Source organism: Saccoglossus kowalevskii, chromosome 19 (assembly GCF_978046115.1).
Source record: "Saccoglossus kowalevskii chromosome 19, keSacKowa6.1, whole genome shotgun sequence".
NCBI lineage: Eukaryota > Metazoa > Hemichordata > Enteropneusta > Harrimaniidae > Saccoglossus > Saccoglossus kowalevskii.
Window position 1 is genome coordinate 10,041,040 of NC_140659.1, and position 72,089 is coordinate 10,113,128.

At 35.4% G+C, this 72,089-nt stretch overlaps 1 protein-coding gene across 1 annotated transcript; it reads left to right on the forward strand.

The window, feature by feature from the left end:
• The first annotated feature begins 36,542 nt into the window (after positions 1–36,542).
• On the forward strand, positions 36,543–45,937 carry LOC100370462 (neuromedin-K receptor-like). The gene is made up of 4 exons (XM_085494073.1): positions 36,543–37,204; positions 38,640–38,790; positions 42,849–43,048; positions 45,146–45,937. The coding sequence occupies exons 1-4, from the start codon at positions 36,543–36,545 to the stop codon at positions 45,336–45,338; spliced, it is 1,206 nt and encodes a 401-aa protein (XP_085350199.1). The 3' UTR covers positions 45,339–45,937.
• The last annotated feature ends 26,152 nt before the right edge of the window (positions 45,938–72,089 follow it).

Consider the following 72,089-nt stretch of genomic DNA (forward strand, 5'->3'; position numbering starts at 1 on the left):
TTAAACTAAAACTGTAATTTTGGATTAGCGCCAAGATCATTGGCTCCGAAGAACTTTTCTGCCAGCCATCAATAGCACGCTTGTCTATTCTCCCCGAATAACTAACACAAACAACCGAAAAAAAGGACATATATATAACAATATTTGAATAGCTGCAATAGACATACAACAATCAAAATCTGTTCACTTCCTGCCTTTGTTATCTTTATAATTATTAAAACCTTGCTGAACAATATTTAGTCAAACTTGAATGTATCGAAAATAAATGCATGTATTTTGCATTTTGTTTCTGAGTATGTGATATATTCTTGTTGATGTATGTTGTGCTGGTTTACGAGAATGGCTATGCTTATATGCTGCTAAACAGTCAAACGAAAACACATCTCACTGCATTTCTAATGACTTTTCTAGTCAATAATAATAATGTGTATTTAGTTTAATAGATTGACGTTATTGCATCATATTAACAATTTAATATTTATTAAATCAGATTTGTGTGTAAATCTTTTCACAGAGACAGAGCCTGCTGTTTTATTTCGCGCATTGTATTCTGGGAATGGTCCACATAAAAGACATTTGCAAAAAAATTCGGCTCATGCATACTAAATGTCATACCAAATTAAAAAAAATATCCCGGACATTGGCTCAACCACTCACTGTATTTTACACTGTACAATCCCTTGCCGACACAAAAATGTGCAAGTCGCATTGTGGAAAACTAAATGTGTCGACGCAGGTAGTTCGAAAGTCACCTAATCACCACGTGAAGACTCCATTACCAAGAAATTATATACGTTGAGAATTTAGCGTCACACTACACTACCAGATTTTTTTGTTAGATGCTTACAGAGCCGAGAGTGTACCACTTCTCAAGATTGCAAACCAACCATGCGTTATATGTTTTATTACACCATACCATCAATATATTTTACGAGAATAAACTATTAATCCCGACCTCTCCGACATCATCGAACTCTATAACTGATATTAACTGAATATGTGATAATTAAAGTTCAAATTATATTGCCCATATATGGACTTGTCTAATATCTTTTTGAATGAGAATATCTACTCGCATATCACTAGTCCACTTTGGGTGGAAAATGATCACATACCAATCGACTCAGTGATACACGCATGCGCACTGCACTTATGATGTCAAAGTGCTACATTTGTGTCATTCTTTAAAATTAGGTAGGTATCTGGATGTAGTCCTAACTATTATCAACGTCAAAAATAGAACTTTTAAAATTACTCATATTTTCAATTTAAGGGAAAACACCTAATTATTTCAATAATGTTGTTATGTTTCAATCAAAACCCGTTCCGATTGACAGACAATATCGCTTTTGTAAGATTACGCCGTAATAACTGGAGAAACATCGTGTAATCTGAACGTAACGAGATTCGTATTTCAACATTCAACAAAATAATGAGGATAATAATTCATCGATGATTGCTTCGACGAACGCCACTTATTTACAGTGTTTGGGGTCAACTGTGCTTATTATCCTTGAATGTAACGGACACAGTGATGTATGTTTTAAGCATATTTATTTGCAGTCGAGGAAAGAGAAATCAATACACGTGGCGCGTAAACACGCAAAGCTATGGTGTTCAAACCGAGATATCAATTGCAAAGTATTCTATTGGGCAATTTTCATATTTGTTAAGGTGCTTCAGGTACTTCAGCGCTGGAAGTCACGTAGCCATGCAATGGATATATAATAATAGCTATAAAGGGCGTTGGTCGTCGCCCCACGTATGCGCGAGTTATGAGATAGGGCAACAGCCGAAGTCACCACCTTTCTTTGATGATTGGGAGTGGGTACCGGCGTAATTATTGCACGTTGCAAAACTCATTTTCATTAGAAGAGCTCATTTAATTATGGGAAAATCAATGTTTATCAACATAAATTTCGCACATGCGCGGCGCGACGACCACCGCCCTTTAATCAAGTCAGTCATTTCAAATTTGTGACTATATGATAATTGCATTCGTCTGAAATAGGTTCGTGGGATGAAGATGACATTACGTGATCTGAACTACCTGTGGCGTTATTTAAACGAAATTCGTTCGCTGGATCGATAATCGGCCTTTTCCCCAAACCAGTTGTCCCTTAATAACAAAGAACTTAAAGTGCCTGTGAAATGCACACTTGCACATTTATATTTTAGGATTCAGTTGAATAAATTGAATAATAATTCATCTTCGAATAAAATTACATGTACAATCGAATGATTCTGTGTTGTTGTCATGCCGCATTCGACACCGGCGTTTCGGCATATCTCGAACTGAGACTGCGCCATCAACCGTCAGACAAAGGGGGAATCCATGATAGTGGATAGTATCGAAAACATGTCTTCTGGCGGCATTGCACTGCACAAAAATAAAAACAAGTGACATTTCGAACAAAACGTCCTAAATGTTCGTCTATCATGAATGTGTGTTTTCATGCGTTAGTAAGCGTTTCATAGGTTTAAAGTTGGACAAAATCGGATATAGCATGTTATGTCAGCTCAATTTTGGATTGTATAGTAAACTTTAGAAAACATTATCGTTGTCTTTATCGTGCAATCAAACACTGTGAATGATTTATAAATATTATTTGTGTTATTGATGATATCTCAGATGTACTAGTGGTTTTCCCTGAGGCTGTCACATAACTCACTATATTCGTAATTAAAATGATTTAAACAAATGTAAATAAGTCAGATATATCATGCTCAATGAGCACTCGTTGGGCAAAACGACAGTGTCTAACGAGTTTGAATATCAAATCAAAAGATATTGTTCGAAATAATGGACCAAGTCGTTCATACAACAATCAAACAAGAACAAGTAATATCGTATCTGTATTGTGTGGTTCATTTCATAGTTGTCGTTCTCGACAGATGGATTTACTAGAGTTTAACAGCGACCGAGCCCGAGGCATTGTGGGATTGCCTTATAGTTAATACGGATATTGACACGGAGGACTCTAAAGAAATACTGTTTACACCGTGGCAGTTGTAGGTCACGGCAGGGTCAGGGGCAGTAATACCCAGGCAGTGATAAGCTAATAAAAATACTTTGGGCAAATTACGACGTGGTCGTTAAAACCACAGAGGCCACTTCTCATTGTTCGGTTGTGTTAACCTGACTACCAGTATGTGTACGTCGCTCTAGGATTACCGTTAACACGAAGCCTGCAAGAGAATGACGTATATTATTAATGAGTCTCACAATTGTGACCCCGTAATCTCGTGCGGAGCTGTGTTGAGCGTTCACAAGTGTGGTTAGAACCTGCGAATGGCACCGGCCTCAGATATACGTGAGTCGTGAATTATTTTTGTATTTATTAATTTTTGAGCTTTGACTTTTAACTACCGGGTATGTTGCCAGAAGGCGCGGCTCGTGTGCGCGTATGTGAGAGGATAGAGAGTGGTCGATACGAATACGCGATTGTATCGCTTATCACGGTATGCGCGGTGCGTATTACTATATATTCTGACAACGAATATATTCTTGTTACTACGTTTTCACATAGTATTTATACGTTGTCCGGTAATCTCACGGGAGAATCGTTTATCTAGTTTATTTTAAAAAAACGTAAATATATTTTACTTGCACGCGTCTATGTCTTATTATATTATAACTTAAATGTTACATCATTGATGTCACAGTACATTGAGTGTTTTTCGGTAAAACTATCAGTTACTCAGGCTCGATGGGAACTTTCGTATGTACGAAAGGACGTCACATCGTAAGAATGCTCAGCTGTTTTCCTGCTTATTTTACAGCTTTTAATATTTTGCAGTTGACATTTCGAACGACTATTTACTATATTAAAATGAAAACTGAATATCTTATGTATGTCTATGCATACTGGATTGTATAGTAAACTTCAGAAAACATTATCGTTGTACTTATCGTGTAATAAAACACTTTGAATGATTTATAAATATTATTTTTGTTCGTGGTGATACCTTAGGTATACGAGTGGCTTCCCCTACGGCTGTCACCATAATTCACAATATTCATAATTAAAATGGTTTAAACAAATGTAAGTCAGAAGTTGACGGTGTTTCTAACAAGTTCGAATATCAAATCAAATTAAATATGTTGTTCGAATCACTGGACCAAGTCGTTCATACAACAATCAAACATGAACAAGTAATGTCGTATCTGTATTGTGTAGTTTATTTCATAGTTGTCGTTCTCGACAGGTAGATTTACTAGAGTTTAACGGCGACATAGCCCCGAGGCATTGTGGGATTGACTTATAGTCAATATGGATATTGGCAGGGAGGACTCGAATTAAATACTTTGCACTTTGAACAAATTAAGACCGTGGTCGTTAAAACCACAGAGGCCACTTCTCATTGTTCAGTTGTGTTAACCTGACTACCAATATGCTTACGTCGCTCTAAGATTACTGTTAACACGAAGCATGCAGAAGACTGACATATATTATTAATGAGTCTCAGTATTGTGTTCCCGTGCTCTCGTGCCAAGCTGTGTTGAGCGTACACAAGTGTGGTAGGACCGTGTGCACGGCACCGGCCTCTGATATACGTTAGTCGTGAATTATTGTCTTCATCCATTCATTCTTGAGATTCGACTGACAACTATGTTGCGAGAAGGCCCGAGTGCGCGTATGCGAGAGGGTAAGGAGTGATCGATACGAATACGCGATTGTATCGTGTATCATGGTATGCGAGGTGCCTACTACTATATACTCCGACAACGAATACATTCTTGTTACTACGTTTTCACATAGTATTCATACTTTGTCCGGTAGTCTCATAGGAAAATCGTTTATCTAGTTTAATTTAAAACAAAGTAAATGTATATTGTACGTACACGCGCTCGTGTCTTATAATATTATAACTTAAATGGCTCACCATTGATGTCACAGTACATTAAGTGTATGTCCTATAAAACTATGGGTTACCCAGGCTCGATGAGAACCTTGGTGCATGCTACAACAGTCATAATCATGACATTGGATTTATGTATGAACGGGCTTCACATCGTAAGAATTCTCAGCTGTTTTCCTGGTTATTTTACAGCTTTTGCAGTTGTAATTTCGAACGACTATTTATTATATTAAATTTAGTGCAAGATAAATAGAGAAAATAATAATTTCGGTTATTAAGATGAATTCAATATACGATTTTTAAATAATGGTACGTGTTTGAAAATTTAAATTATGACAAGGTCAAAGTCACCAAACTGTGTATAATACGAGTAAGCTTATCATTTTCCACTATGCTAGCACGCACTATCGTCAACGGTAGAAAGCATAAATACAGCATGATTGACGCTCTTTACGCGAGGCGACGTTTTGTATAAATACAGAAAGCAAGTAATTTAACGTACCAATACCGCATGTAACTTTGCTCCTCATACAAAAACAAAACAAATAATAAAATAACACAGGCGCCGCGATTCTTTATTGTTGAGTGAAATACCCGTTGAACAGAGGGAACAATAGTTCGGCGTATTAATTTTATAGTCGGCTATGATTGTGTTCCATTATCCTTTTGTACGCTCGTATTGGAGTACGATATGTTCTTAATGATACTTATTTCGGGTTGAAGAACTACAGCGGTATGTGAACGACCTGTAACAAACAAGTTATTGAGCAAATTGTGTATCTAGAGGTGTCAATGGCAATGTTTTTATAAGATCATGCCAGTAACCAGATTTAAAGAAAAACACTTTGTCAATATGAAATAGAATTACGGCGGGTGACAGGGGATATCATGCCCGTAACACCCTAAATAAGGATTAACTAAAATGTCAATAATATTGTTACTAGCGACGATTGACGAAGTTGATGTATAATGAGTCATTGTAATATGTCAGTGGGCCTATAAGTATAGGAAAACAAATTAGCAACGCCAATTGTTAAAGTGTTATTTGAATCAATCCCCGATTGACGTCTGTATTCACTCACACTCTAACGTTACTTGCCTACACGAACTTTATCGAATACAGTCTGTTTCGACTAGTCTCGGTTTTCTCTTTGTTTTTTCGTTACGTGTTTGAACATGACCCAATAGTACATGTGAATGGTATTCACTTACTTGCTGCTACGAGCTCCGTCGTTCCGCAACGGAAATAAATGTAACCCAGTGTGTTCATATACGTTTAATATGTACATATACTTCGTCAGATTATTATGGTTCCTAATATTCACCGCAGGTTAATCTTACAGATAACATTTGTATTTTGTTCACGATACGCATTAATAACAATTGAAATAATGAATGAACAAAAAACAATCGTATTTAGTAAAATAAATGTAATAAATTATTTAAAAAAATACAGTTTGCATATAACCCAAAATATGTTTGGAGCGCCTCTTGCGATACAAATAAATACATAAAATTCTCTTGGGCAAAAATGTTCGTCAATTTTATTTTTAAGTATTGAAACTTCTACTATAACCGCAGATTAATTTAAAACCATTGTGGCTTGAACTTTGCTGTTAAGATTGAAAATTACAATTTTTCTTAAGTGATAGAATTCGAAGTAGATAAGCAGTTAGTTTTCACTTTACTGGCACTGCCGTGTCTTCAAAATAGATCGGCACGCGCTGTTTTACCTTTAAAAATATTCTTAGCAATATTGCTTTATTATTTCGAGTTTAAAAAAAAAAGTTAATTAAGCGGGGAATTTATTACTTTTTCTCCGTAGAGTCACATGTATTTAACTCCATATTTCGCACCAGCAATTTAAAAATACAAAAAAAAATATCCAAAGCCTTTCATGAGAATGTATTGAACAACTCCAATGCTGGATAGTGTATATCTATTACTACATGAGAGGAGGGCGGGGCTCTCATGTGTTCATTATAACACACACAATAAAATCAACATCCTATATCCCATAATAGTATTTACATCTGTTATGTACATTGGGGTATACAAATGCTATTCCAGACAATATTTTATTATTAAGGATACTGTAGTTTACTTTATTTTAGCCTCACATCACATTTTTCATAATTCCATTTATCTATTTCATCGTAAACGCATGCAATGTATTAAATAGCATACGGAATATTGCAATAAAACGATTAGCATATTTTATTGTAGAAAAATGAAGTTGACTGAGATATCTACTAGATTTCTTGAGAACGTCTGTTCAAATGACAGCAAGTGAACAAAACTGTTCCTTTATTTTTTTCATGACAAATGTATTATCGTCACTGGGAAGAAAATAAGTTATTAAATTTGCCGGCGCCACATTCTGTTATTACTTGGTGTTACAGAACCAGGTTTATGCATAATTGATTCACATTCAGACGTCTATGTTGTAAGTTGTAAGCTTGGGTGAATCAATCTCTACACGGAGTTCCATGCTTTGTACTTCATAGAGGTGACAGGGGGCGCAACGAGTACACATTTGAGTATTCAGATGCTTTTACTACATTTTGAAACTAAAAGTAATCGTCAGGTCATCGACGTCGTGCTGGCATTGTTTAAATTAGTGTGCCTAGTCAATAACAAAGAAAAATATTAAATCTCTTAGGTAATAACTGAATAAAAATGCAGTCATACACTAGGTCTGTCTATTTGGTACGGGGGTCAATTTAGAAGGGCAAAAGGCAGCGAATCCCGGAGTTACATATATGGGGCGTGTTAACCCACGACGAAGCGACTAGAGCACAAGCACGACGTTCGAAACAGGAGGGCGACGACGTCACGGCAAAATATTATCGAAATTTTGAACAATTATAAGCAGTTTGACTTTTGAACAAATCATACACAAAGCAAATCAATTTTATTGTGGAAATATTCAATTTTAGATTAAATGTTGCAATGATTTGTGAATATTTGAAGTGTTTATTGTATGCCAAGAGCCATTGCAAGCATTTTATTGGCGTTGATAAGCTGAAATGCTGAGCGTTTCGATCCAAACAACAATTGATATTTGAACGATTTGATCGTTGAAGAGAATAAATTTATTCAGTTTGTGTGAGTTTTTTCAAAGTATTTAAAAATACTCAAAACTCGGATAATTTCTGAGTCGTAAGATAATCAGGGATTAGTAGTGTTCTCATTCTCACACTTTTTCACTCGACGGGACTCATTCATTGTGGGTTGGCACACCCCTGTGTAAGTTATTGGATATAGTTCCCCTCAAGTTAAAATCAATTAAATATATACTTTGCTGAAATCTTTGCGCATCCCGGACTTCCTACGCGGGGGGCATGATAGGTCAATTTACGAGATGTGATGTTTCGAATTTATTGTACCTACTTGTTGCGAAATGCACCTCTATGTCCCACGACATGAACGAGTTTTAGGGTTTTGTGTTGCTGCGCTGCTCAGCGCACGACAGTGTTAACTACGTGATATGAGAAGACCATTGTATCAAAGCAGGTCGCTTATACATTCCATTTCTGTTTTTGTTAATGGAAAGTCCTTAAACATACACGAAATCTCAACTATCACGTTTATGGGTGATTAAGAAGGAGAGATCCCAACATTTTTTTCATAGTAGTGTTGCCTAGGACGATATTTGATAGTATTTTAATATGCATTTTTGTTTAGTTCAATAGTTAGTAAAAGATAATTAATAATATTGTCCGACTGGAGATTATTTTCGTCATAAAATATCAATCTATCCAGATGCATTTCGAATTAGACGATTTTGTTTTACAAAGTTCAAGCTCAATAGCACGGCGTCATGACATAAGTTAGCGATAATGGATTCTAATTTAAATTTTCCACACTTACAACAGTAATTAAAATATTGGAATAACTATTCGTACTGTAATATCACTTTTCAAAAGTAATGCGTTCGCACTAATTGAAATAGGAAATAAATCGAGGAGGTCGCTGATCGCGAATATTCAGGTGGGCATGAATGAGGTAAAATGTTTTGAGTTTTAATTTACAAGCCATGTGAGTCACAATTAAAATGTGGCGTTATATAAACCCAATTGTGTATTGACACGAAGCCAAAATGGTGAGATAAAAAGAATTTAAAAATCATTTATATTGTCTTGAATACATATTACTATTTATAAAGTATACAGAACCAGTTGTCATCGTCACTTGGATACGAATGACAGCGTGTCTTTACCGAGGTGCATGTCGGTATGTTTCTTCAATAATTGATTCACAGCATCATAATGGGTGCACAGCAACAGCTCATACAAGTTTTTTGGAAATATTATTGCACAGTGTGAAACTTACATGTAATTAATATTTAGACCATATTTAGATAATTATTCACAACTCGTTAGTTCATTAGAGCGTAGACAAAATGCTTCTTTCAAATTTGTGTGCGTTGCATTCTATAAAGAAACAATCATATCTTATAATATATATGATCGCTAATATGACTCACATTTCCTCGGTGTTCTGCGTTAAATCAACGAGAGTATTTTCAATATGAGGGTTCTGATCGAACTACCGTCGTCTATATCCATCGTTGTATACACACATTTCAAGTTGATACATGCATGATTTGAAGTGTGTTGTTATGTCGTTGCTGTAATTGAAATTGTTATGTGGGGACACGGACGTGTACATTACACATTTTTGTAAATTTCTATCAAAGACCATGTAATGGTGTAATGTTGTGACCGGCATGCTTTGCACCTGTAAACTTGCAGAAGCGATATATGGCGCGACTCATTCTGTCAGTAATGATGGCACGCATCTATCTCGCCGGCCTCACTTTTTATGACGTGTAGAATGCACGTGGAACTAAGTTCATGTTTTGACTTACACAATGAATGAAGCGTTGCTTCATGAATGTTGTGTTTATGTCTTTAAAAAATGTCAGAAAAGTCTGTACCCTGAGCTGAAATCACTGTGACAATTCTCAAGACCCTTTGGAACGTCTTGCTGGAGTGCGCCGTTACTGTCCGCTGGCGCCATGAAACAACGTAAACCTCGGATTTATTATAAGTAATTAATTACATCAAGCGTGGAAATAACTCATCGCATTTTATTGGTAGTGATCACCCCGTCACGGCCAATAAACTCCCTGGGGCAATTTCCTCTACGAATTATTAAAAATATAAATCTCAATTTTGTTATCATTCGTCAATTAATATATATTACCGCCAAACAACGGGAATGTCGTGAACAAAAGCATCTCACATCTGCTTCTCAATTGGCGCGCAACAATAACTGTCGTCTGCGCTTTCAGAGGACGTCTTTTATCTGATGAGAAAAGAATGAATAACTAAGAAGAGTGTTTCCTCTTTGAGAAAAATAGTTTAACAAAAAGAATGTGATTGTTACTTCATCATCTTTTTTAAAAAGGAGTAGGAATAATTTGTGGGAATTTATCAATTGGGATCACAATTTTATCTTTCGTGCAACCTAATTAGATCGTAAATAACCAGCCAGAGAAATGAGTCAGAACCGCATCATCTGTTGTGTGTCTCTGATTCTTGTTCAATTAAACTCATCAATTGTCAGACATGTCGAACGTAGACTTCGCCGCACCGTTCCAGGATCAACCTACGCTCAAGTTATGACTGGCAGCTGAAATCTGAATGTAAATATGAATTTTATTGCACGAACAGTTATCTCAATACGATGCAAGCCGTCTATTCTGCACGTACAGTACCTACGATAACTGTCTCAATTAAAGCATATTTGGCTAGGCGTTTGTTGGTGACTTGATGATCTCGACTGTGTCAATTATGTCGTAGGCACTCAGTGTAATGCTATCAAAAACCATCCAGTTTTGAATTGACGAACTGAGAATAACGCTGGACCAAACTTTCCGTACTGTCGGTACTAGTATGACCTATTTGGTGGTATTTCTAATTTTGATTTGAAAGTGTTTGCATAAGTAGTCGTCCACGGTGAGTTTAATTTGCAGTATGGGCCTTAATGCTTAGACGTTAATGCGCTGTATGTGTTTGCATGGGCTTACTTCCTCAATGTGATCTAACATTTCACGCAAACTCCACGTTTTGACAAACGCTTTATATTCGATACAGTGGGTCAATGATTTCGCATTTTCATCAACCTTTTCCGGAGCAAAGAGTGGTTCGTAGTATACGTTTTCAAAATATTTTCTTATTTGTCAGTGCGCCATCACAATGGAAAGTGAGAAATGTCTGAGTAGACACAAGTATCTGCATTGAAACTAGGATACTAATCTGAGATTGAAAATAGGTAAACAGTACGACGATATTTTTTTGTATTATTTTATGAGGAGAAAATTACAAACATTACAGCAATCTAACGCATTAAAGCGTAACTATATATAAATTAGGACACACTATATAGTTTATCAATTTCGTAAGGATTAATTTCCGAATAACGTTTTATTCTCGCGTATGCATCGAAAATAAATGATGAGATAATTAATTACAGCTAAATGAGATCGTAAATACACAAACATGTTGAAGATATCCTAAAGTTCACGAAATAATTCAACTGCAAACATTAGACCAGTTTACGGTGGAATACACATATACAAGTTATTACCGAGCAAGAATTGTGTCTGAATTCATCTGCTTTTATGTTATGCAATATTAGAATGGTAAGCACGGTTCAGAAAACTCAAACTACTCGGTCGAAATGGATTTGTCTTCCTGTTCTAACTAGTCATTTAATGGACAGATTACTCCGGACGCCAGTCATAATGTTATTGCGGTAGTAAGGCAGTTAAAGCCGACTAGAGGCGCGCGAGTAAAATTACCTGAAAATCTCATTCTATGCAATATTGTCGTCATTATTTACATCTCTTGGCACATATATTCAACACGTTCTACGCAGGAAGGGAAAGTTAATTTTAAGAATAACGCAATGACGCCTGCTAATTCTTTGTTGTCTGCGCAATTCGGTCAGACAGGTCATGTGACCGTAAAGGTTGAAATTCATCGTGTCAGCGTGGTGCTGTACAGTGTGCGTGGCGACAGATATGTTGTTAGAAAACTGATGTTATTATGTTATCTTTTGAAACCGTAGATGATGATAAAATGAATTTACGTATAAGCAGCAGCAAGTGGGCTTAGTATGCCTTCAAATTAGGGAATAAAACACTCGTGATAAATCCAAATTAAATATGACGTCATTTCTTTCTGTAAAATTGACGCAAGCCCACGGTAAATAAGCTACTAAGTAACTTTGCCCAGTGTCGCAACGTTTGACAGAATGCCCAAGAACTTCAACAGTCTGAATCCTGCGATAGAGCTTCTCGAAGAAAATGCAATTTTGAGTGTGAACTGTTTTGGCCAGCCTGCTGATCACTACACTGAAGCAGGAGGAGTTGCATAACATGATTGGCTGAAAAAAATCGTTTCATTTGCATAAATTAATAAGCAAAGAAAAACTCGTCTTTTTCAGTGAAACTATGCCAAAGTCCTTTCCTATAGCCAGTATGGTAGTTAGAAATTGAATTATTCTATCATTAAGTTTATGATCAGATTTCAGTAAACTGTATTTATCTATCTTTACCGTGACTGTAACAAGTTACAAAATTCATGGAAAATGCAAAAGAACGTTCATATTTCACTCTAGTTATGATGCTCAAAATGTTTTCAGTAACTTTTATCAGTGACAAGTTACCTATTGTTAGTATGCATTCCGAAAAAAAACACTGTGTGTGTGTGTGTGCATGCGCAGTTTGAAATGGCACAATCTTGAACGGAATAAAATCACGAGTAAACAAATCATGATTGTGGTGTTGAACTGGTTGTCGGTTGAATTTATTTGCAATAGGCAAAAGTTAAGAGCCTGTATTTTTCTGTGATGTTTTGTTGAGGATTATTCTGTAAAGAAATCGCTCAACCTATTTCATCTTCTTGTAAAAGAGACGTTGTTACTTCGACTATGGCCTACGGACGAGTGAATTCGAAACGTTCCTTCCAGATCCGACGGCGCCCTCTCGTCCCAATGCCAATTCATTTATCATTATTTAGTAAAGAAATCACTTAAATGATGTATCACCATTCACAAACTCCAGACACTCCTTGCGCGATATACGTCAGATCGGTGTTGAAATGACGACAAGCGACAGTGTCAATGGAATTGACGTGAACAGTTAATTTATTTCACTAGGTTGCTTAGTTTCAAGTCATATAAATAACTTGTTCGTCTACGTGTCTAAGTTGATTTTCGTAGGCGCTAACGAACACAACGTGTCCCTGGAATGAACATATATAAACAATATGCCTCCTAGAATTAATGTGTAATGACACCGGATAAAGACGGTTCTTTAACTAAACTATGTCCATAGTCCATATCTTCACGTTCAAATTGTCGTCTCTTATTCAACTGGGTTTCATTAGTCGCAAAAAATGTGTTTAGTCACTCTTTACAAATCAAGCCTAAAAGTCTCCATTGTTTTAATTCTGGACACTATCACACACATAAAATGTCTTATAAAACTAATTTAAATTCAACCAAACCTTTTTTGTAGACAAGATAGATGCATGTTTTTCTTCAACTGTGACACAGAAAATAATAAAACATAAATAAAATTGAATGAATGAGTAGAAATCATATATACTTACTTATAACTAAGATGCCTATAGTTAGACAACTTGCAGCCAAAAACATGAACAATTCTAAAAAAATCCTTCAAAACTAATTTCCCAGTATAATCAATGAAAAGTCCAACAATATAACCATAATTACACAAAACAAACTAAAGAGGTAAAAAGTTGGTTTTAACACGGGGCTCTATGTGAGAAGATGTAACCCCCAACGCCTTCTCGTGTTAAATTTCTTCATCCCATAAACGCATTTCTTTCTCTTCGGTTGAAAATACCTCTGAATAAATCTCAGACTACTATAGACCATGGAAGGTACTAATTAGAACCTTCTATGTATAGGCAGACTTGAAACTCGGGTTTTCGTTTGGTCAGATGCGTGTCACTTTTGTTTTGGGGCTCAAGTTCTTAAGCCAATAAACAACCAATCGAACTCACGCAACTACTATACTTTATGTTCGCCCGGATTTACATTTTTTTGCTATTTTCGCTGTAGGAATGACTCATAAAATAAAATCCATCGAATATACCTTCTTTTTTATATTTGACATTAAATTCGTCAAAAATCAGTAAAAATAAATTCCGTACAAAACACCCAAAAAGTCTTTGGTCAAAAAGTGAAAACTAATTCCGGCTAAAATAATGTATTTTACAGTATAACGTAATAATGCGATGTCCTTTATTGTTTCATCAAATAACGTGAGATAGTGCGAGATGTACACAGGGAGTAGTATTAGTTATGTCGTAGTTCACTTTCTTTGCGACAAATGCGACAAAACATCATATGCAAGGTATTTCTGTATTTATTCTCCATATTTCTGTGATTATAAACCAAACAATGCTTCATTAAAAAAAACATTTACACGGGATAGTTTTTATATTTTTCTTCATATTTACTATTTCTACTATTTACTTCATATTTACTTATATGAAGAAAAGTATTGTGTTCAAGCAGTAAGTTCTAGTAAAGTACTTTTCATTTAATAGCATTTATTGAATTCTGGGTAATGTAGAATGTGTTTCCCATTTCCGATCATAAACACTGAGACATCCCCAAACCTTTTTAGTTGTTTATTTTTTGTAGCAGTGTGTCTTATTTGTTAGGTGGAGAAGGTGATAGAAGAAATCAACTTTGATGGAATCGAATATAGATTTGATGACGGCTGAATCAGGATGTTCTGCAAAAGACTACTATAAATGCCGAATTACGCAAATAACACAAAAAAAAACGCCATGGTAAATACTACGCCAAATCAAAGTAAAGTCATACTGCATGCGTGACTCGGACCGGCGCTCGCGTACGGCATCTAATCGCCTAGCTTCACGTCACCCCCCCCCCCCCGGTCACCGGGCATCCCCAAAAAAGGATGCTTAATAACCGAGCTTATTACGTGCAGAGAACATGGAACCCGTCCACGCGATCCGCGCCACACAGCGTAGCCAGAATGCGGCAAAGGCATTCAGATCTGGCTGTACTAGGATGGTGAAAGAATTTTGGACTAAATTCTATACAAATCCCAAAATATTAGATAGAAGACCTGAATGACATATTTTCAACGGTATATATAACGCGAGCTTGTCACCGAGTATTCCATTCCTCTGCGTTCTGCCCTCGTTTTGTTTTGCTGTGTAGACGTCTATTATTTGAAAAGTAGTAAATCTGTAAAAAAAACATTACTTATTTTACCGACGGACGACTGCAGATCACAACAATATCGATGATGTCACAAAAACGCTTCAATGCTAGAGGGCGCGATTTACGAGACATGTGACAAGAGGGCGTTGACTTACTTAGGCTCTAATGGCACCGTTCTCTCATTGCGATAATCGAGAGTTACAATGTTTTCAGACCTTGACAGAGATCACAACCCGCTCGACGTAGTTACATGTGTCGTAATTACAAGTACATTCACATTTGTATCTGGTGGTGTTATTTAAAATAAGGTGGTCATCACGCGTGTGCGTGTTCGAATTTCGATAAACAAACAAACAATGTATCCAACACGCGTTATATGCGTCGCCTAAACCCACAATAAATACGCCGCACCTTGGCGACTTCTACCAACATTTATTTCACTATGATTGAGTATGCCGCTCAAACAAATGAATGTTGTCAACATTGCAAAACGTTTCAAAGCTTGTCGACGTGTGTTTGCATTGTATAATTCATTTCCTGTAACCATGGTTATCGCCACAGTTGCTCTCATTTGCGGTGATTAATTTTACACGCCTTATCGTTTGCAGTGTTCTCCGTTTCTATAACAAACATAACGCAGACACTTAGACTCATATCTCGGAATGCTTTTAATTGCGTCCCCTATTTACGCAGTGATTATAACTGCATTCCATGATCAATCTTTTGTAGAGTTCTGAGAAAATCTACAACAATGTTCACGGGGTCGACCGAGATTCCAGTGGTAATTAAACTAGGCCTCTTTACGTCATCTTGTTACTTTCTTAGTATTCACTCTTTCTGTGATAACTTGATTTCCATCCTGAAAACCATAGCAACCACCGGCGGGAAGTGCTATAAACTCACCATGTAATATATTCACATGTTTCAAGCAAACAAATTATAAAAGCATTGAATACATTTTCAGCCATATAAACTATACATAATATTGACAATCCGACACCACGTATACGGCGCTAAATCCGTGTGTTTTCTTATTGCCAATACAGAAAGTGGGCTGAAATTGTACATTCACTTTTAGACAATGACATGGTTGTTGTATTTTACCGTGTATTTGTCGTGACCCGCTCCGCTAGGATTGCCATTCAAATCACTTATGTGTGTGTGTGTGTGTGTGTGTGTGACTGTGTGTGTCTTCACGTAATTCGTTGGTGATTTTTTTGGCTGAGATGATTTTGCTCATACTTGACAGGCGGGTCATACCGTCACTCTAGTTGAGAGGTAAAATCGGAAAAAAATTCTGTCCCACCGTTGCCATGAAAACGGCAAAAAAACGATTTTAGAATACTGAATAGCATTTCGTGAACATATGGTAAAACGTGTTTTTTTCATAAACCTCGTCCCTACCCATGTTTCAAAATGGTTCAACCCTAATACTGTTAGACATTGATTGATGCTAGCGTATTTGGCGCTATCATAACTGACCTATTCAAAACGCAATGTCTCGGCAAACCTCCGATGGCCATTCATTGGTATCTTATATGTCTATTACGACTGAATCCTCGGACAGTGGCATTTTTTGCGCTTGTAATCCTTCATCAGGTAATATTATCATAACTGTGAAGCCTAGCTCCCAAGTGAGTTATTCCGTAAGACGGTTATTGGGGATTGTTTTTTGTTTTTTCGATTATCACCGTCACGGTATAGAAAATACATGTACAGTAGTTGGACACAAATGAGAGAAAAATCCATCATAGGTGTTATCAACAGATTTAACTTTACGATTTCAACTCTAAACTGTACGGTTATTGATTGTATCTTTCGCTTATCGTTCTGACGATTTACACGGGGTTAGCTCTTCGGAATAGAAGAAACGCATTAATGAACATTGATCTATTCTCAGTAATGAGCCATCTTGTATTGCAAATTAAATATCAAAGAAAGAAGCTGCATATGAAGATGGAAATAGTTATTGGTTGTGTACTATTACTATTTTATATATCCACAAATAATCAAGTTATGTTTTGATTACGTAAACCATGTCCACCATGCATAGACAGAAAAAAATGAAAAAGAACATAAAACGTCCGCATGGACGTTCTCGAGAAGAAAACAAAAAAACAAGTGTCAACTTTTAGTTGTTTGGACTCTTTGAGTTCGCAATTGAAAACACTACAATCTCGAGAAGCAGACTTCCTACTTCTGTTGCACCGTAAATCCTGACAATGTATCCCCTTGGGAACTCGAAAGCAGATCAGAACAATTCCTAAAAGTACCAGCACTAACGAAGATTGTGTTAATTTGTATTCACGCAGAAAGTCTCCCTTGCCCACTAAATCCTTGCCACATAAGATACATGTACTATCTATTCGGTGCCCTCACGTTAAGTTCAACCACCAACAAACTTTCTCGTAATTCAATCACCAATCTCACTGATCTCATTTTTCATTAGTAAAACTATCGATAATTTAAAGAAGGGCCCATTAACGATCACAGTTACTGGTAGTATAAATTGAACTAGCATTTACAGTCACTATAACTAGCTCAGGATGTTTTATCTAATGTTCTTGCTTTTGTGTGCCGGTGATGTGTGTAAACAGCCGTGACGTCACTGAGTATTGTTTAACTGAGTTGTTCTGAAATTCTGAATGCCAAAATAATGTTTTCCAGGATTCAATGTTTTTGATATTTCTCATGATTAAATTATCACTTACTGCGAGTTATCAATGCTTATAATGACGTAATTATCGCCGATATGTTGTATCTAAGTAAATAAAGTTAGTATGATATAAGCCCTGCAAATGCTTTACTATTCTATGACCATAAGTACGCGTGCCTCACACAAATTGATTAAATGGTTTAAAAATTACAAATTGTCAATAGCAGAAATGTGTATTCAGAAAAAAAATACCATTATCGTCCAGATTTTTGTTTTTCAATTTGTTCGAAACATCTTAAGCTGAAGACGATATCAAAACATGATTTTCAAACCATAAATAAATTATGCTCTTTCATTTTTTCATTCGTGAATGATACAACCCATTTGATTGGTTACCTCAAAACTTGCGATGCTTCCCGCTTGGCACAATTCTAAGATGTTATTGAATCTTGCGATAATCACCAAGCATGGAAAAGCAAACTAATCAGGTTAGATTGATCTATCATATCACGTTAAATCTATAAACTGCTTCAAAAAATACCGGAAACTTGTATTTCGTTTTGTATTGTAAATCGCAGTGCAGAGGTTTAACGAAAACAGATAATACACATCTCGGATAAGGACAAACACTTATATTCAAATAAAATGGCCGCCCGAGGGCCATATTGGGTGGAATTAAAAGAACAGTGTTCAGTTGCCGATGTGGGATCATAACGTGGTTGTCAAATCAGGCTCCAGTTATATAGATAGTTTGTGATGTGCACGCTGAAGATCATAGAATGCCACTTTATCATAGTGTTATTTCGTATTCAAGTTTTGTACATTTTTCATTCCGACAACTGCACTCTTTATCTGTCAGGTTCAATTTGTCCTCTTCACCAAGCTTGAATCACCCAATCGTTTTGTTCAGAGGTTTGGATTCCGACACTTAATGTCTGTTAAATTTATTAAATTATTTGTGAGAACATTTTGACTTTCGTGACTGAACAAATTAAAAAGTTATAAATTTTAAATATTTTAGCATGCATGTATTATATGGATTTTGCATTATCTTTCATGTATTATTTATTATTTTAACTGTAGACAATACATATGTATATTACATCAACTTGAAGGCTCTCTGAGGGAATACGTTGACGTTGATTGGGTAGATACAACTAAACAGTGGTCGCTTACACTGCGCATGCTCGTGATACATGTTGTCACAACTATGCTTAAACATCCCATGACAATTTTCAATATGAATTCCCCTATGTCTGCAATAGGACTTGTTTTGTGAACAATGCGACAAACCTGTTGTAGCAAATAGCATTCATTCGACCCTGCCTTTCAGTTGAAGCATCTGGTCTAGCATGCTATTCACTGGCAATTACTAAATGTTTGAATAAAGCACGACAATCATTATACGCGGTAAGAACATTACCCTGGGTCATTATTGTCGACTATTAACACACGCAACAAGGTTACATGTTTTATTATAAATATAATATCATTATTATGGTATTTAAAGGTGGCCGACTGTTTATTAAAAAAAATATCGGAGCTTCTTGTCATTTGCAATTTGTTCTGCACATCATCTAGAAAAACACACACACAACAATGGGTCAAACATTATTGGAAATGGCAATCGTTAGGGAGTATAACATTATTTTCTATCGCTAAAATATCTATTGTGAAACGTCAGGTAGTTAGTATGTGTAGTTATGTTTATTCCTAATTTATCAAGTATTGCTTTGAAATGGTTGCACATGGAAAGAATTGGCTCCAATGTACATAGTAGTGAACACTTCATGAGAAGGCGCGGCCTAAGCGATGATTCTTCTTTTGTGGTCCATATGAGCGACAGGAAATCCGTTACCACCCTCGATATTTTATTTATATATTGTCATCCATCAATTTCAAATACTTTTAGAGAGTTGCGATATTCTAATTAGCAAATGACCACGAAACCAGACAGATTTGATTGTTTTCACGATATTGCTTACGTTATTTTGCCTCAAAAATATGCTAGCATGCGCCTCAACGTTACACTATATAGCACTTGTTTTAGGTACCGATATGTTTAGACTTGAAGCCGTTCTATAATTATTCTCATAAGCAAACGGTTTTTTTTATTTAGCCCTACGTCTCACCATATCAGTTCAGAAAAAAATTCAGTCAAGTTTTCAAACAATTATTGACAATGAGTTATTTGTCGAATGCTTCAATCCGTCGAAAATTACACGTTACGCAACAAAAACACAACGTGGTGATTGTGCCTCGATTCTTACCATGCAGGCTATTAAACTTCTCATTATTATTCAAATCACAAATCCTAGTGTTTAGTGACGAACATAGTCAATCAAAGCGGTGTCAAACGTTATATCATCATATCATAGAAGTCTACAGTTCTATTCCGATCATGTGGTGATAACTTTAGAAACACGTTCAATATTGTCATAAATATTTCAATCTCACAAATTCCATGTTTACGGTTGCTTCTCGCAGCAGCTTTATTTTCTGCAAAGATGTTGCTAAGTACATTTATTAGCCAGCAGATGATACATTGATTACACTCTCTGTTACGAAACGAGGGGACAATTTTCCTTTCGCAGTCGTACTAAATCACAACAAACGTCTTACAAATATTATATAACATGAGACGGTCTTTGGTGAGGTAATCGACAGGACAAGCGCGTATACACATATATCTTCTATACCCACATAGTGAAACTAACCGGCAACTTAATTTGTCGGTAACAAATATCGGCTACAGTATCTGCATATAGTTTGCTAACCACTACACAATGTGAAATGTGTATATTATTATATATTGCTTCTCATTTTATTGCAAAATAAAGAACTTATTTTTAATGCCCATTTTTCAGCACCAGCATAAGTGCTTCATCGAAGTCAATTTCTCAGTTAAAACGATTGTTGTGAAACGATTCCCAGAAAACTATAATTTGCTGCAAACATTAAATTTTAATCCGTTTTCTTGTAAACTACAGATTTATATTAACCCTTTCACTTTGATATTAGCGTCTTTGGTATTTGACCATTGTGATACTGATATTGCAGCCAAGTGTCTTTGGATACTGTAATGTAAAATGTATTTTTTGATACCAAAGCAAATAGATTAAGCATGGCGTGTAATTTTCCTAATAGAAAATACACTGTTGTATTCGACTGCGTTGACCATTAATCTACGTTTATAGGTTAAAAAATAATTATCAATATCATAATTGTAACCGTGATGAACAATGGCACATTCATTAAACGATTCGTGGTGATATTATGAATGTGAATGTGACGTATACTGCAGTGCCTGCAGGTGTATGAAATCACGGGATTTGCATGTTGATGACGTATGTGGCAATCTAATAACAGAAGTACTATATTGTATTGCCTTATTATTTCCACATCAACCGAAAGCTGTCCGTGGAACCTTGTTGCGTAACTAGTAATCATTCGCTGTGATATGTTTTAACGAGGAGCAGATTACAAACTTCAACCTTTGTTGTTGTTTTTTTTTAAATTTCAAGTAGCCACGTACTGGATTCAGTCAGCGGTGTCGTCGTAACTGTTATAGACAATGCTTGATGATGATAATGTATATTTTACGTCATTTGATGTCAATGTGAACGATTGTTTCTATGACATTTTGTTCGTCATTCGTAAAACGCTAAGTTGAGTACAATGTGTAGTATATACTACTTAATGTTGGAGGGCGTGGCATCGGTGTTGACCGTTTGTTTATTGGTCAGAGTGCACGTGATATTCTAAGTACGTATTTAGTATAACAATATTTTCTATTAGAAACGCCATTCAATCCACCATTCATAGCTGACTCCTATTCCGAAAAGAACATGCACCAGCTTCTTTAATAATGCGTTTTATCTCACTGTGTTAGCAGAAAAGTGGCGACGAATCTACAATATGGAAACATTTCAGGTGAGTGACCATGTACAACTTAGTCATTAAAACCAAACGCAGCTTATTGTGATTACATTGTACAAAAGACGAAGGTTTTTGATCCACCATACGCGCGAGCAGTTTAGCTGAATCACACACATTGATTTGTAATTATATTCAGTGAGTTCAAGTCAACTTGTGTTTGTTTGTTACTGCAGTCATTATTTTATCAGAAGGGTTTCAATCCCAGGATACCTTTCAAACCGACTTCATACATCCCACATCATCACTGAATGTTATTTATTTCTGATCCGATACCAAGACATTTTTGGATATCTAGTATCAGAATTAAGTTAATTAAAACTACCGCGAGAGCGACTGCTGCAATACGGTCAGTGCCGATGGTTAAATGTATGATCCACATATTAAACAGTCAAACGCACAGTATAGTGAAATTAATGGTGAAAAAAAACTGTGTGGTTTTAAACACTGCGGCGATTTACTTGTAATACACAGTGCATTGGATGCGCGTATCTTCACTACTTACACTACGGTTCCTGTTACTTCATTAGAGACATCATGTCCGTGGGCGATAGCATATTTCCTAGAAGATCATTAGTTAGAAATAATACTCCAACAGCGCGCGCCTTTCTTGTGGTATTACTGTCAGTAAGTTTAAGTAATTCTCCAAGTTTCCGACCATTATACCGTCGTGCATTTTTAGTTTTTCAATATTGAAAAACTACTTTGACAAGAACTGGCAGTGTATAATGGAATAATTTACAGTCGGTCGAATATGTACGTACGTTTTTAAGTGTTTCTACTTACCACAGATAAGTATATGTCACGGCAACAGATTGTTGCTCTATGGGATATGAATGCCGATGAGCACACATGTTGTCACAGCGGTTGGGATCGAATGAGCCTGTGCCACACAATTTTTTCGTGTCTTTTAAAGATGATGATCGCCAGCTTTTTCTGATAATTAATGACAATAGTACTCATCATGATTTTATGATAAAAAATGTTATTACTGTCCCATTTTGTCATTTTCATTATAGTGAAGTACTCTGTGTGAGAAATAGATCACTAAGTGCGGTGACCATACCTTTGTGTTATTTTGGTATAAAATACAATGTTCACGTTATTGTATATGGAGGAAATCTTAAGATCTATCTCAGTGGTAGCCTACTACATTCGGAGGCTAAAACACGGTATTTACATAATGACACACTCGGCACTCTCGCATGTTTATGAATCTCAGTAATGTAATCATGTACGGGTTGTATAGAATTCCATATTAAAGCATTATTTACCAAAAAATATTAAGCATCATCATTTCCGTATATGCTTGTACTACAGTAACCGAAACAATCCCAGTGGGGTTCGATTTGCGAGAAAAAACAGTTGAATTTCAGTTTTATGAACTATTATTGTACATCTATCACCATAACGCAATAAGTAACAGCGTACCGTAATTTTGCGGTATTTCACTGGATATTTTAGTCCTACCATAAAAGGAAACGCCAATTCCAAATATGGAGCGACCTCTAATAATAATAAAAAAAAAACATGGCTGCCCCAGGGTTTGACTAGACCCTACATAAAATTCGCTAAATCTGTTCTAAACGTTTCGGATTTCGGCATTCCCATGATCTATTTCTGGGAGGAAAAGTTGTATAGGTTATTATGAGGATACTGAAAAGTATGTATTATCCTCGTAATAACCGCATAATGTAAGATAATTTAGAAAAAAATCTGATGATATGTTTTAATACACATCTAGCACTGATATTCATATCTAATTATAAATACTACCTTCGCAATGAGCACGTGGAATTGTAATTAGGCAAATGAGTTTGAACAACTGAACGTATACATATGGAGAATAATTATGAGTAATTTGGAAGTTTACAAAGTTGCAGCTGTTCGTTCGTTCGTTCAAATAAACTCTTCTAACCGGATTTAGCATTGTCGTCTGTTTGAAATAATGGAACGGCAACAATCACCTATCTATATTAGGAATGTTATCTAAAATAAAATATCTATTATGCAGGTATTTTATTGTAAAATATGGTAGTCTGTTCACACTCCGACACGGTGCCATTAACAAGATATCGCAAGAGGTTCTGCGATACGTAAAATAATTGATATGTTACTGCACAAATACCCGAGATATGGAAAGTATAATATTATAACTGGTTCGCACCTTGCAACATATGTGTTAACCATATCAATAAGACATTAAGGAATAACTGACGTTCATTTAAAAAGCATATCTTGTGATCTGTGAGCTTGGAACACTACACCGAAACTCATTTGTCTCACGCACTGTGCTGTCCTACAATCGAAAGCCTCACGGCAAAATATATTTTCAAGATATCCCGCAAACAAGTCAGGTAAACCTGACCATGTCTCAGCACTCACATAAAATTCCTAGTTGATCGTACATGAAATACATAGATGTAATTTTCTGTGTACGTTTAACTATTTTGTCATTTCCTGAGATGTTTTTTTTTTTTTTTTTAAATTTTTGTCACCTGTTTTTCGCCTCCTGTTTCGGGACTAGTCGTTGCACATACGTTACGTTGTTTTCGACATGCTGATCAAAGACCGTTTCAACCGAACATCAATTCAGTAGAAAAAATAACAATTTGGCTTTGCAACATTAATAAGGGGTGCGTTTGAATATAACAATATACTTGACACGGGCAATGCATTGTCATAATAGTAATTGCTGCTACTGTGTATGTTACATAACTTCTTTTATGATGCCGAACAATAGCCCTTACTAGTAAAGGGGGATGTATCCCAATTACAAGCCTGTGATGAACTAGTAGTCAGATAGAAAAAAAAAACTTCCGAGGATGCGTTAAAAAATAAGCATCACTGAGATGCAAACATTACTGGTAATATTCGGTAAAATATACATAGTTATATTTACACTGGTTTTTATATCTTCACGGCAATGCTATATCTGGTTCAAGGTCAAATGTTAACAGCCAAGTTACGACGATTGTAAACACTAATTATTACTATAGATACTATCTGGTCAATTTGTTACAAAAATAGCAAATGCATTTATGTTATCGTGTTATCATACTTCATTTACAACAGTTTGCGAATGCTTCGATAACAGTGCTTAGGAATTCCCATGCATTCCCCAAACACATCGCCATCTGGTGATCGCTACACTATTTGTCTTCATCTACACGTTGTCAAGAGCGCCTTTATCCCATCCTCATATAGTACATATAGATTGAAAATCGCATCATTAAAAAATAATACAAAATAATACAAAACAATATTGTCGTGTTACGTCATAATCCATATAAGTCAAGGATTCGTCTGTGGAACCTAGCAACAATCTATTATTATCACTCCTTAAGAGGCTTTTTCGAAGGTTGGGTGAACATTGAATGATATAGTATGCTATAACATGGCTTGATAAGTTGACAATTACAAGCCCGCTAGGCAGCCAATCAAAACTAATGGGGAATGTATGTGCTTCTAATTACTCAGTGTGTATTTGTCTGTTTATCAAGAACACGAACCTGCTGAATGTCACTATAAAGAAATTAGCAAAGATATTGTCAAGTTGGGATTACGTGTTTTTGCTGATTATAAACAGACGTTTCTGAAGACACTAATACTAGAAATCTGTAATTACTTCAATAATGAAAGTTTTCGAATTAAAAAAAACGATTGTCGTTACTACGGTAACAGTAGCCAACGTGTTTAACTCGAGTAACGCCGCATAAGTGACTAATACTATGACTCTACTCTCATAAGCACGTATACAAAAGATGACATATAAAATGATTGACAGTTATTTAGGTTTTAACGTGCTAGCAAGATTTCATTACATCAGTGTGCGTTGAATCCTCCACTTTCCATTGTATCGATTACTATACTCCATCAAGTGTATGACGTACTAATGAAGGCAACGGTATTACTTCATGCGGAAGAGTCGTCTGATAATAATGATACAAGACAAAAATGGAGTTACAGAAACCCAGACTCAATGTCTATATCGCACTGTGGAATCAAGGCGAAGAATTGCTAAACATTCCTATGATAGAATGAACACGATGAAATGCTCTCTCTTATCTCTTATTTGATAAGGCATTGCAAAAAAATGTCTATAAGCTTCCATAATCACTGATTTGTAATGGTTTCATGAAACACACGCCCTCATCTTACCTTTATTCGGGAAGTTCTAATTATTTGCCATATATGACGGACTGATTCACCAAACAATATAACAACGAAATTTTCTCTAGCACGTTTTTTTTTAAAATTAATTACCACTGTGAGATATATGTATCGCAAATATCATTTCATAAGACGAATTGTTTTTGCCACAATCAAACAGTTAGCTGTTAGTTGAGCCCAATTTTAGAAAAGACATAGTGGACCCACAAAGTTGAAGTACAAAGTGTAATAAATCCCTAGTTGTATACATGCAATTTATTATTCCTGTGTTTGTACTTAAATGACCGTAAAATGTACCATCCAATTTCGACGTTTAGCTCTATTCTTAAACTTGTTTAATTGTGTGTTTGTCAGAGCGACATTTCGAATAGACACCAACATAGATGATTTTCCTGTACACGCGGGATTAATCAGAAGTGTAAATAACGCATGGTTGTTTTTCAAATATGAACGTAAACTATACTGGCAATTCAGTTTTATGTATATTGTTATTCACATGGCGACATCATGTATTCATTCTATGCCTTCTCGGAATCATATCTAAAATATCAATACATAAGATGTCAACATAATCAAAACTAATGGTTCTGTGTAAAGTGGTGAATAAACTACGATTAATTATCGTACTTAAATTGTATTTATATCGCTAATATAAAACGCGCAGACAATCCTACTGTTCCTTACCTCTGTGAAATTCCAGAATGAATCTAGTAATTGCAGCGTAATTTGTTGATCATAATAAATAGGCTATGGTAAACGCGAATCAAAAATATTTAGTAGTGATGGTCAGGATGTAATGTTGTATCTGAATGCTCTCAAAATGCACAGGGCTATGATAAGGATGATGAACTCATCTGCCAGATAGGGTTACTGCTAACCCAACGGTAACAGTTTATGTCGGTTTGTTAAAGACGTAAACACCACAAGCACTGTGCGACCCGATATCTGCCACTGTATTAAATCAAATTGTTGTTGACGTACATTCTGTTCTCCGAGCGTCTCGTTGTCTGATATATGATCTTGTAGCTTACCCTGGGGCAGGAAGCACTTGACGAACATAACACAGTTCTTGGGAAACGGCACCCATAGATCAAACATCAAAGCTTCACTGGAGGTTGTAATTTTAATGAAACAAGAAATTGTCTTGGTAGGGTGTTTATTGGGTTATCATACTCAACTTTTATTGGTACACGTTTATTGTATTGTGTACACTATTGACTTCATTTCAAATGAAACCTTTCAAAAGAAGGCCTTGGGTTATCAGCTGATATATAATCATTAATAAATGTGGCATATCGTGATCCCCCAATCAAATCAATATATCACATACATTCATCGAATATATACTGTCATTGCTGTCACGACAATAATTTTGGCAAAACCCAATCAAACAATTAGACACTATTTGCAGTCAAATGTGACATGTGAAAAAGGTATATCACTATCATGAAAGTATTATTAAATCTTAACAATTGTTCTCATTTTCACCGTCTATCGAATTAAAGGCTTACAGTATGTTGCCATTGTTGATATTAAACAACAAATTCATAAACATTATGCAAATCAGAATGCACAAATGGATTTCATTTCAAGGTGACCGATAAACCACATAAGAATGGCGAAATATTGTTGATTTTTTGTGCGAGCAATAAATGTGAGCAATACATTTCCATAACTATATTATAAATGAAATGCGAATATCATGACATTACAATGTTGCATGCTGCTAATGGCTCTGAAGAATTAACCGAAGTCATAGTTATTCTACCGACAGATAACTGAATTGCATATATATATATATATATATATATATATATATACGTTTTGCTGATTAGATATTGCGTTATCAAATTGAGGTTTGAATTTAGCTGTTATTCTCATCAGAAATCCTCACACATGTCACACAATTTATAGCGTCGAACTGAACAGTGACACTTTATTCATAGACATTTTAACAGAGTTGAGTGATTTTTGAGGGAACAAAATAAAAAAAATAATGGACAGTCATGTGTTAGAGATGATATATCTCTCCCCTAGAATGAACACATTGATTTCGCCTCTGTACGTTACCAAAATACAAATATAATAAATAAATTGAAGAATATGCTAAATATTTTAGGTTAAGCACATCGAAATGCGTTCGTATATACTTCTCTTGTATAAAAAGGGATACTAAAACTAATATTCATAATACCAATGATAATAATATAATAATTTAAGCAATCATTTGTTTTAAATATTATTAGTCATGTCGCCGGGGAACTAAAACAAGCTTACGTGCCATTTATTTCAAACCAATTGTTAGCTAATGATTACATTATTTAATGTCTACATTATTTATAGTGTTTTTCTTGCTCATTAATGTATTTCTATACAGAATATTTGACAATCCATTTGTATAATATATTTGGCTAATATTCACCAATAAAATAAACAACGCTTCATTTTATGATAGTAACATTTCTATAACTTTAGTTTTTTCTTGCTTAAAAAAAGGAAGTTTATTTGTTGGATATTCATATTATGGGCCTCACTTGGAAATGGATAACCTATGGTAGGAGTGCCCGACAGTGCTCTATTTATGAAATGAAACACGCCCTCATCACCATAACCTATTCATAGCACGGGCACACTGGTATAATATCATTACAATTAATTGAATAGATATCATTGCAAAACGAAATAATATATTAAGTCATATACTTCTCTAATACATGTACTTAGTCTATGTATTACTTACATAGGCGATTGTAAGTACAAATACGTACATACTAAACTATCAATATCATATAAAGCACACTCTGCAAAAAATAAATATATTACTTTAATTCTCGAGTTAATATCTTGCTTTTAGTTTCGATCAACGTATAAGTTGTATTCTTTTAAAAGCCTAATATTAAAACGTTTTTTATACATTTAACTCTGATTGCCGTTTGCTGCAACTAATATTACGAGATAACTCGATACTTTAAATTCAAGTTGATAATTTACATGGCATTTACTAAAAACATAGAGACAAAAGAATATGTGCGTAGTTATAAAACAAATACATTCAAAACCACAGGTCATATGTCAAGAATAATATAAATCTATAAACATAACTACGAGTATGTGTATCAACGTTTCCCTTATGTAACAATACTCGTAATCAATAAAGCCATTTAAATCCCACTGTAAGTGTGACATTTGATGAATAGATAGCGAATTGTCTGTTGAAACTAAAGGGAATGTAAACAGACGCTCCCGCCTTGTCTAGCTATAGTTGTGAAACAAACCGTGAAATTAGATGTTTTGTCACGTGAATAACGAATTAAATATGAACTCTGATGTAAATATTTTAAAACACAAGACTGCCCCGAATACCTTCTCATTCCTGTTTGTTATTCAACATGTTCGAAGTATTTCCGCGTGGGATAGCATGGGGCATATTCGTGGAAGTGATGACGTGAAAACAACAACATTTAACGATGCTACTGAACACCCAATACAATGACCGTTTCCAGACCGGGGATAGAGGGACTGTCCCTCTATCCCCGGTCTGGAAATGGTCAATGTATTGGGTGTGAATTGGCCTCCTTCCCTGGCCTTTGCGTTGCGGGTATGGGAAAAACATTGTCACGTGATCAGTACACAACCGGTCACTATTTTTGACATCGTCAGTGTTATGTATTTTTTTTCAACTTAGTTGTTTATTCCAGAATTCGAGCTTTTTCACATAATTTGTTAATCCGGATATCTGTATAACGTCATATTTTAGCCAGCGAGTAGTTCTTTAATTCATCTATTTTAACAGCAGCGACACATTTTCGCAATAAATGTTTATACCAATATTTTTCTTCGATTTTGACATTTTTGATCGAAACATATCATTAACAATTGGTGGGCTGATTTGTTATTTGTGGGCTGATTCGTTATTAATGTTAAATTTGGCGATTTTTATGGATGTTTTGTTCGATCGTAAATGCAAATGGCAAAGTTTTGAAATGACAATGTGCGTTATTCAGTGCTGAAAAAATCATTTATGTACGAAAATTAAAGCTTTGTTTTATACGTTTGCATCGAACACAGTCATTAGTAGTATAGTTGACTTGAATTGTTCTGAATCCCTGACAATCACGGGTTAAACCACGTTAACATGAACGTTGCCATATTGACAAGATTTGTTTAGCCATGTCACCATGTTGGTACGCGCCGTTTTTTTCCTCATTAAAACTAGAAGATGAACATATCGTCCCGGTTGTGAACGGTTTATTTACCCGCAACGCGGTTCGTGACAAAAAAAAAACGACAGTCGTTTCCAGACCGGGGATAGAGGGACTGTGTACTGAAGTACACGCAAAGCTATAGTTGGATAATTTGGAATTACCGGAGATACACTTCGACGTCTCAAGTATGTGATAGGTATGATTTGTTGACACCAGTATCAACCGTATTGCACTTTAGAATCGTGAAACGTGCTTTTGCGCGTGTTCTATTGAGCTCCTTATAACAAAACTGCATGCTATGTGTGTTCATCGGATAATGAGACATGACTCTAAGAAGATGATTCTCACACAGAATGTGCGGTTGCTCTGTTCTAGTATTAGTATATTTCTAATGGGACCTTCACGGGAGAAATATCACTGTATCATTACTGTCGGGCTTGATTGGAGAGCTTTTCGCGGAAATATCAGCTCACTTAGTATCACGTCACCAATTATTCAGGTTTCAGCAACCTCGATAACGCGGTGAAAGTAGATGGAAACAAACCTCATCTACTATGTTGAATGACACCGCAAGCACGATCAGACTGCGGGTTGCTATGGTGATGCAATATCTGGACCATACCCTGGGGAAGCTCACAGAAACTCCCATGCGAAATCAAATCGTGTTGCCGTGACTTCCTATCACTCCGGACGTGCTGACTGTTTTTATCGAACTTGCAATCGATTGTATGCACCGTATATCAGTACAAATTGAAAAAAAAGCCCCCTAAACACTGGAAGCTGAGATGCACAGCTTGTGAATGTTCCCACGATTGCTCAATCGCCGTTGTTCGCATACATCAGGGTTGATTAAAGATAGACATGTACGTCACGCGACGAATGTTTTTAAGTAGCGCTTGGGGAGACCTACTGTCTATGTTGCGTTAAACAAGATCAGGGTATGCGTGTTCTCCCATGGGACATGTAACAGGTAAGATTAGAATATTTAATGAGCCAGCCTGCAGGCATCTCATTACTTCTTGCTTGGCGAGTCATGTAGAAGCTTCACTTGAGCCGGAATGGGAAGGAGTCTTCGATTTACGAGGTCTAAAGTAGAGTTTCGCAACCATATTATGCTCTGTTATACTGAAGACGTGTTTGGGGGTCAATGGTCTTCAATATTGTTAGTGAGTGTATTAACACGTAAGTTATATTTGGTTTGTCACATTTTGTCACAAAATGAAGACTCCAAAAGTATTTAATAACATCTCTATAGATCATTTCTTGAATAGACAACGCCTTCTGATTTGGAAGTCTAAATATATGCACTGCCACATTCAAAAACACTAAATATTACATCGTATACGCCTCAATGAAGGGCGACTATCACACCTTGACGACATTATGGAAATATTTTATGGCAGGTGTCACATGTGGATGTGCTTATTTGTTTCGAAACACTTGACATGACTTAATTTATACCATGAGGTTCATCTATTCTTTCTCTTACTCATTCGACATCCTGTGGTGCATACTGGTTTTTGTACTAATGCGTTGTTTGTCAGTCGTTTGTGATGTGTGACTTTCTCTGTAGGACTGTACCATGGCGTGTGGCTGATCACCTCACTTCACTTCATGTATACCATGGCGTTCATATATCTTACTTTTATAGATTTGCCTATATTGTGAAATATACTTATTAATTGTTTTGTTCTTGTGGATTGTTCAACAATCAACTTTCAGTATGTTGTTTTCATTTACAACTGCTGCTTTGAACAGACTTTAATGAGAGAGCACGGATAATGTTATGTCGTTATTTCAGTATTGAACCCTAAGATCACTTAATTCAACAAATGTGTAATGTATTGAAAACAGGTGGGGTTGTGTTGTTATGTGATCCTCTATGCAAAACAACTTGCAGACATGATTGACGCTGTTAAATGCTGTTATTCAATAGTTGTACTTGGGCAATGGGTTTGTAATGCAAAAATTGTTGCAAGCCTAGTCAATTTCTAAAAAGCCTAAACACATGTTCTAAATCAACTTGCCACTTTCTATAACCGCCAAGCTAGTCTGTATTTTCAAGTGGTCAATATGTTATATTTGTATTGAGAGCATCAAATATGTGTGTACTGTTTTAATCTAATCGTATGATTCGACATTTATGTCATCCCCTTAAAATGAAGCATCTAAAAATACTAATTTGGTTAGTAATAGAACATGACAAGTTGAATTTGTTCAAACTGTGTATATACTTTCATTGATGTTTATTGCCGACATGCTCTAACCAATACATCAAATCTTCAATATACTATTTTATGTCTACTGTGGGAACCAAGCAAAGGTCATAGTGTCGCAGTGGCCTCAAAACATCTCGTGAGATTTCACAAACGCTCAAAATAATGTGCTATCCATGACAAAGTAAAACATGGGAGATATGCATTTCAACATTCAGTTATAAAAAAATTCAAGCTTAAAATAAAGTCTTTGGCGCGAAGTTGTAAATTGGTGCATTATAACAGCACAATAAAATGTTTTATACACAGCGAATTACTAATACGACAATCAGTCAAACTACGACAGGTGAGTTATTTTCAAATTGTTGGTTTCAATTTTAAGATTGTGATTATAATATTCAATTCAACCTACAATTGATTTAGTGATAACAAAATTAGGTTTAGGTATCCAATACATTAGTTTTCACATATCTCATGTAAATTCTTCATCTGTAACACTCTTATACTATTTGAGTGAACATTCAGAGATATGCACACGTATGTATCGAGTTACATATCTTGTAAATCAAATATGTGCACTGTACCACGAATCTGCCAGCGCTTGGTAAATGGTTCATTGCAGATCACTTTCTAAATCGCTTCTGCGCCACTAGCCCTACCAAATCAAGAGACGCGAAAATAAATCTGACACGTAATGCATCATTGTCACTATTTGAAATGTTTTAGTTGAGGTACGCGGCGAACGCCATTATGCTTCTAAAAACGCAACGCTTGGTAAAGTAAATTGCCCTCATAACAAGTTTGGTTTTAAAAGATAGTAAATATTAGACATAAGAAGAATAATTATAATCTGTACTTCCTTGGGTGTATCTGTCACGTTGAGAGGCGATGAACAATTTATTGGAAGCAACTACACAAAGAATCACGCAAAACAAACAATAGAAGCTAACATAGTAGATATATAATTAATATATGCAATTTAAATGATTACAACTATGGCTGAATGTGTTCAGCATATCCTGGTAACATTTACTTTCACGCGCATATCATTGTATGTCGAGATACGCCGATGATACACTAAACCTATGTGAAAAAAATAAATTGATACATTTCCTTCCGATTAGTCTATATTTGCGCGTACTTCGCATCTTCTCTAAAAAAATAATTAGTACTAATTCAATAAATTTGTTATGAGTATTATTCTGGGAGGAATGTCAGAACTTGCAGGCTTATAAACTAACAACCACACAATCTCAAAGATACAAAATAAGAGCTGTTGGATATATTCCATAATTGTATCATGAGCAACACAGCATAGCAAACTCTGTCTGATGGTTAGGTATATAATGTAAGCGGTAACACTAGTTCTGTTAACATCGTCTTAAAGGCTCAGTTTGTGTGGAGAGTATAAAATGCGTGTCAAATGATGTGTTACCATGTTCATTTATAATTCGAACAATTTAGTCCGCGTCAGTGTAATTAGTAGTATTCACGCTACACGAAACACGGGCTCAGATTTGAGATACTCTCATATGTTTACACATCGGTTATAAAACAATACTAAAGATAAGTCAGAAAGTGTAGATTGCTGAAAACAGTAAGTAACACAGCCTCTCATAGTCAGTTGACTTGTTATCAAGAACAATATATCTTGATGTACTCGGGTTGATTATCATGTCGGGAATGCATACCGAAATAAATAGTTATGAACATAAAAGTATGTCTTCCAAATGAACAATTAATTAAACCGTACGTGAACGCCACTATTAAACCTGCAGCAATGTTTAAGTTCACTTACAAAAAAAACACAATATGATTTCAAACTTGAATGTAATCAAACAAAAACCATGAAAGAATAATGTTTGCCATGAAAGGTCACTCATCTATTTTTGAATTTTCAAATAATATAAAACAGACATAAGTGATAAAATAACGCCACTTTTATATGTTCATGTTTACAATCAATGACATGCTGGTTTGTAACATAATGCCGCTATTTCCTGCGTTCATTTCCATCTAAATGCATAACATACTGTGCTTTAGTCGCGGGTTTGCCAGTTGACACGTTTTTTTTTTTCAAGTTGTATCTTTATGAATGTTCTTGGTTCCTTTATAAACCCAGTAACACTTATGGGTATGACCATATATAGGCATATGATCATGATACTTATTTAAAAATATTCAGTGTCATGTTGTGTCAATCAAAATACATCTCGAGCAGACATACGCAGTGTCGACATAATTAAATAATTTCAAAACATGGATAACCACTTGAGACGTTTAACAGAAGCTACATGTAACAATTACTAGATGTATCATGTCTTTTAAATCTGTCATGTTCGTTCAAACCTTAATCAATAATTGATAAACGTCTATTCATGTAAAAATCACGAAATGTTGTAGGAGTGGAAATTTCTCTGGGGGTTCTGCAAACCGGATTGTCAGTGACTTTTGCAAAATAATGTCTTCACAAATGCCATAAAATGCTCAAATCGTGAAATTTCCTGGCTGAGAAAATTAAACGGCTTACAATATATATATATGCGTATATACTGACCGTATTTATTGAACGTAAGACAAGATCACATTTCTGGAAACAAATGATATCAGCCAGGTTTTGAGCAAAAACTGTGTCATCACACAAATTTACTTGAATACATGAATGACATAGAGGGCAATGACATTTGATAATTCCTGAAAACGTCTGATGTACAGCACAATGTAATGCAGCTGTTGCAATGTGAAAATCTCAGGAATCAGTGAAATTATCAAAAGGATTTTAACTTTTAACATAGCAAAAATACTTGAGCAAACATAGATATTGCGAAATATGTTTTAAGAAGCATTCACGCACACAAAATACATAGATTCTTTAATTATGTCACGAATAATTAATAGTGTAAAATATGTATATTTTCAATTAGTATGTTAATATATTGTTGCGTAAAACCATTTAGTATAATTATGTGTCACGTGCTAACATATTGTACGGTGATATAATAGCACATTTGACCACATTGGAAAAATTGAACACGTTTTGTCTTGTAAATTGTTCTTAATAAAACATACTAGTTGAGTATCATGATGCGTTTATGCATATTCTGTATTCTGGTTAAATGAAATGTTCTTTTTTCACATTTGAACAAATAACAATGTCTTACTTAGTTGAAAAAACAACTCCGCATTTGCTTTCGTTTGATGCTGTTCATTTGTGTGCTTACAAGGACTCTGTCTCTTGGCTATGGCTAATTCTTCGAGGGCGCACGTAACTTTTATGTTGATGTGTCATTAGTTGTTACACTCGGGGGGTTGTTATTTGTGTAGCAGCTTACCGAAGACATTGTTCATTCGTACGACCTCCGACCGCCCCCGTGGAGACCATAGAATCAAACTTGTAATTGCTTACTCGTAAAAGAAAGCTTACATTTTACGAGCACCAGGACTGTGATGCTGCGCTATTACCCGCTATTTGAGGTTCTTTACCAGGTCATCCGTGTCTAATTCGTGTGGACATTTGCATTAGTGATGTCAAAAACGATGTCAATTTAAAAAGACATTCGCACATTGAGCATTCTTGCGGTAGGTGACACGCTGGGTGATATTAAAACTTGTATATACTGAATGCTTGTTACCGTTCGGGTGTAGCTAAAAATATGGGTGTTTTGCAAAGTACGTTTGGAGAATTGCTGCCATTTTTGGAAAGCAATGATACAATAGCAACAGTACGTGTCTGGCGTCACTGCTAAAATGTACACTTCCAATATGCGTTCTATTTCCCTTCATGACATTCACCATGTTTATTGCTTGTTTATTAATCCAATAGTTTTTCTCATCGTCGTAATATTTTTCAAAATAGGTAATAGTTAAGCTCTATTGAAACATAAACTATGATTTTAATGCCAACAATAAAAAATGTCCAAATAATAAATAGACAAACTAAAAAAATAATCTAACAATTATCCAGTTGCCCAGAGCTTTGTATGTGATTTACCAAATACACTCAATGCCATGTCATTGAGAACAAAGCCTATTCTGTCGCGCGAAATCTACCCACAAAGTAAAGTGAGCATTGTATTCAACAGTCCTATACATCAGTGAAAACGGTACCCAGTCATTGTGTGTCATGTATAAAAACATGTACTCCATTGCCGTTCTGCTCACAAATTATGTTTTTACATTTTCATAGATGCGGATTAACGTTAGAGAAACCTGCATCAACAACGAACACCGACGGTGAATCACTAATCTGCAATGGCATTGTCTTCCTCGTACGTCGCAAGTTTGAATTTCACTCTTTATTCCACACTCGCACCATCGATAGAATACGATTACGAGTACAACTGGAACGAAACATGTCAAGATTTCCAGCAGCCGATCATAGAGACGTTTATATGGACTTTACTTTTTGGCGCGATGATTGTAACCGCTGTGGTGGGAAACTGCATTGTTATGTGGATCGTCCTCGCCCATCGCCGTATGAGAACAGTAACCAACTATTTCATCGTTAACTTAGCTCTCGCCGATGCCCTAAACGCGATTTTCAATATCTCCTTCACTTTCACGTACGTCCTTCGAAACGATTGGTATTTTGGAAATGCTTATTGCAAGATCGTGCGATTTATCTCACCATTGACAGTAGCTTCAAGTATTTTCACTCTAATGGCTATAAGTATAGACAGGTATATCGCGATAGTTCACCCCATGAGACCGAGGATGTCTAAGGTCCTCGCTAAAACGATTATCGCTGTCGTGTGGATTGTGTCAGCCGTAATCGCCCTCCCTTGGCTTATATTTACCAATATCGACTTTGGTGCATGTCCTCCTCCTGCGATAACGGACACACCCATCTACGTACGAAGAGTCTGTGCCACAATATGGCCCGACCAGGAAAATTACGGAGATTGGTACTTCTGGTAAGTCTTCTTATAATGTGTTATTATGAGTTATAAAATGCAGGTCGGAATACTGTTGATAGATTAGCATTATTTTGAAAAGACAGTGATTTAAATATACTTGTTGATGAACTTTTTTTTCCACTGAGACTACAAAATGCCTGTTTGTGCATCCGTACAATTCAAAGTCAAATCACCTGAATATTATCTGTGCATTTTTTTATTATTCTTGAATACATTTTATTATTTCCGTCCACAGGTGATTTTTAGTTCACATTCAAATGCGCGGTTCGAATTTCTGCCAAAAAATCAATTTGAATTTATTCTTGAATTTATCTTTTACATCACAAATACTTACTCTTATTTATATTTGGAGATAGATAAATTGTAAAACACAACTGTAATTTGAATTACTGAAAGATATTCCCTTATTATTTGTGCATAGGTCTAATATAAAACACAATTCGTGATATAACAGTGATACGAAATATATAAACGTATAGTCCGTGCTAGCAATTACCTACACGGTAATAAGTTTGTTCCCGCTTGATAAAATTGTATTTCACACAAAATGTATAATTTTTGGTTAACTGCACTGAGGTTACTGAAAAATGTTTTCGAGTTATTTCTCTCTGTACATGATACTGTAAGTTATGCAAGGAGTCACAGCTGTAATGTAAAATATAATTATAAAACGGCGAAATGTTTCATTTAAAGCGATCATAAAATGTGTCTGTATATGCTAGACGAGGCGATTATATCATACGTATGACACTAAAACAATGTGTTTTATTCACAACACTTTGCACTATTATTGGAGACATGAGCCCGTCTTTTTAATCACCCTTAAACCGACTTATCGACACTGTTGAGTAAGTATAAAAAAGCTTCTTGAAGCATCTATTTCTATTTACATAATTTAGTATTAATCTAAATAGTTTTGCTAGGGTAGTCTTAAAAGTACAATCGCACTAATCGTTCCCAATACCTTTAAGCTAATGAGTTGACTATATTCAGAGAGTTGGATATTATTGTAAGCTTCCACAGTTAGTTAAACGTTTTCATTAAAAGTATAGTCAAATAAAAGACTAGTCAAATTGACAGAGTGTAAATGCAAAAGTACATGTTCTATGATTGTATGCTCTAAATTAAGAATATACAATACTATACTACTTTGATCGTTTAGTATTGCCAGTGTATATATCAATTAATATTAGATGATTACCTGTGAAACGTATGCTAATTGAAATTGCGTGTATTGTCCAGATTATTAATTGCCCCCGATTCAAACACGTGATATTATTGGGTTCATGGCACAGTGGGCAGACGCTAATGTTACGTGAGAGTTCAATATGCGATTGTAATATTCGCTATGTTCCATGTACCCCAATGCCTATATGTTGTATTGTATTACACACTCGCATATTGAACACAGTTTTCTTTTGTACATATGTAGGTACAGCTTCAGTTTCATGGTGGTCACATACATCCTACCATTGATTGCTCAAGGCGTGTCTTATAGTATCGTTGGCATTAAACTATGGGGCAGTCATGCACCTGGGGAGATATCAAACAGACACAGAGAGCAGTTAAAGGCAAAAAGAAAGGTATGTATATTGTAGAAATAACATAACAAATCGAGAATCGTAGTTATAATTCCCTGACACAAATGAATACACGTGATAGAACGATATATAGAATAACAATATAAATGTTATCAACCACCATCATTGCTTTCGCCCTAAACAATACCGTGTATCATTTTTTGAACTAGCTAATGATCACACGAAAATCTCATTACTACCTTTAATATTTTCATTTAGCTAAAAAGTATTGAATTAGTGATATAGAAAGAAACGTTAACATACACCTATGGGATGACTATCGGTGGTCTTTAGCAATACTATTCGCTGTTTGAAATTATTTGTTCTTCTGTAACATCAGAGATGTATAAATATACCGGCATGTCTAAAACACTATCTATGTATGAAACAAAGTCACATTTGTAATATGAGATTTCATCCTTCTATAAGAGGATTAAACATACGGGATTATAGATTTGCGTTGACACAGCCGATGACAAATCGTTTCAGTGTTTGTTTACAATGCTTGAAAACAATCACGACATGCTAGTTCACATGATACACACCGACACCCTAAATTTCTGTTTAATTTTTGACTTAAATATATTTTCCTTTTGTATTTATTTGTCCGTATTGTTAAATATGCTTGTTTGCACTGTATACTGTTAAATTGAATATAACACGAACGTAAAGCACGGTAGTAGCTGCTTTTTACACTGCATTAAAATCAATGGACTCGACGTTGAGAAACCGCTACAGGAGATTTAGATGCTATTCACGACTATTTCGCGAATTTCTCAATTATGCTATATTACATTGATTGTTTACTCAAATGTTTAAACTCGATCATAATCCGCCCGAAATCGAAATTGTAATATTACTGTATATGATGAATTCTGAATTATTGGCGGAAAATAAATTGCAGAATTTACCATAACTGTCGAAGGATATGCAATTGCGTGCGAAAAACACAATCAACAATATATCATTATGAAATACGAAAACATACACAACGTCGTAAAAGAGTCAGTTTCTCGCGTGTTGCAAAATTCAAGTGATCAATTATATTTTCATGGCGTCTGCTATTGCTTTCGAAACGTTTTCCATAACTATTTTATTTTAAAGCGTGAGTAACTGAACTTTTGTTCTCGCTTCACCGAGCTTTCGTTTACCATCACGTCATCGAGATATTATCAGACCAGCACATCCGTTGAACATTAGAAACATTACATGTATGTGATGCATATGTGATATTATGAGATCAGTACATCCGTTGAACATTAGAAACATTACATGTAGGTGATGCATATGTGATATTATGAGATCAGTACATCCGCTTAAAATTAAAAACATTATATGTATGTGATGTATACGTGATATTATCAGACCAGTACATCCGTTGGACATTAGAAACATTACATGTATGTGATGTATACGTGATAATATCACATCAGTGAATTCGTTGAACATTGGAAACATGACAAGCGTATGTGGCAGACACGTGATAATATCATTGAATTCATTCAGATTAGATCAATGCATTATATAATATTGTTACTGTAAAGGATTCGCACCACAAATAGGCATTCCAAATGGATATATGTTGAAGTGTGTAACATATTAACTAATTCATTGCTATGAACATTTGAAGACTGTGAGCGACACACCGTGTTAATTTCAATTGCCGCAAGTTAATACTGGAATTCAGGAACGCAATTACAATAAATGCACCATACATTCCATAATCCCAGACAAATCCTAGCGAAAATGCCGTTACCCTTTAGTAAAAAAAATCAAATTGAATTTGGTAAGACGGGATATTATCATTTTATATGTTTTCTTTATTCCGCACTATATGGCCACCGGCCTAAAGTACTGTTACATTTCAAAACTTAAATTACACACAATCGCTTTAAAATTACAAGATACATATACTTCAAATCATACTTCCATTTCAGTTTCACTGTAATGAAAACTCTTAAACAAATATTTACCCAAACTTAGTAAAATATACGAGTTAGTACTCTGTAGCAATGCAATGAATTTCATCTTGGTTGGTGGTGAAAAATAATATTTTGGTAAGAATTTTTGTCTAAGTGCTTCATATTTTGGACAAACCATAGTAAAATGATATTCGTCCTCTGTGACCCTGCAACCAAATGGACATAATCTTTGGTCACGTGGAATACCCAATGTTCTACCATTTTCAATTTTTAGGGGATGACAGGAAATTCTAAGTCTAGTTATAGCACATGAATAGATAGGAGTAGCCAACGAAATAGCAGTAAGATATCTTTCATGTATTAAATCTTGTTTAAACATGCAATATGTTTGAAGCTTTACATTTTTATTAATTTCTGCACACCAATTCTGTCTAGATATATCAAAACATCTTCTTTTAAATTCACTGAAGAACATCTCGCTATTATCAATTCTTTGTTCATACCATACATGTCCATAACCTGATGTACATAAAATATGTTTTACCTCTAAAGCTCAACACCTAGACCCCCTTCTGCTCTATGGTATAGATAATTATAACATTCCTTTAAAATGGTTGAGCCGTCCTCTTGAATCAGTTTCAGCCAAAATCTGACCATTTCAATATTAACATAGACTCTAACTGAGTGTCTCCCTAATTCACCCCTTACTGCAGCATTGGAAGCGTTGAAACTAACTCTCAATAGAAATTTACAAAACTTATTTTGTACTTTTTCTATGTCAGCTATTACACCCCGCATTCCCCACACACAACTACCATATAACAAAATTGGCAATACTTTACAGTCAAATACTTTGCATGCAAGATCAGGCTGCAGTCCCCCCCCCCAACCCCATAATGTTTTTTTCCAAACAAAATAGTGCTTTTCTAGCTCGCGCCGAGATATCTTTCTGTGTTTGAAACCATTTTCCCGAACTCGAAAAAACTATGCCTAAATAATTATATTTTGCTACAATTTCAATTTCTTTACCCCTCAGAAACCATTTTTCATATTTTTTCAGACGACCCCCTTTTCGGAAAACAATTATTTTTGATTTTTTCAGATTAATATTCAGTCTCCATTTTAGACAATAATCCACTAAGTTATTAAGTAATCTTTGTAATCCAACAGGTGTGCTGCTGAACAACACAAAATCATCCGCATATAACAAATAAAAAAGTTTTAAAGTATTTATAAACACAACTGATTCCCGTCCTTGTTGGAAGGCACTCTTAAGGTCATTTATGTAAAAGCAAAACAGTAAAGGTGAAATAACAGAACCCTGCTGCAGCCCAACATTAATATGGAAAAAATCAGTAACTCCCTTTGGGTTTTATCATTTTATTACATGCATTAGATTAGTTCTGCAGTTGTCATCTTCACGCCTGCATTATCAACAACTTAAGTTATGCTGACCACGGCGCCCTCATTTAGGGCGTACGCAAACTTATTCGTATTTATGAGCAGGGCATCGTTTACACCATTAAGAATATTGTTAATTGATATGATTCTCTGGACATAATACATCGTATTCTGGCAGTACAGTTGTGCTGACAAAATGTAGAACTACTTGATGAGTTTAATTCCCTGGAGGTAATGAAATTACTAGTAATCCAGGGGATGGCGTAGATATTGACCACTAGAGACGTCAGTTTAGGGTACGTGCGAATTTATTACTGTGTAAGTCTGGCGACCAGCGTAGTGAGATAAAACATTTTGTCCCGGCAGTTGTCAGCTTTGGTATTTATTTTTTTTAATTCGTCTCTTAACACTCTCAGAGTGTGCTACCAGAATATTTTTGGTGTAGTGTTTGTTAGTAGTCGTGTGGATATACTCGACACTTTATGCAGATAAAATGTGATTTTAGGGAACACTTATAAAAATCCAAGTTATAACTGCGATGCTCACACGTTATATAAAATGAAGATCCTACTTGATGTAGCAATGGACCAGATTGTTGTTTGTGCATTATCTTAATTTATTCATTCAGGTATTTTTTTGGATTCATAATTTTTTATTTTAAATAAAGCATTATAATATGTGTGTAAGCCAAATAATAATGTACAATATGTAATGACGTTTAGCTTTTTTTGAATACAGGTTGTGAAAATGATGATTCTAGTCGTTGTTCTCTTTGCCATCTGCTGGCTTCCGGTTCATATCTACTTCTTACTGGGACGAAGCTACAGCGATGTATTGTACAGTCATTCTAATGCCCGTGAGATTTACATGGCTGTGTTTTGGTTGGGAATGAGCAATTCAATGTACAATCCGTTCATCTACTGTTGGCTGAACGATAGGTAAGTTGTCACCCACATCATATTTCTTCTGATATTTAAGCGATGTCGTTACCTCTATTATATGGAGCTATGTGTTTAAAGGTTTAATTGCGACAGGTTGTGGAAATTATCGACGTCATTAACGACTACAACATAATGAATATCATGCGCGGCACAAACTCAGAATACATTGAAAGACTTGTTTTGGTTCAAGAGGAAGACAGTTTTTCATACAATCGCTTTATTCTTGCCCAGGACAATCAATGTTGGCCGTGTTTCCGGTGAAATGTCCGTCATTACTATGTCTAAATCCCTACTTCTCACAGTAAACAACTCTGTCTTTATAATAAACTTTCACCATTTAAAGGCTTCACTCCATTCATTTATAGCTTTAGAACAGGATTCAAGAAAGTTTTCCAGTGGCTTCCGTGTGTGCACTATACTTCGGCGAATGGAACAAATCGTTGGGATACACGATAGTGACATACAAAAACCGAATACATGACGCGTTCGCAACCAAAAGTAAGATGATGTCACGAGTGTGAAAGCAAAGCTCGTTTCTGGTTGGTCGTTTTTGTCCCACTGTTACTCCCCCTTAAGGAATGTGACTGAATTGCATGGCCATTGTTTGAAACCATTATATTAAAAAAAATTTAGAGCACGAGGTTTCAGTTCTGTGTCTGAAATGCTATTCACTAACCGGTTGTCTGCTCGTTTTAAAGTGATTATGGCATTAGTGAAATAGCTTTTGGGGAAGTAGTAGATTCAAAGAACTGCTTGGCCTTAAAGAGTTATGTGTGGAAATTAGTTCATATAAGTTAGTATATATGTTATTCAAGCACATTCCATCCATAAATCACACTCCTTGTCATTCAACTTCCTAGCACGACTTGTTTTCTTGTAAAATAGCCTAAATATTGAATGCGTTTTTTTGGCCTGAAACCATTGCTTGTGACATGTAAATCCTCAATGTTTGCGCATGCTACCAACCAATCAGAAACCGCCTTATGCCTCTGGATTCGTATTAACATTACGTAATGCATGCATGCATAACAACCGAAGACTTCACACATCATGGCGTTGGTGGTGCAAACATATCAATTTGATAATGTAGACAGTTAGGCGAGGGAGTGTGGGTTTTTGTATTGTGCTACCAGCGGCTAAATCCTAGCATAGTTTATATTATTTATTATAACGCCTCTGAGCTTCAAAATGGCTTTTTCGATAACACAGATGAATTCGATTTAGTGATCTATAATCAATAAGTTAAGTTACAACGAATCATTTTCATTTAATATATTATAAGTATGGCGCAATCAATGGCGATATTATTCAATACGAGATATAATGATTCAGTGTGTTACTATGAGTTCATTTTGTTTCTGCACATTCCTTACATCATACTCAATGTTCACATGCACACTTAGTGTGCTGCAGCCACTCCGAAGTGTCCGTCATTTATTGTAGATACTTAGACGTTAGTATTCATATATTCAATCACATGCCGCTCACGTGACCAGTTCATCAAATTTACGCCGACTCATATAACTAATATAACTACGTGTACAATGTTCATAATCGTGTACCGTGGTATCAGATCAGAATTTTATTTCGAGGTTGAGTACTCCTCGCTCCGACCAATAACATCACAGAACGCCATGTACCCAAGTCTGCAACAGCGAGAATGTTTGTGTGAACAGATACGGAATTGAACGGTGTCACTCTAATCTAGAAGACCGAAGTGCATTTGAAAGAAAAAAGAAAAAAAAATGCCTTAGAGGAACACTAAACATGTCACAGACTAACTTATTTGCGTTTTAGTTTAACAAAAAAAAATGCATTCTCGGAGTCGTTCTACAACGCACATGGTCATCATATTTTAAAAGAAGTTGCTTTACTTTTTATCCGATTTTCGCAATACTCCGAACGTAAGAATTTACCTATCAAGTTGTTATTTAACTATTAAGCAAATTGGCGGATTTACTGACGCATGGCGTCATTAACGTATTCAGACAACTAGGCGGATATAACGACTTACTTAGTAAAAATGATATTTGACATGGCAGTGACGTTTTTAGTAGGTTCTTGAATAAGTGAAATGCATTTATTCTCTTACAGATTCCGGCGCGGCTTCAGGAAGGCTCTGCGGTGGCTACCGTGTTTCAAATGGGCGCCAGGTGAACGGGTCGATTCTCAACGACCAGCAACTCTGAGCGGCATGTACAGTACCACTCAGGGGATGAAATTAATGAGGAACGGATCAGACATGACAACAACAGTTGACGAATCCATGCTGGAGAACACGCTATGAACAATAACAATTGTAATCATCTTTGCTTCCTGGCGGAAGAAAATACTCTCCCATGAAAGCAAGCAAATAACACTTGCTTACAAACTTACCAAAATTACAAATGTTTCATGGTAAACTGAATGTTTTTGTTATTTCCGACCAAATATGATGGATGGTACACGACTGGACGTCTATTTTAAACTATATTTGTAGGTAATGATAAGAAGAACTAATGTAATTTACGTGTTATTTGGTGCGGGTTATTAACAATTAGAAATAAGTCTTGTTTTTGTTTGTGATCAAACTAAGTATATATGGAAATCAAATGACGGAGTTCAGTAAACGGTATTTAAATAACACCAGTGAACGAGCGTGTCAATAAGCACGAAGAATATATTGCACTAATGTAACGTGGTTATATTGTGAACTTCACAGAGTAGCACAGGAACTACAGATAGATCATTAAAATATAGTCTCATCGTGTTTACTGTATATTTGTCATAATTTCAAATTTGTGTGCCTTTTAGCAAAACATGTTTTAAGTTATAATTAAGTCTCACAAAACAAATATTGTGTACATAATTGGATCATGTACTTTATACTATGTATTTTTTATTATTGTTTTTATTAAATCTTCATTATGAAGTCGAAAAATTCAAACATCCCACATAAAAAAAAAACAATTTATATAAATTAAACAAATATATATTGAAACAGTCTTGACTTGAATTCCTTGCTCTGAAGTAGCTGTGACGTATACATAAGTTTACGGTACAGAACATAACATTTTGAACATTCGTTCCACATGATAAAATCACAACAGCGACCCCATTATCACCTATGTTGGAGTGGTATATATAATTATATTTAGCAGTGTTTTTCAATTTGGTATTTGCGCAGTAGCTGAAATTATTCCATTTGTGAGGAATATGTCTACCATGTAGTTCATACTAGAATAACTGTCTACTGGTAACTGTTTTTCGCGGTATTTATTATATGCTACGTATTTACATATTTATTGATAAGTTCGGAAAAACGTGTTTGTTTTGTGTACATGCTTATTGTGGGAATGCTTGTTACACAACATGTGCCGTGCGTGAAGTTGAAAAAACAAAACAAAACAAAACACTGGCATCGAAAATACTAATTACGTTTTAGTTACACAATTTAAGATTTGTCATTAAGCGGTGTTGACTCAATTGAAGCAGGTAATATTAGTTATTGATACTCCGATATGTCCTAACAAATGTCCATATTCACATATTCCACTCAGACTTGGAATAGTTCGATTTCTGTCCTCAAGACATTTTATAGACTTTGCTCAAGATTAGTGACGATAGAAAAATTTAAAGCAGTCAGTCTTACGTAATCAATCACTCAATCAATCCATCAATCAATCAGTATCATTCGCTGGACACTGTGTACCCAAAATATTATTACGGACCTATGCAACGTATACAATGCTTGTAATGTACATTGTTTGTTACTCATGGCGGGTATTATACCTTTATCACCTATACACGTGCGTGATCTGGACGTGGAGAAAAGAGTTCATTATGACTACGTACAACTAACTAATGCGAGTCTTAGAATCAGTGGCGTTGTAGTGTGGCATTGATCACGTAATGGTACTAGTGTTTATTTCTCCCAATATAACTATTCGTCGGAAATCAGCTATTTGAGAAGACTTTTTATTAGCGAGCAAGTACCACGAGGGCATTTGGGTCGAAGCATGTATACAAGGCAGTATTTGTTACATAGAAACAATTGTTAATAAACGACCTACTTGGTATTGTGGCAGTATGTACATTGCTGTATTTATTTTTTTATTTATTCATTTAGATAATATCAGATATCTAAACTGGATGAAAATACTGAATAATCCGTTGCAGTGATGACATTAGAAATAAATTTGCCACATTTGGTCCACCCGCCGAGCCACTACGTCGGACGAGTATCTATTTACATTAAAGGAGAACCGATACTATAAATAAGGTTCAAGATGGCCACCGTATTAGTATGCTAATCCGAACCATGCAGCTAACATCGTGGCGGGAGCTCTGTGAAATATGCCATTTACGATGTTTGGAGATCAAGCTGCGGTTCCAAATACATATTCACAGGGGCATGAATATGTTCGCTAGCGATTACACTCATCTGGTTGGGCTTTTGATGTATAAATGTTGTTATTTTCGGTCGAAACGTGCCGCGACCAGTGAAAATCACGAGTTTAAAATGGTGGCTAATGTATGCAAAATGCCTGTCAATCACAGTTTGAGTAAACGAAAATGTAAATCCCCTAGATGTTTATTCAATCTACAAAGCTTGTTGGTTTACAAACAGCATTATCGTTACGTAGTTTGTCTATGTCTAACCACAGTCCCCCTAACCATGGTCTAACCATCCATGGAGGTCCATGAACCATCGGTAACACTGGGACATGACGATGAAAGACAGTAAACAATGTCAATAACATTAGGTTACGGGCTTTCGGATATCCATTGCAATAACTGTAGAAGTAGAAATCATTCACGAGGTTTTAATTTCACGGTGAGTCCAAAAGCGCGAAATTAAAACCACGCAAAAATTTCCTGTTGAAATGTAAAACACAATACCCAAGTTAAAACAACACTCACTCCTGACCCACAATCTTACGAATTTTACCGTAGACATTGACGCTTATTCAAGAGTACGATGTTTATTGTGGTTAGCGTGAATGTGTAAAGCTTCGCTCCGATAATGAACTGTAAAAATGTTAAATTAGTCTTCAAATGGCCAGTTTATCATCGAAAACAACTATTTTTTTTTTGATTTAAAAAAAACAAAAAACGTGCCGTCTTCCCATCAAAACCAGAGGTAAAAGATCGCGCTGGAACATCGGCAAATTTTCTCCATGTTGGTAATTTGAACACATTGGCATCACCGAGTATTTTGATTGGCTGATTAGCAATTTGACCTATCAGGTGTCGAGCATTTGCTTCCGACCGGAATCATTCGCTTACTATGAAACTAAATTGAAATTTACTTGCATTTCAGAACAATTCAACGAATTTACTTTTTGTGCTTTATTAATAATCACTACCAAGTAATAATAATAATTGTGAAACGCAGCATGATCGGATTGCGCTACCGTGATTATTTGCTACTAAGCAATGCAGTGTTTGTTTTTTTAAAACGCCAGAACGATGTTGGTTACTACTATGTGGACATTTTCCTTTGATCGTATGTCAAATACTTATGTTTTCTAAGGGATGAAACTTTTTGTATAACTTTCTAGACAGTCTGGAAAAAGGAAGGGGTACAGGGAATAAGTGTCAGACTGCAATGAGCTCAAACGGTAGTTGTGTAATACTGGTAGGCGTGCAGGAAATAACCGTTCTGTTGGAGGTTCCAAGATTCGGATATCAACAAGACATTGGCCTGACTGCTTCGTATGGTGTTACCCTTTGTTCTATTTTTCGCGAAATGTTTCCACAGCACACACCACAGAGTATAAGAAATAAATACGCCATGCTTGAAATGCATGAACAACCAGGTATTGGCATAAGAAAATAAATCAGTTTGTGTTTCTGTATCTGACTGTAGGACGAAACGGTGCCCAGACAACGCGTCACAGGCAGTTCCAATTCATATCTTTTACAATAGATCGTTTTTGTTCATGCGTCGCATATATGTCCAGAAAAAATGTAATCGAATGTATGTGTGTAATTATATTTTATTTTTGGATTCTCATTTTGGCCCTGAAAAGAGCCGTTTGATGCTGGTGTCAGAGACACAGACTCATTTGCGTTATAGGCTTACTCCCACAAATTCCCCATATACTGTATAAAACCAGGTGGATTGGAGCACATTGACCGAACCAGTCTAACGACTCAGTCCAGCATTACTTCTCGTCTTGTTACAACGACGCCTTCAACACGCATCAGGTTTTGTTTACGCTGGAGGTATCACCCATCTTTCCATGCATTGCGTCTATCATTTTCCAGTGTTTGTTTATACAATTCACGTCTGACAGCGGCGTTGTTGTTGTTGCACAGACTTTGACCGTCACCCAGCCAGCTTTGCCTGTTGGTTGTAACGCAGGGTTGAAACAACGTCGATTTTATAATAAATACGACGCTGCAGATTGGTCGTTAAAATTGAGTCTACGGTAAAAATGTTTTGACAGAACGCTCTTCTCCCCCTCACCGCTCACTGTAAAGTCAACCCGACGTTCACCCACCAAATCACAAGAACTCAAATCTCACACGAGATACAAGCCGGTACCACGTACACGGGCTAGGCTTCACGGAAGACAAGGCTGTACATTTTGATTTTCCACACGAGTGTCGTAAACAGGTTACAAGATAAGCCCGTGATGTCGCGGCGACTTTTCTTTACTAATAAATTTGATATTTTATGATCACGGTAATTTCCGTGTAATAACCAGTACTTATAATATACAGTAAACTTTTTCATTGTCGCCTCTACCAATTAGTCAATATTATATGGAAATTTGAGGGCAATAGTAAATACACGTTCTGTTTACCAATTTGTGACGGAAATATGAAAACCGAAGTCCTTGACACTTGTTATATTAGCAGTCTGGAGGAGTAGTATGTATATGGAATGTGCATAGGAAGTTTCGTTCTCAGGTTTACTGTATACGAGATCAGTACCGTCAATAGACCGACGCAACGGAAACAGACAAATAAACTTGAGTCGCCGGATTTTCTTCGCGACCGTTTAGCAACAGTCTGGTCGTGTGTATCCGGTGGACTGCTGCCTTTTCTTGTTGGCCATCATCAACTTGAATTAATTCCGAGTCATATTTTTCCGACGATGTGTAAATGTTTCAAATCATGGCACATGAAGACTGCTCTGTATTTGTTTGAAATTCAATTGCTATGTTATATTTAAACAAGCAAATTGTAATCCGTTCTTAGGATGTTTATATCAGTTGTTATTTTGTGGGATTAGCGGTACAGGGGGAAAGATAAGCCTTCATTTACTCAGTGGACAGAGGCGGAGTTAATTACCCATGAGCACTTGGTGCAATTCAAAGGATTGAGCGGTTCCCCTTTAATATAGGTCGTTTAGTTGATAGTGCTGTGTATGTTTGGTCTCTTATCGTTATCCTGCATGAAGATTGTGTTCCCGGTCATGATAATACTCTTATGCCTAACAAGTCATTGAAAATTACACAGTCCAATTAAATGTTTGAAAGTTCTCTTTTTGCTCGTGTTAACGTTATTAAAGCGGATGGGTTGTCGCGAGCATGACCTTGAAACTTGAGTTCCAAGTGGCAAATACAACAGATTGTTTATTTACATCAAATTCGAACACGTGTTGCGTAACGACCCCTTTGTATTAAGACATAGCAAAATAAAAACATAGATCACACGTGAAAGTAAAACAAATTAAAGGGGAACCGCTCAATCCCATGGATTGCACCAAAGAATCATGGGACACTATTGTTTATGTTGTTTACAATGTTAATCTATCTTTTGTTATCCATTGTTATTTTAATCCAGAAAGTAAATTTGTTGTAAAATTAATCTTAACTGGAAGGTGCCCCTTTAAGGTGCATGTCTATGTTATTGCAATTGCTAAAATTGTTTAAAGAATGTTTGAGAAAATGCAAGTCATACATCTCATGAATATGAATGCTTGTTGCCACGGTGCCCTACAATAAACCTTTTTATGGGGCTTACAATGTTAACATATGTGTAATGACCGAATATGAGATTCTGGGATAAGGAATACAGCAATTGCAACTCTTTGTAATTGTATTGTTAGTTCTGGACTAAAGTGGCTAATATACCCTTTGTACAAGTCAAGCGCCCTCTTGTATTGAATATTATGGTGAAGGCAGTGTCCTAGAATTTGCAGTTTTAATAAATATCAGTTCAAAATAATGCGTTGAATAAAATTTAACTTTTGTCATTCCTCTAATTCAAATTCACATGGAAGGGGGTGTCAAACAATAGTGATCTATCTGTGAATTACACTTGCCCATCTACATCATAAAATTAAAAGAACTTCCCTCGTAGGGGGATAGTTCGTCAGTTTATTAGTGTAAATTGTCCATTTATGACATGCTAAATATCAATGAAAAGGATACATGGATGACAGAGATATAGTAATATGGCTACAAATAAAAACAGCCGGTATTTGGCTATCTTTGTTCTGAGTATGAAACAAACATGTATGATGCCAAATACAAATGAAAATGGTACATAAATCTTGGAAATATAGTAGTAAGGCCAAAAAGTCAGATGGCTCTCAATCTGCCATCCTTGACCCGATTTTGAAACAAATTGTCATGAACATGTATTCTAACATGTATAAAGTATGTGTCAAATTTGAATGAAAACTGAAAAAGCATGTATAAGATACCACATTTAAAAAAACAAAAACAATATGCCTGCCAGTCGGCCATCTTTGATCCAATTGCGAAAGAAATTGTCATGGACATGTATCCTAACATGTCTAATTTATGTACCAAAAACTAGCAGAGCGTGTCCAAAATACGACATTTTCAAAAAACAAGATGACTGCCAGTCGGCCATTTTGATTCGAATCTCTAAACCGCTGCATCTGCGTATGTCCCACATAAAAGAACTAGACACATGCAAAGAATGAACGGAATCGGTCGAAGGAATTTGAAATTTTACACACGGACTGGCGGACGGAGACACGGACGAAGACCGAATTATTAGTTTCTGTTTGAATTTCTTTAAACGGGGACTAATATTACACAAGACTAGTAATGGGTTGTTATGGCAAGAAATCCGCCATTTCAACTTCGTTCTTAGCATTTAATGTTAACCACTAGCATAACCACAAAAGTCCCCTTGATGAACGATTTGATAAACTATCAAAACATCCGTATAGTTACTTTGATCTTCAATTACAGAATTGAAGATATCATCATGAAATAAACAAATCTAAGAGAGGTCCACCCAAGGTATCAAAGCATTCAGGCTTGTAGTTTTCAAGAAAAAATTTAGAAAATAACGACACGACGACGACGGACGACAACGGGCAATCACTCTTATGATAAGCTCCGCTCGACAAGCCGACAGCGGAGCTAAAACCTATTGGTGTATGATCCAGGTTGAGATACGGTATGCAAATGAATATTTTTAAAATTAATTTATGATGCAGTGATCGTGCCTCACATAAATTACTGTATTTTAGCCTGGAGAAAAGCATCAATAACACAAGTAGGAAAAGTACATGCACTGCGAAAATGGACAATCTGATTAATATGCAAAGTAGAAAGGAAAGTCTATACAAAACTATTTGAAAAGCTAAACACTCTAAATGTATATGACAAAAGTCATTTATAAAATGCAGCTAGCATTGTTTATGTTCAGAGTTGAAAACCAAATGCTACCAAATTGCTTTATTCAAATTTTCATTAAAAATAAAGAATATACGTATAAATGATATACGATACAAAAACAATTTTCATGTTGGTAGTGCAAGAACTTCATTAATCTAGAAATCGACAAAGCAATAAAGAATAAAACTATCGAATCAATTGAGTTGTAACATAAAAAGTATAAATAATATTAACATGCTTAAATCCAAATATAAATCCAATCTCATTTCTAAATATTGAATAATAACGGTCATCAATAACGATAACCTGTAATACCGGATATTCACAAGCCAGTATATTTTATCATCTTGATTTTTCTCCAATTTTCATTGTAACTGCATGATATGTAAATTTTGTAGAAAAGAAAATTCACTAGAATCACTTAATATATTTTCTAAGCAAATATTGCTATAACAGGCTGTACAATGCAACTCAACCTTTGTTATGTATCAACTATTGCATTGTATTTTATGGGTTGTGAAATCAACTTCATTAAAATTATTCTTATTAATCCAACACTAACGATTGAACATTCCTGTACATTATTCGTATCACGAGAATAGGTGTGTGATCAACTATTAATCCACATGCATAAAATTGATCAAACAGTAGAATATCTTCGCTTTTTTATTTTTTGCAAATCAATGAAAGCTCAATATTTAACTTAGATCTAGTACTTTGTAATTTTTTATTTTTTTTTCATATCACAAAAACTAGCTCGGGTACATACTAAAAAAACAATCAATTAACTGTAAGTGGCTGTACTAGGCTGTCTTGTTGTCTAGCATATTATTAATCTTATTGGCAAATATACTTGTACCAGGACCACTCAAGGCGGAGTGCATATAACAATTTGTATTAGTATCGACAGCTGAATATGAATATATAATATTATTTGAAAATATAACACTAAACATATGATGAATTGGTATCCACTGGTATTGGAAATTGATTGTATTGCGCATATGTTAATATTATTGTTTCTGCGACGAACCACCCGAAAACAAATATTTAACTTCCGTTCAATATATATTGCAATCAATCATTCTAGTGGTGCTTATGTGCAAATAATAGCCTTGTTAACCCTGTGTGTCAATCGCGTGAAAGACATTCAAAACGACGCGAAAGTCAGCGGCCATCTTTTTATCTTGATGATCGATGTTTTTTCCCGTTAATGTATGCTTAAACGTATGCTTATTGTAATGTATAGTTTCCACAAATGATTGAATATGTTATATGTTTTATTATTATATTAATGCGTCTAATGTATATTTTAGCAACGGCCTGGTTAACATTTTACGTCGAACTAGGGAGTTTTGCATTTTGCAGATTGAAATCAACATCGCCAAGCATTTACTAAAATTCCAACCAAAGAGCATCACCCTTGTACACATACGAGAACGTCTAGTTCACTACAGGATCATTCAATATATTCTTTTAGAAAATAATCGGCGGGAGGAAACGTCTACGCAAAATTCAGGTAAGACAGATTTTATTGTTATCGGCGTCGCGTATATCAATATATGGTGGTAATGGTACAAACGAGATTACGTCAACTATAACAAATTGTACAATGCGGCTTTTTTCAAGCACATTTTTGTCTTGGTTATGTTTGTAGTCACGAAAACGTTTGCACAATTGGAACCACGCAGTAGTATGTAAGTAGTATGGTGCAATACACGAATGTCAACTGAAATAAAAATATATTTGAAAATATTGGATCTTTATCGGCAAGAACAGATGCCAATGATGGCAGCAACAGAATGGGGGATTCACTTTTGAACGATTAGCTAAATTTAGTTTAGTTTAGTTTGTGTAACAACAAGTGCCGGGTATATGCATTGCTAATATGACGATGAATCGCTTATAGTGCCCAAAGCCGTTGTCTTCAGTATTGCGTGAGAACGACGACAAGCCAAATTCCAATAATTTGAGTGGTTGTGGCAGGAATTAAGTCCAACTCTGTGCTGTGCATTTAAATATTTAATCAATCCATCAGGGATTGAATATTCAGACTTGACATTCCAATCTCGACAACCACTCGGACAAATAAATATAAAGAACATTCAACCGCGCAACATGGTATTATTCAACGGTAATATGCCGTAGAGTATTTACATAATGTGTGTATGAAGTCAGTGGGACTGAAGCCTCAACGTTGGTCTGCATTATTTTCCCTTTTATCGTACACTCCAATATTGTCGCATGTGTTCTAATTTATTGAAGCGATGAATTGAGTGTGGAACATATCCACATGTTTCGTCATACGTTCGTTTATATATATACAATAAACTGTTGGTTAAGCAAATTTTTAAAGTACTTTAAAATATAAATCATAATATAGTGCCGTCTGTCTGTGTATTACGATAAAAAAGACTTGAATCAATAGTCATATTTTGTGCATCACAGACTGGGTGTTATATCGTTAGGACGAATGTCTATTGTATTTATAAACTGCGGTGGCATGATATAAATAAACATCCAATAGTTCGTCTTACACTCTGGCTTATATGCGTAAATCTTCAAAATCCCTCGACAAACTAGCCCACAAAGCGGTATAAACATTGGCAAATCCTGTCGTAAAATCAAAATGATTTTCTGTAATTTATTGCTTGCTTTGATTACAAATTAAATTAACTGAAATTAAATTACGCTTTTGAAAACCAGATGTGTTCAATTTTACCAAAATTCAGATCACTCCACTGTGGCTAATTTAAACATTTCCTATGAAGTCATCTGTATATCTCAACACATCAATCAATTAATTCTATATTATGATTTTCACATCCTGTGACAGCAACTCAAACCGTATTGCCAGAAATTTTATCAGTGTTAATTACAAAAATATGAAGTATATGTAAACCATTTTAACTCATAAAACAGTAAGTGGCATTTCATGTACTGATTTAACCTCAGTTCAAAGTATTGTCTTTGGGTCTGTTTCATTCTGTAATTGCGAACAAATGTTCTCAATGTTTAATTATGAAGCAGTTTCCGCTGAAAGTATTCTTCAAAGCACTTGGCCATTTTATTTGACCTATCTTGTATGATCAATTACACTTACAAAGTAGAATATTTTTCCGGAAAAGTGGGTAATTCAAGCAAATTGGCAAACAACATATTCAATAGTTGTCATTTATATTTCGTAGGTTTTAGTTTAGCTGCGGAGCTGTAAAGTTCACTTCCTTATGTAACTGATGATTCGGTGCCACGTGATATTTTGCTTATCATCGAACACAATCTCGTATCCTAAAATGTAACAAGTCGTGGCAGATGAAGACTTGTTTCTAAGTACTACCGCAGACAGATTAGCACGGGCACCATAATCCTGTGCCTCAGTTTTAAGGCGCTTATATTATTACGAGCAGCACTAAAAGAATTGTCCGAAGAGTCAACAAGATATCTACAGGAAATGGAGTCTGTCAATAATTTTAAAAGCAGGCTGGTATTATTATCATATGTATACAATATGTTTGATATAGCGACAGTGCATTGAGCTCATATAAACCTAAAATATTCCGAGTTACACCAGCTATGAAAGAATGCCATAATATTACTGTATGAAGCGTGATCAAACAATCAAAAAATGTTACTCAATACATATAATGTCATCAAATATTATTATGTACATTGCGGCACATATTACACATATCAAAACGAACCTCGGGATTCGAATTGATAGCAACAACACAGCGCCTTACCAATGTTAGCTGGTGGGCACCTCACTACGCCATATTAACAGTCTTTGAATAGACGGTTCCAATATAGAACAAGTGATTCATTTCTCATCTTATGCCGGAATATGTTGCAGTGTAAGTGGAATTCAAATATAGTCGGCGTAAAGTATATTTCAAAGGTGAAAGCGGAGCGAGTCAACTTGCAATACGTGTTACCATGGCAACGAACTGTTGCTGGTAGACAACGCTCATCATCATCATCATCATCAAACGAATAGCACATGTTTCATTACTATTTGCTATAGTATTACATATTTTTATTATTACCGTATATTAAAAACAACTTGAATCTCAGTGAAATGAAACATCGCTATGCATTATACAAATAGTTTAATCGATTATTGATATCACATGACAACTGATGAGTATTTCTAACCAAATAATATAAAGTGTTATAAGATGGTAATAACATGGAGCAATTCTTGCATTATGAAAAGTATCTGCGCTATTTTAAAACACATGTGGGAATATTATCTTCTCTTTTACTTAAGCACACACATATATTCTTCAAAATACACATTGAAATAGGCAGATGGGGCTACACAACGAAAATCAATACGTCCGTTAACGATACATTTGTTTTTATTGATGTTTCCACAGAAAGCTAATATTTTCGAGGTAACATGTTTTGCATATCGGTATACTGTTTCTCCCGACAATGAGTTTTGATCTTCCCAAGTTTCCCATCTATCAAAGTGTGATTGTCAGACATCGTTGTTTATCTATTACAAATGATCAATTAAACCAAATTGCAATTCGATATAAATTGTTATTCCAAGTGCATCTATTATTCTACATAGCTAACCACAGTAGTATTTTTTGTATTAAAGAAGCAGAATACCATACATCATATGGGACTAAGTCATTATTTTGCACTAAATATTTACAAAATATGAATCTTATTGAAGCATTTATTACAAAAAGACATTAGTTTGTTGAAATTAAAACTTGTAAAGTTGAAATCCGTCGTTCCCCAACACAGCTAATGGCCGCCGAGATCTCGTTACGAGCGAGAGAGTCACACGACTTGTCTTTCTGAGCATTTTCTCTCGTCCCATATACCATAATTACATTGGTCAGAAAAGCAGTGACTGCGAAGTCTCGTGGTACCCTTACTCTCAACGAGATCTCGGCACCCATTTACGTCTGATATCTATTTTCATTCGATTCACCAATGTTGAAATGCGTGTAATTAAACTAGAACACATACTGCTGAAGCTTAGTATAGCCACAGTACAGTCAATCGAGATCTCGTCATCGATAGATTCGAGACACATCCATTCTTGCAACCCGTGTGTAGAACTGACGCATACAAAAGTACACATTCAACTATGCGGCTGTAACGCTATTGATATTATTTTGTTAAGCACGTACTTCGTATTTGTATTTTGACATTTAATATCAGATTAAATCAGAATATATGAATGTTTCAATTGCATAGCGTCAGCAGTTTTTTATATTGCTAGTCGGACACAGATGGAGGATATACGAAGCTGGATATAGTTTAATACAGTGACTAAAAGACCATCTGTTTAGTGAAAAACTGACGACAGATTATTCGTGTACGCTTATCATTATTCATGTTACGCAGTAAAATATAGAACAGTTAATTAGAGCAACTATAATTTTATAATAATTTTAACAACAACAACTTGTCTACTAACATGTCATTACAACTCTGAATGTACAATAATTTAAATAGACATACGAGAAAATATACTTAAATAATACACCTAAATAAAACGCGAACAAATCTCAGTGATTTAATTACAATAACATCGCCAAAACATGATTTTGGAATCAATAGTATTTGTATAGTATGATGTCATCATTTAAGAAATGTATCATACAGTGAAAGTGACAAAACTGATTGGTACTTGCACGCAATTTACAACTGTGATGTCACCAAATAGTCACCTTCTAAAATACCAGGACATGGCTCGTTTAATGATTTAACAAATTATTTTATGAAAACTGTTTGAAATACGTTCAACTCAAATGTTCTCACTATATACCGACAGTCTTGTGCATCCATTGATATGCGTTTTCAGGGTGTCGTGGCGTTGGTGTATGCAAATGAGTAGGGCACGTGCAGACGCTTATGACACGCACACATACAAATAATAGAATATCAAAAATCGTGTAATATCGTATTTATTAAACCCGTGTAATAGTTGTCATATGTTCTTTACTAAAGGCTCGGAAAATTTGAAGATTACTACACTTGCTTACGTCTAAGGTCACTCATTGAATATTCTCTTTCTTTTAAATTTCCGGGAAGCAACACACTCGATGTATAATAAATCTATTTTAAATTTATATACAGAAATAACCCTTGGTTTCAGATAATTACGTTACATTGAGGTTATAGTTACGACAGAGGCGTTGAATGTGTGTTTAGCAATGAATATGAGAATATGTATCCATTTATATAGCGTATATGCAATTTCACAATATTTATGCAAGTCAGCTATTTTGAGGGTTGTTTAATCTGCCTTTGGTTTCAATGGGAATTTGGAAGAAAAACATACACAGGCTTACAGTGTGCATTTTATTGCTTTACATGTTTACAATCGCTGTAGGCAGCTTGGTATTGCATATAGTGAACGGAGTTCGCAATAGTTGCGCCGTCTAGCGACGATCTCCTTCTGTGACGTCAATATTACACAATGTTAAAATATACAACCGTTTCGCTGCTTGGTCGTTCATTTAAAATACAAAGTTTTTTTTTATTGACGGACAACCACGTATTTATTTATGGATGCTTTAACAGAAACTTTTCGTTGCTAAAAGGCGTGCATTACAAGAACGAATAAATTATTTTCTTTAAAAATCACGTTTTGCAGATGTGTTTATCAACTGTAGATATGTACTGTAAATTTGAAAGCAGCCAAGTAAAATCAATAGAAATATAGCAAACTGCTTTGATTTTACGAGAGGCAAATATTCGGGATTTCTTTTTTTTTGCAGTGACAATTTATCTGGTGTCCCGCTTCGACACATATTTTGTGTTCGCTTGATTTTATTATATTATAGTCCCTTAAGTTCTTAAATTGTATTGATATCCAATTAACAGTCACAATATTCCAGGTTACAGTGTGCGTAACAGAAAAAGTGTCCGGGCAATAATAGGTTTTTGACATGCGGCGATTTGTTTGGCATGACGAACTCCGATACATAGTGTTAAACCAGCGACGAATGAATATAGAAACATTTTCAGTTTAATAATTTCTGGAATTTCTAAGAACATGTGAGAACAATTAATTCTGGCTATAATACTCGAACGTGTTTTGTACATTTGAAGCAACGTGTCGCTTAGCAACGCGCCGTGTACAAACCTGCCAGTACACGTGAATATCAGTTACTCGCTCAAAATACGGGGTATCGAACTCCTAAGGCTAATATTTCAAATAATTCCTAATGCAGTCAATTACTGCAGATTAAGTACTTGATTGAATCGATTATTTCTATAATAAATATCATCTCATATGTCACATGATGCCAAGATGAGCCGACGACTTATTCAAGCAGACGGGTCAATTTCATGCGGAATTTTAATCGCATTTGTCTAAGTTGTCAACACTGCAATTCAGGCAGCTTGATGTATTTTAAAGGTACGTTTTAACGCTTTGATGATTTTTTCTTCTTGAAACTCATTATGTTCAGGATGTATTGTACAGTAGCTTATTGTACAACGATCAAAAGACAACTATTAATTATGGAAAGACACATTTTTATCACTTACAGAACATGACAATAAGCAAAAGATGCTCGATGCGTGAACCTTACGCCTACTATCTGATAATCAAAATATTACACATAGATGATTGTAGTGGGTAATCATAGTCCATGTTAACTATTCGATATAACCAGACGTTCCGATCATTTTGATAGGTCTGAATAGAACAATGTAGCACACGAAGGTACAATGATTATTTGGTATCTGCTTTTTAGTCCCCGTTCGGATACAGTCTGAAAAACAAGAAATTTATGGATTGACCCTTGTGTGTCCGTGTGTCTGAGCGCCCGTGGGTATATATCTTAGACATGCCTGGACTGATTACATTCAAACTTCACGCACTCATAATATTATACATATTCTATTCAATTTGTTTCACAATCAGATCAGAATTACGCATTTATGGATGAAGTTTGTTCAAGCATGGTACATACGTTGGACATTATGGTACCCTGATGCATGTGATTTTATTTGTCAAGTCGGATTTAAAATTAATGCGGTTCTGGTGCCAAATCTCTGCCATGCTTTGACTAATTATGTTCAAATTTCATATATTCATTATACATCATGACATAGATATACAGATATATTGGTTTGACTATCTGATACAAAATGGCCAATCGGCGGCCATGTTAGTGCTAAAAAATCAAGCATTTCTGGCATTCCGAAACCAGATTTTGGCGTTTATAAATGGATTTTGTTCAAACTTGGCCTGATTCGAAATGGCTGACTCGTGGCAATTTTATTTTAATAAATGCACTTCCAGAGCCATATCTCTGATTTTGTTTTGACTAATTATATTACAAATTTATATATTCATTATACATCATGTTATAGATAGATAGATGTATTCAAAATGGCCGACCGGTGGGCAATTTGTTATAATTAATGCTTTTCCAGAGGAATATCTCTCAATATGGACAAATACTCGTTTGACGATCGGATACAAGATGTCAATCATTTTAATGTTAAAAAATCATCATGATCAGGCATCAGCTTCTGAATCCATAACTCTGACATGTTTATGTTCCAATTATATTACTATAAACAAAACTATATATCTTAAATTTGGTAACTATTGGGGGGGGGGTTGCCATGCATTGCTTGTCTTTTTATACCTTAAAGGCAATCTACTAACGTATATTTTGAAAGCTGTTATTTCATATTAAGTTTACTTTACCGACGACTTTAAAAGCTAAACTTAAAACATGGCGTATGGCGAAACGTCGACAACACACACAACCATTGAATACGTTGAACAATTTGGACTAGAATTGTCACGCCACCAGATACTGCTGTAGGAATACTATACCAGCTCAGTGATATGATTGATAAAATAACGAGTTTAGAAAAAACAAAATACGACCTATAGTTTTTTTATTAACGACTTTCATTTTACTCTCTCAATTCGTTGCTCTCCTGACTATCGCGATTTGTCATGGTTGAAACTACTAATCAAATTACTGTATAACATCTGATTCAATATTGATCACCGGATCACTTCATAATGACTCCGGGGTCGTTAACAGAACACGACTTAACTTGTCACAAGTTTGATAACCCTTTCATTCATCCAATTGGCATGAAAAAACAATAAACACAAGTTCAATTCGTTTGTTCTATCCCAGGGCTGTTAAATACGTTTGATTGGAATGGTATAGTATTTGCTGGTATACGTGTAGTACGCCGACTTGGGTGATTCGAAACCGCGGGAAAACTACTGAAAATTAAATTCAAGTTTAGGCTTACAATGATAATTTGCGAAACATATGTTTGGCGCACCTTGTACTGCACTAATTTTATTACCAGTACAACCGATATCTGATGTAAAATATGGGGACATTGAACTACATTTTGACAGCCATTTTGATTAAAAATTTAGTTAACGGTTTTGTCTCATCACAGCTCGGTAATCTTAGTTGAAAGGGTCCTGGGCAAGCGTGTTGAGTGCGGCGTATTGTATTGTTGGCGGCCTTTGCTCGTAAGATTTTACTGTCGAGGTAAGTGCCTACCTGATTTGATAACTTATTGCATATTATATTTAACGTTTTTTTCCTGAAAGATTTAGCGAGTGTTCGAAATTCATGTAAACAAAAACAAAGTATTTTACACGCGTTGTGTACGTCGCCATGAATCCTATACCAAACAGAACGCAGCGCGACGACTACCACCCTTTAATGATCGACATTCCTGTATTGGTCTGTTTCAAGGATACGGCTAAGTTTCCGTTAAGCTTGTAATTCAATGGCAATTCACCACTCCTAGTCGTTGTGCTTCCATGACGTCAATTGTACGTAATCGGTGCAAGCAATGTCATTCATGTCGTCGGTTTCTTGATACTGCTGTGTCCTCGCTCACCATTTAGAGTAAAGTTAATTTCTAAAAATAGTCTATTGTATTGACGTACGAGTAAAAATTAAAATAGTGCCGCTCACCCAATTACGTCACAGAACCGCTTAGTCGCTACTGGACTGAGTTATATAGAGAACGATGTTATTATACACCGATATATAATTTAAAGAATCTTGTAAACAAACTACTCTGCACAGGAAGCATAGTACGAGGGTATGGCCTAATGATCTGTTTCACTCCGACAGTCGCGCGTCAAGTTTCTTTTTGATCTGGCCGTTAATGTCTTATTCAAAGCTAAATTCCATTACAACCACGCACCAATCTTTCTATCTGTTGATACTTGTGCAGATAATTTTTACTAACTCACATAAGATCGGACACAAATTATAATATAAATGTTCATTAATTCACCATGGAGATGGTAGTTGATTTAATGTGTATGGTAATTTGTCTTGTCCGAGATCGAATAGTCTCGAAATCTCTCGAATCCAAAACTTGTTACTGAGACAAGCAAGCACTGCAAAAACAATTTCTGGTTAACTTAAACACGTCCAGATTTGTTAATCACATTTATAATCTTCTATATTATAACCAATTTACACAGTACCTATGTACCAGTTATATGAATGAAAATGTCCAATTACGTGCAGCTCTCCAAATATATGACAAAGCGGTATTTGAAGACATTATCAGTTTCTTAACAGGAACCATCCGAATATGAGACATAAGCTATATGGCGGGTGTCACATAAGGGGTAATATGTGATCAATTTTTTTGACCCGACGTAATTTCTTGTTTGCATGTCGATGTAACGTGATTGTCAGTCGCTCATTGTTGTTTGTGTTTTGTGATTTAGGTAATATATATATATATATATATATTGATATTGGGAATTTTGTTATTATTTTGATCGCAAATCAAGCAGCAGCAAATATTACCAACATACTATAATAACTAAAGGCCTTTGCGGACCGCGTGTTCGAATTTCATGCAAACAAACAATGTATTCTACATTGGGTGCGTCGCTCTAAGTCCCACATTGAACAGGACGCGACGCGACGACCACCACCATTTAATAATCACAAATTCCCACACTAATATAACAAACAACGTTAACATTATATATTTGATAGACACAGGGATACGTTTGTGTATCAATACTATCAGATGGTATGCTTACGATTTTGCCAACACACATCCAATAAGAGGTAGTTATCCAAATGTATATTTCAACTGAGATAAAATGGTAAACTGTTATTAATTCCATCCAACTGTTTGTTTCAAGACTTAAACGCCCCTAGAATAAAACAGTGATATGATTCTTGAAGTTTAAGAAATCCATTATCGAGTTATATCGTATCTTTTGATGTATCATCAATTTTCATATTTCCAAAACAAAGAAAAGTTGTAATCATCCAATTATTTCAAAACATTGGCTTAAATAAGAAATATAGTGTATGAACCTATTATTAAATTGTGATTCGTATTTCGACATTCATGATACTTTGGGTTATTATGGGATATCTCCGTATGTATGTTTAGGGGTTAAGTTACTAACAAGACGCCTAGTAAATCCGCAATACACTTTTTTTTAAACTGTCGTAGTGTTGTCGAGTGGTAGAACTACATTTGATGTTTTATCCAATTTCACCACCAACGTCGACATTCTGTACTGCGTATCCGGCTTATGTTAACATTTTGTCTTTTATGTTTGCTCAGCAATTTTTGTCTCTTGTTTTCTTTGTTCGTCAGATTAAAGTACCACTTGAGTTTTCTTCTTCTGATGAGAAGTTGGGAACACTTCATCCAGTCAAATATTTCAGTCTATCAATTTGTGTCATACAGACTAGTTTAGCAGTCCACTGAAAATACTATTTTTAATTTTTTAACATGCTTTTCAATTGTAGTTATTTGCATACTGGGAAAAATGCAATGTGAATGCAAGGTCCATGGTTAAATATTTATAGGCAGTACTTTAATTCTTTATAGGCTTTAATATTACTTATATTGTATTCTTGGCAAGTATTTAGTTGAAGCTCTTTAACTTTGGGGTAACTTTGGTGTAACCTAGCCAAAAATGAAATCTGAGATGTATGGCGTTAGCGAGTTATAATAATCCAAATCTTGCGCATTCCATCGTTAATCGACAGCACAGAAGTCTGTTGTGTATTTCAGACAAGTCCTCAAATGAAGAAAAAAGCTTCACATAGATTGTGTAATATAGTTCGTCTTCGATCGCCAAACAGAAAATTCCGCATGCAATATATTACAGTACACACGTTACTTTGACATGTCAATTGCACTTAACAAAATGTTGCTGACAATACAACTTGCATATCTTTCTGCTCCAGCGTATTCAGTAATACAATCTTTTCAGTTGTTGTTGTTTTGTACTGATTCGATATGCCTCGTCTGGATTTGGATATCCTCCATGGATTATTATTTTAATTATGTTTTTTCTTTTATTCGACCATAATATATATACATACATTTTTACCGGCCTGGAAATATACACGAGAAGCACTAGTATTTGTGAATGACGTATTATGTAAGAAAACGTTGAGGCTATCATAAATAATGTAATATTGCCTCCATAAAAAAATTGTTCCTAATATTACCTCATTCATGTTGCAGAATGCAGTTGTCAATAGATTTAAATTACTTTCCAATTTAAGCTCTTATCTACAAAAGTAAAAGCACACAATTATTTATTAATTATACGGCTAGGTTGGCATGGATTGCAGTTTGTCTCTTAAAATAGCAATTGTCCTAAACTAATTGCATCTTCATTAAAGAATGTTAACTTTATAGAACTGTTTTCTTCTGTCGACATGACAAGTAGTGTGATATTGAAAAGATGGAATTTGCATAATAAATTATTCATAAACTGGAAACCCCCAAACAAATACGACAAACATTTGGTAGTTCAGATACATATTTATATATATACCATATTTATATGGACAGCATGTGGTTTAGGTATATCTGTAGTTCAAATAATCAGTTTGATTAACAAATGTAAGTGACTGACAGTTAACCACGTTTCTATCACGCCCCGGCATTGGCGTAATACACGCGTTAATAAGGCCAGGCTGATTGCGCCTTCACGGTACTCTGTCAATCAGATAAGAACAACAGCCATAATGCGCAGATTGCAAAAGCAATTGAAAAACACATTTTCTATTTTTATTTTTGAATTGACTCGTTCCCCCAGGGTAGTAGATAAAAAGAGAATTCTTTTCCCTAATATTCATCATAGTAACAGGTCTAGTGCGTGATGACGCAAGACATGAGTAGGCTTAAATCTTACATTTTTTTATTCATCTGATCTTCGGCTTTTACGGTTGCTGCTTCCAGTCGACAAATTTCATATTTTGGTTTTTAATGTGTAGCTTGTAACAAAGTATATCTTACAACAATCATCGATGACTTTATGAACGGAAAATGTCATATCATCAATTATTTCATAACATCCTTATTAGCTGACACAGATTCACTATCTCTCTGCCACCCACTCGTACACGTGTTTTCAAACTGAATGCATGGTTGTAATGTTGTCTCATTGCAACAAATGACATCATAATTGTTGGCCATTGGTGATCACGTAATATTCTGTTTGGTTACGTCAGCAGCCCGCCAGGTCTAATAATTTTAATGACTAGTCATCATAACAAATAGTGACAAACGAGGGAGAACAAAATGGCGGATTTGATGACATATTCGGACAATAATGCCATGTAACCCTGATATAATCGTCAGTGTCAAATCATTAAAAACACATGCCGGATTACGTATACAATGTTTAGGTTTCAACAGTGATTATCCAGCACACTGGAAAATGATGTCATGTCGGTGATGACGTCACGGTGGAAGCTCATCACCATTCTTGTGTAGCTCATGTTATACGCTAGGCGGCAGTAGCTAGACTACTTACACATTGTGGTATTATTGCAATTGTATTCTACCCATGGAAAGGTCGTTGTGCAGCGTTTGCAAAGCGGGAAATAACAGACAGCTTGAGAAACAGCTCCTTATTGTCATTATCAAATACGTAACTTCAAAAACATACTTCATTTTCGTTCTTTCTACAATTGTGGACCAGGATAACACCGAGTATCAGCATAATAAAATATGCTGATTGCGATTAACACGCAACGTGGGAGATTTGTTTATCTAGCAAAATAGGTCCTGTGTAGCTTAACTTAGTACAATGACACAAGGGAATAAACTGAATTCATTTGCTAATAATAAGTGTACATGCTAATCCATATGCTGCTTGGTAACTGTTAACTAACACGTACAACTTATGTGAAGATTACGCAATTCATTACTCCATTCAGATAAGTCGTTGTTTTTGTTCCCAGTCAGTCGTGTGTGTGTGTGCGTGCGTGTGTGTGTGATTACGCTAACTTGGGCTATGAAAAACATGTGATAGATATACACAGGGAGAAGAATTAATTTGATAAACAACAATACCTTGTTTTAACAGTATTGCTACAGACGACGGTCTGATAAAATGGCTTCCCTAGTAAACAATTAGACAGTCTTACGGAAGTAATACGTGCGAAACAACATGTTAATTTTGATCACATCTACTGGTTCTCTTGAGAACCCATATTCGTACCTCAGTGGTAATGATTTTCTGTAAATCACTATATCAACTATTTTGAGGGAGTCATACTCCAGACGTTTAATCACAAACACATTCTCGCACAATTCATTAAAAGCCTAGTTTTTTTATAAATTGGGCATACAACTGTTTTGATGTGCAATGAATAATACACTTGAAGCCACGCAAATTATGAACAAATGCATAATTTTAAAAATGTCAGATTGTTTTCTTTCTATTTCTATTCCATTTCTACTGGATAATTAAATATCACGCCAGTGTCGCATTAGCATAAGGATGATTTGCATCGCAATTAACCGAAGCGGACGACACTCACTCTTGAACAATATTTGTTTTAACCGGCATTAAAGTGAAACTCGAGCCTCTACTTTATCATGGTTTTCCGCCACCTATCGCAATTGCAGACTACCAAAAACTAGACGCTGTAACGGCTGTAGCGCGCATGCGATTTTATATAGGTTGGTCTCCGTATAATTTGGAAATTGCAAAACAAGGGTCCCATCAGAAAAAATTGTGTATTGGCGTGTCTCCCCGTGTGTAGGTATTTTTTTACCTCCCTCATTCATTTTTTGCTTTTCGCAATATTCGAGTCCTAATTTACCCAACCCCTAATACGATACGATTTGTGTGCGAATTGTTGACGACAATGAGACACACATGTACAGAAACACAGCTGCAAAGATTAAACGATCTGAACATGCATTACAACAACACGTGGAGCTAACATTGAAAAAAGTCTAGTGTATGATGGGTAGCTCCCGGATGCGACCCACTGGAGCGTTTTTGCTTTCATGATGTGTGATGATTTGGTCTAGCGTCATGGGTCAATTGAAGGATATACTTAAACCCAATATAAATGAAGTTGTTGTCGATGGGGCATTAAAAAATAAATCGCGAATACTAGTGGCGACGCGCTCCATGGCGTAACTGTTATGGAGGACGCCGTTCGATGCGTTGATATTGTTTTGAAACAGGATTAGAGAGTCACTAATTTAGTTTTTGTATGTGATTTTATACTAAACTTTTCCGCTTCTTTCATATGCTTGCTCAGTAATCATAGTTTTTGCTTTCCATTAACTAAACATTGTTGACATTAACTGTTGACAAATTTACTCAATAATATCAAATGGATTATGCTGGAATTTTCTAAATGTGAGTCCAAATATTCTAATTTATCTACAGAGGGCGCTCTATAACGAAGGGTGACCAGAGTCAAATTGTCCTAAGTGAAATGACACTCGATCTTATTGTACATGTATATTCTATATTATATATTCAAGGTAGAAAACTTTGTATATTTTAATCATATTTAAATGATTTTATGTAGAACTGTGTCATGATAAAACTTATTACCTTGTTACTGCCATGTTTTCTACAAAAATGTTCATACATTTATATTCTCATTCTTTGTCACAAAAATGAATTACAATGTACCTCTCAAATTATTTTCTTCCATTGGCGTGAATTAATGAATTAATATTTTTGTTAATAATGTATAGAAGATTCGGTCATATTTGACATCAAAGTCTTTTCTACTCGATTCTTTAGGAACAATTCCCTAAAATTTGAGTATTATGATCTAAAAGCGGTCTTCCTTTTTCTAGCATCTTGTTCTCAAATGGCCTGAAGCCTGATGTTTATTTCAAACGAAAGAGTTGTTTGATGAGGTGGTAGATGTCATTCCATTATGAGATAGCACGACCACATTGATCTCATTATAAATCTATGCTTTGTTTTTTTCCTAAAGACATTACAATAATATGTTTTCGGAGTGCGAGAAAATACACCCCGATGTTAGATTGGTTCCGCCCAATATAATAGTACGTGTTGTTGAAGTAAGATGATATATATTGTAACGTGTAACATTTCTTTGAATTATCATTTTACCATATAAAATGAGGTTTTTGGAAAAATGCCAAATAGTTACCTCTAACTACTAAATTCGTTCCTTTCACTATAAGCAAGTACATGCAAGTGATGATATATTGAATCGGCCCTAACATTTATACCCAATCTTATAAAATGTGGCCAATATTGTTAACAAGGTCACAAAGCCATATTAACATATATGAGATTGCTTCGTAATCGGGCTTGTTAAACGAACTGTCGTCAGGGAACTCTGCTGGATAATTCATGCACCAACGAATTGTGCAGCGTTTAAGTATACAACCCCGGTACCAAAAAGCTCAACGTTTCCCTAATATAAATTTCTTCTTCAAGAACATAAAAAAATGGGTCACTGACGCCGAAAAGATGAGAGAAATAAATAAACATCATACAAGATGATTGAATAGACACATATATCCAGTGGAGATTAAATAGTTAGAGATCATCGCAATTTGCAGATATCACTATAATGCGCGGGATATTACACAGGAATCAATGCATTAAAATATAATGTTAGGTGACTGAAGACGTAAAAGAGAAAACGAACAAATCAATTTAAGGAGCCTGCCTGTCGATGGCTTCATGTGTAACTGAGATTAAAAGTTTTACTGAATACATAGTAATCTTAAGAACACCAATAAGTTAAGCTCGTAAACCGTATTATCGTTCATAAATGTTTTGCATCCTTTGCATAGCAGGGAATTGGTTGGTTGCCGTGACTTGCTCACTAGCCAGAATAAGTTCATCTTCGTCTGTCTATACTACTAGATTTAAAGCATGGAGTATTAAGTGTATTATATTAATTACCACTACATACTGTTTATTAATTGACACAACATACTCAGTTTTTTTTCTAGATTTGTTAACAAAGAGATGAAAGGTGGGTAGTACAATAAGGTCAATTCAATCTCGGGTACGGTTTACACTTCTTAGTCAAACATCCTACTAGTCAGCTCGTTGTGGCCTTTTATGTAGTCAACCGACATTATATGTCGTCGTCGTCCAATCCAACAAGCACAAGACGAATTAAACGTAAACTTTTCGATATTTGGTTAAAAATCCAAATAAAATCAATTAAGGTCATGTTGCTATTGTGCTCTTACAACACCCGCCCTGTTCACAAATATCTGTTTATTTTATGGTGTCCGGGGTGTGTGTTTGTGTCTGGTATTTGCTCTCTGTACCTGATAAATATGTTGGGAGGTTAGCTAAACATCCTACGTGAGCTGTAATCAAATAATAATAACACGTCGAAGGTATTGTCCGATACGCGTAGAGTCTCTGTTTCGTACTTTACCGAATATAGCAATCAGAGTCAAGTGGTAATAAAAACGAATTATTTACTTCATAGGTCAGAGGCCATTATGAACTATTGCCAAAATACAAGAAAGTTGGGAGAAGTCCTCCGCCTATAATGGATGCACGTCATAATCACATTTCACACAATAGGATATACTATATAGTGAGATTATTATTATCACAATACTTGAATTTCTTCTTGACAATATATTTTTGGAGATTGAAGGACATACATTTCAAAGCACTGGAATTCCAATGGATACACACTATGCGTCATTGCTAGCTGATGCATTTCAACATTCGTATGAAGCGAGTTTCCATGACCAATTCAAACTTGAATGGTGCTAGTCAATTGATATATTTTATCGGAAACAAGTTAATCACTATTTGCTGTTTCATATCTTGATATTCACATTAAACAAGATACTACTGGCCATCTTTCTACTAGACTTCAAGATAAAAATGATTTTAATTTCGACATCATAACTTCACATACCTTTACAGTACTGTAATATTCGTGTCTCTATTGCCAATGTACATTAGTGATAGAGGACGACATCATTGGGAGTTGAAAGACAACATCATTGATCTGTACGAACTATAAAGAAGAAATAAAGGACGACGTCATCGACAATGGTGGATAACATTGTCGCATTGACCAACACCACTATTGTTTATGTATAAAACAGATAGAGAAAGACTCTATAGTCATTGGTTTATGCAAACAATCTCTAGTTTGTATCTAATAGGTTGATATAAAATATGAATATGTAAAGTCACATGGGAAAAGTGCAGTAAGTGATGTCCCGGGATTGCACTGTACAGTATTTGTTTATGCCAGGTATTGGTCTCTCCTATTAATACACATACTAGTATATGTGTTGCTAATATATATAAATGTGTTGTAATTACACAACTTACAATAGACGGAACTCCTACTTTCATCTCAAAACTAGAGGAACTTATCTTGTTAGCGCGTATCTTTGCAATAACGTCATTGCCGAGTGGAAATGTAGTATACATGTAGGGATCTTTAAATCATGCATTAGCATAATTAGGTGAAATGTACATGAGAAAATTGCGCCATACTGCCTTCATAACATTGTGCTCCAGGCTTCTGATGACAAAACACACATTCTCATGAACAGCATACAATGCATTGAAAGACACTTATACGCTGAGTCGACAAACACTCGCAATTATAACTTACGTCATCTCCTTAAGGGCATTGAAAGTTAGGATTTTTCACATGGCTGATGCAGACACTGATTTAAAAACCCTTACTCATAGAATTAACATTTATCCAACGAGACAGCTGTCAACTGGAAACCAATGACGAGCGATTGTCTGTGCCATTAATTGGATAGAAAGATAGGAAAATGATTTCTTATATCTGAATATCACGCAATATTGTATATATATATATATATATATATATATATATATATATATATATATATATATATATATATATAATTTACACTACCACTTGGTGCACAATTCACGTAATATGTTAAACTGGTAAATACGTAATAACGCCGTAGTTCTTGCCGTTCGGCACTTGTTATGTTGCGTTATTAGTCCCCGTTCGGGCGAAGTCCGAAAACGGGGACTTATAATTCGGTTTCCGTCCGTGCGTCTGTCCGTCCGTGCGTCTGTCCGTCCGTTCGGAGTCATTTCTCAGAATCCTTTGGACCGATTCCGTTCATTATTTGCATGTTCCTAGTACTTTATGTGGGACGTATGCACATACAGTGGT

Excerpts from the sequence above, each read along its gene's own strand:
- LOC100370462 (XM_085494073.1), top strand. The coding sequence starts at position 36,543 with ATGGCATTGTCTTCCTCGTACGTCGCAAGTTTGAATTTCACTCTTTAT. Across the intron at positions 37,205-38,639 it reads TACGGAGATTGGTACTTCTG|GTACAGCTTCAGTTTCATGG; the intron begins GTAAGTCTTCTT and ends GTACATATGTAG. Across the intron at positions 43,049-45,145 it reads TACTGTTGGCTGAACGATAG|ATTCCGGCGCGGCTTCAGGA; the intron begins GTAAGTTGTCAC and ends ATTCTCTTACAG.